Below are 71,936 nucleotides of genomic sequence, written 5' to 3' on the forward strand. Positions count from 1 at the left end.
TACACCAAAGAGTCCTCAAAGAGCTGGTTCATGAGGTTATTGGCCCAGTGACATTAATTTTGTACAAATTTAGGATTACTGAGGGAATTCCAGAAGGCTAGAAGTGTGCTCATGTTTTGTCAATATTCAAAAAGGTACGGGAGGTTGACCCGGCTTATTATAGGCCAGTTAGCCTGAAATAATGGGCAAAGCGATACAGGATTCAATCGCTAAAGAATTAAAGGACCGGAATATATTTAAAGCAGGTGAACAATGTTTTATGGAAAATGGGCCATGTCAAACATAGATGTGACAAACTTAGACTTTTGTAAGGTGTTGTTTTTCACAGATTCCAGGGCAAGATGGGTCCATTGTGATCTTCTAGTCTGACCCTCCTGCATAGCACAGGCCAAAGATCTTCCCCACCGTAATTCCTAGAGCATACCTTTTATCAAAATATCCAATCTTGATTTTAAAAATTGCCAGCGATGGAGAATCATCCACCAGGACCTTGGGAAATTGTTCCAAAGGTTAATTACTCTCACTGTTAAAAATGTACACCTTATTTCCAGTGTGAATTTGTCTAGTTTCAAGTTCCAGCCGTTGGACCATGTTAGACCTTTCTCTGCTAGACTGAAGAGCCCATTTGTAATTATTTGTTCCCCATGTAGGTATTTATAGCCTTTTAATCAAACCACCCTTAACCTCTTTAAGCGACATTGACTGAGCTCCTAGAGTCTATCACTACAAGGCATGTTTTCTAATCCTTTAATCAGTCTTTTGGCTCTTCTCTGAACCCTCTGCAATTTAGCAACATCCTTTCTGAATGTTAGACACCGGAACTGGACACAGGATTCTAACCTCTCTCCTCCAACTTGAGATTCCCCTGTTTATGCATTCAAGTACCACAGGACATTTGGATTAAAAAATTAGAACTATACAATATCAATGGAGCACAGGTTAAATGGATTGCGTACAGGCTAATGGCCAGCTGACAGATCTCAAAAAGTAATTGTCAATGGGCTCCTCAAATGTGGATGTTTCTAATGGGGCTCTGCAGGGATCAGTACTCGGTCTGATGCTAGTCACTATTTTTATCAATGACTTGAAAGTAAATATAAAATTGCTGCTGATAAAAATTTGCTGATGACCCGAAGATTGGCAGAATGGTGAATAACGATGAGGACAGGGCAGTCACACAGAGAGTTTTGGAGAGTTTGTTTGGCAAATGGGGCCCATTCAAACAAAATGAATGTTCACACAGCCCAAAACAGAGTTATACATCTAGAAAAGGGAGGGCATATTCAGATTTGGATTGAACTAGCTTTAGTTTTGTATCATCTGCCAGTCTGGCCACTTCCCTGTTTCCCCCCTTTTCTAGATCACTTGTGAATATGTTGAACAAGTCTGGTCCCAGTACAGATCCTTGGGGGACCTTGCTATTTATCTCTCTTTATAAACTCAAAATTTCTTCCTACCTTTTGTTTCCTATCTTTAAACCAGTTACTGGTCCACGAGAAGACCTTCCCTCTTCTCCCATAACAACTTATTTTGCTTAAAAACTTTCTGAAAATGGAGGTCCACTAGGTCCACTGGATCGCCCTTGTCCACATGCTTGTTCACCCCTGTGACGCCCCATATTCTTCATAGAAATATTGTTAGATGAATGTGGCATAACTAAGGTATGTTTTATGCAATATGGGTCGTGTGAGATATCATTGGAAAGGTTATGATTTACTGAATGTGATTATCCTTTTTGTGTGGATGTATCATTTCTGTATCTGAAGTCAGGAATATGAGCTATGTATCAATTACAGAAGTGCTTGCACCAGGGGAATGCCCACCAAACAGTAGGCAGACAGCCTGGATGGGCCATTAGGAAGGACAATAGGACTTGGAAGATACGAATCTTCCTCCTTCCTGAGAAGTTTCCTGGGATGCTGCTTTGACACTGCAGGGTCATGTGATCATGTCACCCGGTACTGAGCATCATTATGGACTGGTGGTATTTGTCCACTAGGAGGGAGTGGGGGGTCAAACTGGAAGAGAAAGGATTCCTGTCCTATCCAAATCCTATTTAAGACTTTTGGACTAGAGTTAATCTGGGTTCTTGTCCACCACCTCCCTGCTCAAAAAGGAAGACTGCTGAAAACACCTGGAGAAAGAAAGAAACTAAACTGGGGGGGAGGAGGGCAGGGGCTGAGCCCAGGTGAGAAAGATCTAGCCTGTGAAAGGAATAGCTGGATATTTAAGCTGCAAGCAGTGCAGTTTACCTTCAAGAAACTTTGCAACTGCACAAAACAACATTTAGGGTGAGAATGTACTTTCTATTAAGCAGTTAATTTCGCGTATTAACCTTAGGTGGTGTGTTTTGTTTTATTTGCTCAGTAATCTGCTTTGATCTGTTTGCTATCCCTTCTAATCTCTTAACATTTACCTTTTGTAGTTAATAAACTTATTTTTGGTTTCCTCTAAAAGTCAGTTTGTGCAATTCATAACTGGCGGGGTTGGGGGCAGCTATGCATATCTTCCTGCACATTGAGGGAGGGAGAGAATGTCATGAGCTTACATTGTATAGACCTCTGTACAGCGCAAGACAATATAATTTGGGGTTTACACCCCAGAGGGTGCTGGGCACTCCCGGAGCTGAGTCTTCCCAAACAGAGCGGATAGCATACTCTGTGTGATTCTGCAGGTGGATGTGTCCCTGCCAGTTTGTGTGTGTAGCAGGGCAGGGTGAGGGAGCCCAGGCTGGTGGAAGAGATGGGCTCATTGGGACCCCAGTACATCAGGTGGCACCCCGCAATGGGGGGTCCAACCCATCACAACCCCCTCAAAGAATTCCAGGAGACTGGTGAGCAGGATTTCCCTTTTCAAAAGCCGTGTTGACTCTTCCCCAACAAATCGTGTTCATCGATGTATTTGATAATTCTGTTCTTTACTATAGTTTCAACCAATTTGCCTTGTACTGAAACTAAGCTCACTGGCCTGTAATTGCCAGGATCGTCTCTGGAACCTTTTTTATAAATCAGCGTTACATTAGCTACCCTTCAGACATCTCATACAGAGGATGATTTAAGCAATAGCTTAAATACCACAGTTAGAAGTTCTGCAATTTCATATCCGAATTCCTGCAGTACTCGAGGGTGAATAGGGAGTGCCTTCTCGAAACCATTCTTTGAGTCAAACTCAAGTGATAGGACTCGATACAGGATGAAATTTTCTGACTTGTGTGATACACAAGGTCAGACAAGATGATCGAATGGTCCCTTCTAGCCTTAAATGCTATGAATCTATGAATGATTTTACACCTCTAGCATGTTCCCTCTTGAAATAGTCCCAGTCTTTTCAATCTCTCTCTGTATAGAGGAGTCTTTCCAGGCCTTTCATCATTTTGGACCCTCCTATTAAAACTCATGACAGGGTGCTCCACCCTTCCCCACTGCCCCCGGAAGGGGAGGTTAAAGTGCTTTGGAATGCAGGGAAAGTATCTTCCATACCCCAAAGGGATGGTCCCTGATGACAGCTGGGTCTGGGGTAGAAGCACCTTAAAAGGAAGATTTTGAGACTTGGGAGAAGTCCTTGTTCACAGAAAGAAGCGCACTCAGTCTGGGCCTGGGTTGAGAATACTTGTCCCACAGAAAGGACCTAGAGCTGAGCAGAGTGATGCTCTCTGAAGTCAGGGTGCTTGGTCCTCTTAGCACTGTCATAACAGTCCCCGGTCAACCAGGGACACTTTATTGTGAGTTAATCCCTCAAGAGGGTGAAATAAGACCTGCAGTGGGTATGTAGCGAAGTGTTTGAAGCCTGAAGTTGGCAGACGTTCATCAGCCCCATGGGGGCTGGCAGGTGTGGTGCCAAGAGTGGGATCTACAAGGCACCATAACCCAATGACTGCTGCTGTGGTGGGCAGAGAACCAGACCCAGCAACAGCACTGCTATTCCTTTGACAAATGGCATCTCGGCAGCGTCGGGGGGCATGGATCAATGTTCACATTGCACTCCCTGACCCCAGCAGTACCCAGGCCGGGCCGGGGAAGCCAATGATCCAACCAACAGACCAAACTCATTGATGAATCCTGGTCATGTGCCACTTGAGGCACGTTGTGCATACGCTAAGAAGAAGCAGCAGCAGCCTCAAGTGCTCATTTAAGCCCGATATCATCCTGAACGGCAGCTGTTTTACACCAAAAGAAAACAGTTTGGCATGAGTTCAGCCCACTTCCCTCTGGCCCCACATGGCAATCCCCTCTGGCTCCTTGTTATCCCAGTTTTATTGAGGAGTTCTCTCTAACCCTGCTGCTTTTTCTGTGTGTAGCAGCCTTCTGAGAGGAAGACGAGGCACAGACACAAAAAGAAGAAAAAGAAAGGTAAGCAGTCCCTGACCCCACAGCTGTGGTGGCAGACTCGGGCCCCATGCAAAGCAGAGAAATCGGGTCTATTCCCCACTTGCCTCCCCTCTTCCCGCGAAGGCACAGACATGCCCAGAGTCGTGCAGAGGCACTGGCTGGGGCTCCGGTCACATGGTGCCCCTGAAATCTGGGGCTCTGGGGTTCTGAGAAGCAAAGGGTGCACAAGCAGCTCAATGTCTCCTTTCTGTCTACTTCTGGCAGCTTTAGGATGCCGTGAGGAAGAGATGGAGGAGGCTTGTGCATCCGTAGAGACATGGTAAGCAATGCCCCCCTCCATAAGTCTGCAGTGGGTCAGTCCCCTCCTTTCGACTCAAAGTAACCCTTGCCACAGGGGTAGAAGCTCTACTAATCCCTCCCCTACCCCGACCTGTATACCAGGCAATCAACTCTTCTCCATTAGACCCATGAACTTCATTCTCACCCAGCAGAAGTTGCCATCTCTAATCCACCCCCATGCATCATACAGTGGGTCATTCCCTTCCTCTAGCATCATGCGGCTCCTTTAACCTGGCGGGGGGAGGGGCGGTAGATTGTGTCGTCTGGACTGAACCATCCTCCCCCCTAAGAGGAGGAGAAAACGTTTTCTGGGAGCAGCCCCGTGCACACCAGGGAGGTGAGGTGGAGAGTTCAGGGAGGAAGGCTGGCCTTTCTGGGACGGTGAGTAGGGTGAAAGGGATCCGGCAGCACTTGTGTCATGGCCCCTCCACCCCCCGACTCCAGTCCCCCAGCATGGGTTCCCAGGAGGATTTGAAGCCTGGACCTTCAGCTCTGCAGCATAAAACACCCCTTTGAGCTAAAGAGGGAGCTGCATTAGTTGGTAGCTGGAGTAGGCCGTTATCCTATATGATGATTAGCTTGTGCGGAAGGGACATGACCCACACGCTGCCAGGAGGACACACTCCCACCTTCTCAGCACTAGACAGGAATCACCGCACAATCCAGCTAACCCAAACCAGAACATCCAAGGCTGGGTATTGCAGGGGAGGAGGTTGCCTCAGTGGAGAATGGGACAGGGAGCCTGTCAGTGCCGCACCTCTGGGTGAAAGAGGGCCTGAGGGCAGGGTCTGCACTGAACTATCTGCTCTCTCTGTTCCACAGCTGCCGTGTGCCCCTGGAGAAGCTCACCTTGGCTCACAGCCGCAGGCTGGTTGAGAGGAGGACACAGTACGTGGCCAGATACCTGGATGAAGTTCTGATACCGTAAGGCAACTGAACGGGGGCCACCAGACTGGGGGCTGGGTGGGAGGGGATAGTGAATGTAGAGAGGAGGGAGCAAAGAAAACCAGACACTCCAGGATCCCAAAATAACAGGGAAAAAGCCTCTAAGAGGCTTTAGCTTCCATGGTGAGACACCAGTGAAAGTGAGGTGAGGGATTATCAGAAATTGAATGCAGAGACAACAAACTGGGGTTGGGAGTCGGATCAAATCCTTCTGTACGGCAATATCTCCCAGCAGGCGACTGTCTAGAACCTTCTCCTGCTATGTTTGAAAGAAAAAGCAATCAAATGACACCCTGTGATGGGGTGTCCACCAGTTAGGGAGGAAGGCTGGCCTTTCTGGGACGGTGAGTAGGGTGAAAGGGATCCGGCAGCACTTGTGTAATGGCCCCTCCTCCACCCCCACCTCCAGTCCCCCAACATGGGTTCCCAGGAGGATATGAACCCTGGACCTTCGGCTCTGCAGCATAAAGCACCCCTTTGAGCGAAAGAGGGAGCTCCATTAGTTGGTAGCTGGAGTAGGCCGTTATCCTACTTGTTGATTAGCTTGTGCAGAAGTCACATGACCCACACGCTGCCAGCAGGACACACTCCCACCTTCTCAGCACTGCACAGGGATCACCGAACAATCCAGCTAACCCAAAACCAGAACATCCAAGGCCTGGATATTGCAGGGAAGAAGGTTGCCTCAGTGGAGAATGGGACACGGAGCCTGTCAGTGCCGCACCTCTGAGTGAAAGAGGGCCTGAGAGCAGGGCCTGCCCTCAACTAACTGCTTTCTCTATTCCACAGCTGCCGCGTGCCCCTGGAGACGCTCACCTTGGCTCAAAGACTCAGCCTCGTTGAGAGGAGGGTACAGGACGTGGCCAGATACCTGGATGAAGTTCTGATACCGTAAGGCAACTGAACGGGGGGCACCAGACGTGGGGCTGGGTGGGAGGGGATAGTGAATGTAGAGAGGAGGGAGCAAAGAAAACCAGACACTCCAGGATCCCAAAATAACAGGGAAAAAGCCTCTAAGAGGCTTTAGCTTCCATGGTGAGACACCAGTGAAAGTGAGGTGAGGGCTTATCAGAAATTAAATGCAGAGACTACAAACTGGGGTTGGGAGTCGGATCAAATCCTTCTGTACGGCAATATCTCCCAGCAGACGACTGTCTAGAACCTTCTCCTGCTATGTTTGAAAGAAAAAGCAATCAAATGACACCCGTGATGGGGTGTCCACCCTACGTAGGTCTGGAAGAGGTTAAGGTGGGCAGCTAGCCCTGTTAATTCCACAGGCTGCATCTGGAGGAAGAGTCAGGGAGCAGGGAATTGATGGCAAGCAGGCTCAGTTGGGCAGGAATAGGTCAGGCCAAAAAGCCAGGAAGCTGGCAACAGACAGGGGCTGCCGCTGGGAAAGGGCAGTCCCTCCCTGGGAAGATGGGGGAGTGTTGGGAGGTTGTACACCCAGCAGGGGAACCAGGAGTGATAGGAAGCAGTGCAGGGAAGAAGCGGAGACGGCTGGGAGAGGAAAGCCCAGAACTCCTGGATGGAGGGTCCCTGGACTGGAACCCGGAGTAGAGGGCAGGCCCAGGTTCCCCTACCAGCTACTGAGGGAGTGGCATAGACTGGCAGGACAATGAATGGGAAGCCTGACTGGGTCACTGTGAGAGTGATAGAGATTGAAGGACTGTACCCCAAAGGGGAGAAACGCTGAGTGAAAGGGCCAGCGGGCTGAGTCATGAAGATTGTAGTTCTCGGAATGAGAGAGGAGCTGCAGACCCAAGAGATAGATGATATGACCACGTGTGAGAATGGGAAGGGGCATTTACCTCGAGTGCTAATCCCCGGAGTGACCAGGAGGAGGTACCAGACAAGCAGTGAGCAGTGCACCCAGTGACACGCCCCAAACATGAGTCATCAGCTGGGTTCAAACCCAGAACTTTCAGGACCATACACAGATCTCCACCACTGGAGCTAAAGAAGAAACTCCATTAACTGATAGCAGTAGTAGGTGGTTATCCTCTAGCGCATCAGCCACTCGACGAGGACAGTTTTCTAGTGGGTTAGAACATAGAATTTAAGGACGGCCATACTGGGTCAGACCAAAGATCCATTTAGCCCAGTATCCTGTCTTCCGAAAGTGGCCAATGCCAGGTGCTTCAGAGGGAATGAACAGAACAGGTAATTATCAAGTGATCCATCCTGTCGCCCATTCCCAGCTTCAGGCAGAGACTAGGGACACCATCCTTGTCCATCTTGGCTAATAGTAATTGAGGAATTGATCTAGTTCTTTTTTGAACCCTGTTTATGGTCTTGGCCTTCACACCATTCTGTGGCAAGGGTTACTTTGAATCTAAAGGAGGGGTCTGACCCACTGCAGATTTATAGAGGGGGGCATTGCTTACCATGTCTCTTGGGATGCAGAAGCCTCCTCCAACTCTTCCTCACAGCGTCCAAAATCTGCCAGAAGTGAGACGTAAAGGAGATATTGAGCTGCTTGGGCATCCTTTGCTTCCTAGCATCCCAGATCCCCAGATTTCAGGCGCAGCATGTGAACGGAGCCCCAGACAGTGCTTCTGCAGGACTCTGGGCTTGTCTGTGCCTTCGCAGGAAGAGGGGAGGCAAGTGGGGGAAGAGACCCAATTTCTCTGCTTTGCATGGGGCCTGAGTCTGCCACCACAGCTGTGGGGTCAGGGACTGCTTACCTTTCTGCTCCTTCTTTTTGTGTCTGTGCCTCGTCTTCCTCTCAGAAGCCTGCCACACACAGAAAAAGCAGCAGGGTTAGAGAGAACTCCTCAATAAAACTGGGATAACAAGGAGCCAGAGGGGATTGCCATGTGGGGCCAGAGGAAGTTTTTCCTTGTGGGAGAGTATTGCACTCTGAGGAATCATGGGTAGGCATTGTGCTTTCCTATCATGCAGTCCATATAGGGAACACAGCACAACCCATAACAGGGGTCCCTGGAATCATCGAGGGGTTGGAGAAACAGGGATTGCTTGTAGTAGGAGCCTGCAGAGTTTATCAGCATTGAAGGAGAGATCCTGCAAAGTTTTCTCTCCTGCAGAGCTTCTAAAACTCTGCAGATTTAAGGACTGCAGGGTATGCAACGAACCACAGATACCAGTCCCCGAATTCAGACCTTGGGGGAGAAATCCAACATCTGGACCACAGTGTTTCCTGTTTCCATATTTAAGGAATGCATGATATAGGGGTTTCATCTGCATGCATTTGAGATGGCCATGCTACTCCTGAGTGGTGAAGCCAGGAGTGGGTTATAGAAATCCTCCCAAACAAGTGCTCATTCAACCCCGATATCATCCTGAAACGGCAGCTGTTTTACACCAAAAGAAAACAGTTTGGCGTGAGTTCAGCCCACTTGCCTGGGAGCTGCTGAGCACTGATGCGCTCTTGATGGTGACCTCAGGATCATGATCAGGACCATTTGGGTCAGTGGTGCTGGTTCTGGTGGCCAGTCCTAGGCTAGTCCTGCAGGTAGGGGTGGCGTCTGACCCGGAGGCTGGAGAAAGCTGCTATCTCACATTTGAGGCTGCTGCTTCTTCTTCTTAGCGTATGCACAACGTGCCTCAAGTGGCACGTGACCAGGATTCATCAATGAATTTGGTCTGTTGGTTGGATCATTGGCTTCCCCGGCCTGGCCTGGGTACTGCTGGGGTCAGGGAGTGCAATGTGAACATTGATCCATGCCCCCCGAGGCTGCCGAGATGCCATTTGTCAAAGGAATAGCAGTGCTGTTGCTGGGTCTGGTTCTCTGCCCACCACAGCAGCAGTCATTGGGTTATGGTGCCTTGTAGATCCCACTCTTGGCACCACACCTGCCAGCCCCCATGGGGCTGATGAAGGTCTGCCAACTTCAGGCTTCAACCACTTCGCTACATACCCACTGCAGGTCTTATTTCACCCTCTTGAGGCATTAACTCACAACAAAGTGTCCCTGGTTGACCGGGGACTGTTATGACAGTGCTAAGAGGACCAAGCACCCTGAGTTGAGAGAGCATCACTCTGCTCAGCTCTGGGTCCTTTTTGTAGGACAAGTTTTCTCAACCCAGGCCCAGACTGAGTGTGCTCCTTTCTGTGGGCAAGGACTTCTCCCATGGCTCAAAATCTTCCTTTTAAGAAGCTTCTTCCCCAGACCCAGCTGTCATCAGGGACCATCCCTTTGGGGTGTGGAAGGTACTTTTCCTGCATTCCAAAGCACTTTAATCTCCTCTTCCGGGGGCAGTGGGGTAGGGTGGGGCACCCTGTCATGTGTTGAAATTGGAGGGTCCAAAGTGATGAAAGGCCTGGAAAGACTCCTCTGTACAGAAAGAGATTGAAAAGACTGGGACTATTTCAAGAGGGAACATGCCAGAGGTGTAAAATCATTCATAGATTCATAACCCACCCTGGGGCAGTAGCCCTAGTAATCCCTCCCCTGCCCCAACCTATATACCAGGCAAGTAACTATTCTTCTTTAAGAAAAGGAGGACTTGTGGCACCTTAGAGACTTACAAATTTATTTGAGCATAAGCTTTCGTGAGCTACAGCTCACTGCATCGAAATGCATCCGATGAAGTGAGCTGTAGCTCACGGAAAGCTTATGTTCAAATAAATTTGTTAGTCTCTAAGGTGCCACAAGTACTAAGGGTCCTGCACTTAGGACGGAAGAATCCAATGCACCGCTACAGACTAGGGACCGAATGGCTAGGCAGGAGTTCTGCGGAAAGGGACCTGGGGTGACAGTGGACGAGAAGCTGGATATGAGTCAACAGTGTGCCCTTGTTGCCAAGAAGGCCAATGGCATTTTGGGATGTATAAGTAGGGGCATAGCCAGCAGATCGAGGGACGTGATCGTTTCCCTCTATTCGACATTGGTGAGGCCTCATCTGGAGTACTGTGTCCAGTTTTGGGCCCCACACTACAAGAAGGATGTGGAAAAATTAGAGAGAGTCCAGCAAAGGGCAACAAAAATGATTAGGGGTCTGGAACTTTTTCACCAAGAGGGTGGTGAAACACTGGAATCTGTTACCTAGGGAGGTGGTAGAATCTCCTTCCTTAGAAGTTTTTAAGGTCAGGCTTGACAAAGCCCTGGCTGGGATGATTTAAATTGGGATTGGTCCTGCTTTGAGCAGGGGGTTGGACTAGATGACCTCCTGAGGTCCCTTCCAACCCTGATATTCTATGATTCTATGATACTTCTTTTCTTTTTGCAAATACAGACTAACACGGCTGCGACTCTAAAACCTATTCTCCTTTAGAATCATGCAATTCATTCTCACCCAGCAGAAGTTGCCATCTCTAAGCCACCCATGCATCCTACAGTGGGCCATTCCCTTTCTCTAGCACCATGAGGCTCATTTAATCTGGGGGGGGGGGAGCGGGGGATGGTAGATTGTGTTGACTGGAGTGGACCATCCTCCCCTCCCAAGAGGGGGAGAAAATGCTTTCTGGGAGCAGCCCCGTGCACACCTGGGAGGTGAGGTGGAGAGTTCAGGGAGGAAGGCTGGCCTTTCTGGGACGGTGAGTAGGGTGAAAGGGATCCGGCAGCACTTTTGTAATGACCCCTCCTCCACCCCCACCTCCAGTCCCCCAGCATGGGTTCCCAGTAGGATATGAACCCTGGACCTTCAGTCCTGCAGCATAAAGCACCCCTTAGAGTCCAAGAGGGAGCTCCATTACTTGGTAGCTGTCACAGGCAGTTATCCTCCATGTTGATTAGCTTGTGCGGAAGGTGCATGACACACACTCTGCCAGCAGGACACACTCTCACTGTCTCAGCACTGCACAGGGATCACCGAACAATCCAGCTAACCCCAAACCAGAACATCCAAGGCCTGGGTATTGCAGGGGAGGAGGTTGCCTCAGTGGAGAATGGGACAGGGAGCCTGTCAGTGCCGCACCCCTGGGTGAAAGAGGGCCTGAGGGCAGGGCCTGCCCTCAACTATCTGCTCTCTCTGTTCCGCAGCTGCCCCGTGCCCCTGGAGAGGCTCACCTTGGCTGACAGCCTCAGGCTGGTTGAGAGGAGGATACAGTACGTGGCCAGACAGCTGGATGAAGTTCTGATACCGTAAGGCAACTGAACGGGGGGCACCAGACTGGGGGCTGGGTGGGAGGGGATAGTGAATGTAGAGAGGAGGGAGCAGAGAAAACCAGACACTCCAGGATCCTAAAATAACAGGGAAAAGCCTTCTGTACGGCAATATCTCCCAGCAGACGACTGTTTAGAACCTTTCCCTGCTATGTTTGAAAGAAAAAGCAATCAAATGACACCCTGTGATGGGGTGTCCACCCTACATAGGACTGGAAGGGGTTAAGGTGGGCAGCTAGTCCTATTAACTCCACAGGCTGCATCTGGAGGAAGAGTCAGGGAGCAGGGAGTTGATGGCAAGCAGGCTCAGCTGGGCAGGAATAGGCCAGGCCTATATAGCCAGGAAGCTGGCAACAGACAGGGGCTGCCCCTGGGAAAGGGCAGTCCTTCCCTGGGAAGAGGGGGGAGTGTTTGGAGCTTGTACACCCAGCAGGGGAATGAGGAGTAACAGGAAGCAGTCCAGGGAAGAAGTGGTGAGGGCTGGGAGAGCAAAGCCCAGAACTGCTGGGTTGAGGGTCCCTGGCCTGGAACCAGGTGAAAAGTGTGGGCCCGGGTTTCCCTGCCAGCCACCGAGGGCATGGCATAGATGGGTGGGGCAGTGAAAAGGAAGACGGTCTGGGTCACGGTGGGAGTGAGAGGCAATTGAAGGACTGTACCCTGGAAGAGGGGGAAATGCTGACTGGCCAAGTCACGTGGCTGAGTCAAGAAGAAGACACTGCTGTCGGGGAAGAGAGAGAGGTTATAGACCCGAGAGGGAGATGATGTGATCACGTGTGGCAATGGGGAGGGGCATTGAGCTCGAGCGCTAATCCCCGGAGTGACCAGGAGGAGGTACTAGACAAGAAGTGAGCAGTGCACCCAGTGACACACCCCAAACTTGAGTCATCAAGTTCAAACCCAGGACTTTCAGGACAATAGCACAGACCTTCACCACTGGAGCTACAGAAGAAACTCCATTAACTGGTATCAGTAGTAGGTGGTTATCCTCTAGTGCATCAGCCACTCGACGAGGACAGTTTTCCAGGGGGTTAGAACATAAGAACTTAGGGACGGCCATACTGGGTCAGATCAAAGATCCATCTAGCCCAGTATCCTGTCTTCCGACAGTGGCCAATGCCAAGTGCTTCAGAGGGAATGAACAGAACAGGTAATTATCAAGTTATCCATCCCTTCTCACCCATTCTCAGCTTCAGGGAGAGACTAGGGACACCATCCCTGCCCATCCTGGCTAATAACCATTGGGGAATTGATCTAGTTCTTTTTTGAACCCTGTTTATGGTCTTGGCCTTCACAACATCCTCTGGCAAGGGTAACATACACATGCTCACATCTTCCTCACCCAAACCAATTTTTCTTAGCTAATCTTTCTATTAAAAGAGCACTCGGTCCCCAATCATGCTCAAGCCCCATTGTGCTAGGTGCTGCACCTGTGCGTGCGATGAAGGGGTAATTGTTATCGATAAAATGAGTGCCAGCTCCCCCTCGCAGTCCTTCATTCTCCAGTTGATGTCCTTGTGTCAGAGCGTGGTGTGCCATGCATGCCTAGACACTGCCCCATTGCAGTACAGTTGGAAGGCTGTTCCCAAGGCTTGCCTTTGCTCAGCAGGGCCATGTCCCATCTGTCCCTGTCTGCTCTCTCCCACAGGCCATGTGTGATGACATTTTCCGTGAGCCAGTTCTCCTATTCCTCTGTGGATTCCATCACCTCTTTCCTCCGGATCTCCACCTCCTTTTCCCTGAGAGAAGCCTCCGTGGCTCGGTCTGAGCCCCTCTACCACACAAGGGAGATCATGGCTGTCACGAGCTGGGAAGGATCCACTCATCCCATCCAAGACCAGCCTCTCCCCAGGCCTGCTGTCCACAGCAGACGAGACCGGCGAGAGCGAATCACGGGTCTGGACCAGACGTCAGCCCATGCCTTAGACTTCAACATTAGACAGAATCATCTGCAGAGTCAACCGGGGGCACCTACCGCATACACAGAGTGGCTGGCCAGGACGATCCCTAATGCCACTGCTCTGCGCCCACCAGACAGAGGCCCCAGGGTGAAGTTCAATGTGAGCAGGGTCCCTTTCCGAAGCCTTGAAGTCCGGGAGGAGCTTTACTGTCACTTCCACACAAAGAGACTCCAGCATGAGCAGGGCTTACCCCTCACCCCCCAGAAACCTCACACAGCTCTTCTGCCTCCAACTCCACAAATCCGCATCCCGAGGGAGCCATTGCTGGGTGAGCATGAGACCAAGCAGCAATGGGAATTAAGCCCAGATCAGCCCAGATGTGGATTTCCAGCAAAGGTCCCAAAGCCCATGAGATCTGATGCCAGCCCTCAGTGTGCAGAGGAGATCCGGGAGCCATGTGTGTGCCCCTCGGGATCCCTGCCCCAAAATGCCCCTAGCATCAGAGAATCCCCTGATGCCATCCTGGCCAGGCTTGTGCCCACAGCGGTGGTCAAGCTGCAGGATCATGTGGCTCAGAAATGCTTGGAGATGCAAATGAAGGCATTTCCTAAGATCATGAGAGAGTCACCCAGAAATGCTCCCCTCCTGAGAGAGACTGCCCTGCCTGGGCCACTCTGCCCCCCTGGGGAGCCAGGGAAGCACAGGCCAGCGGCATTCCCAACACTGGGACAACAACCTGCCCACCCCATGGAACTCCACCTGAGCCCTAAGCATCTCGTCATGCAGTGGGGGCTGCTCACCCTGGACCCAGAGTCCCCGGAAAACCTGCCTCATGCCATCCCAGCCATGGGAGCTGGTGTAGAGTTCAGCGAGATGCAGACTGATTTCCTGCTTGACGAGGTCAGGGAGAACTTGGGCTGGCATTTGCAGCGGAAGAAGCTGCAGCAGGAATGGGGTTTGCCGGATGCCGTGTGTCAATCCCTGAGGGCTTTCCTACCCCCGGTTCCCAAGCTGTCCTCCCTGAAGGCAATGCCCGAGGTTGAGGTGGTTCCCATCCTTGGGGAGCTGCCCTTCCTTGGAGGGGACGTTAAGAAGCAGCTGGCGTTCCACATTATAAAGATGCAAGTGCAGCAAAGATGGGGACTGCCCATGAGGATCCAGGATTCCCGAAGGAGTTTCATGTCTCCTTCCCCAGAGGAGAGAGGCCGGATCTCTCACCCTACGTGTGGGGGCACAGCGACTCCCTACCTGTCACCGTTTCAGCTGTGCTCCAAGAAGGCTCCATCTATTCAGTTGCCTCTAAGGGCCCCCAGTAAGAGATGGCTGGAGGATGGACATGCTCTACCCACTGACAGAAGGCAGCAAATGGCCAGCTCTTACTCCTGGAAGCATCCTGGGGCAGTAGCATCAAAAGGGAGCCCAGACCATCACAGCGCATCGCAGACAGGGAAGCAAAGCACAAGCTCCTCTTGTTCCACACGTCCTCCAACGCCAGTGGAAGATACCACCATGGAGACGGGCAGCAGTGATGGCACGGCAGGAAACCAGACTAACCCAGATCGCTGCACTCTGCCAGCAGGGGTGGATCTGACATCGCCGCCTCCAGGAACCGCATTAAGAGAGACGCTCGCTGCGATACTCTATGTTGATAGGAGTGAGTTGAGAAAGCCCCTTCCCAGTTTGAATGACACCAAAGGGACTGAAGAGAAGCTGGAGCTGCACATGGAGAGGAAGGTTATCTCCAGAGAAGGCTCCTGCCTGAGGCCAGAGGCACAGGCTGGTGAGAGCAGGACAGATCTTCCCAGGACCCAATGCCATCAGGTTGCCCGAGAGGCACCAGGCTCTGGGCAGCTACCAAGATCCATTCTTGACTCTCTCATTGCTGGGCAGGCTGCACACGACCTGAAGATCAAGCACCTGATGGAAATGTTGAGCAGCTCCCGCCCCTTGGCGGGCCATGTCTCAGTCTGCCAGCTGTGCCGCAAGGCACTTCGAGGAAAGATGAAGGGTAAGAAAACTCAGGAGGAGACACAAGAATCTGCTGAGCTGCATGGTCTTCGAGACATCCCGGCTCCACATGGGTTCGATGGAACTGTGAATTCAAAGCTCTTCAGGGACCAGCAGCCTATCAGAGTCTGCAAGAAGTGTGGAAAGGTTCTACAGAAGAGACCAGCTGGCTTTGCAGGTGCAGACTTGCCCAGAACGTCCCATGGAATTCCCCAGCGATGGACTCCAGGGGACTCTATGGCATCATCCAACCACAACAAGATGCCAGTGGTGTGGCTCCTTCTAGCAGACAGGAGCAAGAGGCAGGATGGAATGGGGAAAAGGGCTCCGCCCAAGCAAACGAAAATGGTGTCCATTGCGACAAGTACAACAGGGCTTTCGCAAGCAGGGGAGAAAGCAACTGGGAGTCCTGACGCTTCTCCTCCAAAGCCACCAAAGGCCTCCAGAGCTAGGACATCATCCCCTTCAAGGAACAAAGTTCCAGTTCTCAAAGGGATCTTAGTGTGCCTGAAGGAAACCTTCTTCAAGCTTCAAAAGAAAGTGAAGTCCCAAATGTCCAAGGACTCTCGTTCAAGAACACCTGATCCTAAATTTACAAAGCCACCCTTTTGAAAGGCAAGGGCCTCTAAGGGTGTCTGGTAGTAGTATAAGGGACCTACCGTCAAGGAAACCCTAAGCCCGCCTCTTTACCCCTTAAACTCCGCCCCTTGAGCCCTTAAACCCCGACCCCCTGTCACCAGAAGTCCCACCCATGGGGGGTATTACTTCCGGAGTCAAGGCGGACACATGACTGGAAGCCAAGTGTCTCATGTGACCCCCTCGAAGAACTCCTCGCAATGCCCTCTACCAATGAGGCTCAGTTTTGCCCCTATAGGCCTCTCCGAGAGGAGATTTGAGCAATCGGGGGTGTTCCAGAGTGGTGTGTCCCATCCGGAAGTAGTTTGCGTGACCACTCAAAGAAACTTCCCACTGCCCTCGACCAATCAGGAGAGGTTTCAGCCTCATAGAACTGCCCTGAGAGCAGATTTGACCAATTGGGGGTGTTCCAGGGCGGGCTGACCAATCCGGAAGTGGTTCGTGTGACCCCACTAAGAACTCATCCCACCGCTCTCTACAAATCAGGAGGGGTTTCAGGCGCATAGGACCACCCCGAGAGGAGATTTGACCAATTGGGTGTGTTCCAGAGCAGGGTGACCCATCCGGAAGTGGTTCGTGTGACCCCACTAAGACCTCCTCCCACCATCCTCTACCAATCGCAATGGGTTTTGGCTGCATAGGACCGCCCTGAGAGCAGATTTGACCTTTCGGGGGTGTTCCGTGGTGGGGTGACCCGCCCAGAAGAGGGTTGTGTTACCCCTCTAAGAACTACTCGCAGTGCCCTCTGCCAGTCAGAGTGCAGCACCATCACCCCATAAGTCCCAGCACCGGAGCAGAAGAGGCCATCTTTTACCAAGAATGCGTCCTTTAGAAATCGTGGAAACATGGACTCCTTCACCACCCCCGTGAGAACTTGGGACTTTGTTTTAGCCCCAAAGGCCTTTGGACTTGTGTGGAGACACCCCGATGAGCGTGGTGGCCTCTTGTTGTCTACCCCCCTGGAGGAGGAAGGCGAACGCAGCTTGGGGGAGTCACCGGTGAAGAAGGTCAATGGAAAAGACATCGCTCAGGTAAATGAATGATTAAGAAGTGGCGGTTGATGATGGGGTGAAATGGGGTTAGGAACCGGAGGGGCAGGGGAGTTTTGTAAATTTAAAAACAAGCAGTGGGAACTTACACTGTTTCTTTTCTGAAAATCTCTCGACAGCTCGACGATGTCTTTCCAGAGGCCCCGGAGGCCCCAGACAGCGTCGCATCAAGCATCGAAGATGAACAAGGCCCACCTTGTTTTTGCTCAGCGCCGATCCAAATTGTTGAAGAGGACTCCAAGGATGACGACTAGGAGGCGTTTAGGAGGAGGTTTGGCATGGAACCAACTGAGGCAGTGCCACGTCGTGAGCGTAAAAAAGTCATGCGGACTATTGTACGGGTTGCTGTTTCTCCTGTCCTTAATCGCTGTCTTCGGGAAAAACTGTTTGAAGATGTGAGGGCTGTGTCATGGGTGTGCCAGCCTAACGGCACCATGGCTGTGTGACTTGGACTTCAGTGGATATAAACTGCCAGCTCCGGGGCCGGTGTGCTGAGCTGTGTTTGGAAAGCCTATTAAACACTGTTCTTGCCATAGGTTAAGCTGTGCAATGTCTGTGTCTCACCCAAGAACATTTAGCGCACGGGGTGACCTTGATAAATGCTGTGCAATTTCGTGCAGACCCTGACCGTGTTTGAAAGAAAATGAGCAAACCGGAAGATGCTGCTTCCAGCGTTACATTGACCGTCTGGTCTGCACAAAAAGTTACAGAACCCTGCTTCAGAAAAAGACCAGTTGTAAGAAATCAAAAAGGATTAAGTTAGAAAATGGTGAGGGGTCAAACAGCGACATAAAACTTGGTAGCTGTAAATTGAAAAAAGAAAAAGAAAAAAAGGGCTTTGTGACTATCTGTGTTTCTGTTAGAAGGTCTCTGGCCCTTGGTTTCTTTTCACGGAGCTGTATGTCTTTTAAAGAAAAGAAAAGAAAAGAAAAGAAAAGAAAAGAAAAGAAAAGAAAAGAAAAGCAGCCCAGTTGCGCAGACAACTTATTCCTCCACCCCAGATCACAAAAGGGAATGCTAGGGAGGGGGGATCCAATCACCCTGCTAGTTATTTTGAAACAAAGAGTTACGATGGTATAAAAGCCTCAGGTAGCTTGGAGACTGTCTCTTTCAACAGAAACTCTCTTGAATTGCTGCTGGACTGCAAGAGGAGGTATGCTCCCTGTTTTTAACTCTGAAAAAATATATTCTATAAGGCCATTCTTTGGCCATGCTGTCTTCGTAAATAATGGTGCCTATCTTTATTGCAGTGTGATCTGTTTAGCGTGGAACCGGTAACTTTAAGCTGCATTTCACCACCAGGCCAAGGTAAAAACCATTTTAACTATAGTTGTGCTTAATACTGTTATATTAAAAAAACAGAAAAAACAAACAGACAAAAACCAAACTTCAGGTATTACACAGGTTGTATAGAGAGTAATCCTAACTTAACATTTTTGCTTGTTCTTTAACCTGAAGGCCCAAACACACATCGGGGCGGGGCGGGGAAACAGAACAACCGTGTGCCTTTTAAATGCATGTGGGTTTACTGAAAAGTATTTGATTGCAAATTGTTGGTGTTTTTCAACTGCTGGAGTGTGTGTGTATGTGTGTCTGAGTTTTTGGTTGCAAACCTGGTTTGATGTGTTTATGAAGCTGCTGTTTGTTTGTGTGTGTGTGAGAGAGAGAGAGAGAGAGAGAGAGAGATGGGGTGGTTTTTTCAAAAGTATTTGGTTGCAAACGGATGGTAATGGTGTTTTTAAAACTAACAAGGGTTTTTGTGCAAAATGGGTTTTAGAATGGATTTTAAAAGCAGTTTGGTTTTTATTTTGCAAAATGAGATGTATTTTAAAAAAATGTTTGTGGGTTAGTTGTTTCAATTGGTAGAAATCAACTCTAAACCTGTGTTTGTTGTACAGCCTGAAAGGGATTATTTTGCTTTAAAGCTGTGACTTTTTAAATAGAAAAAGATCCGAATGAATATTTTATTTGTTTAAGTTTACAAGACAGTTCCATGTGTTTTATTATAATGTTGTTTGCTTCACAGTACGGTGAAAACATGAGAGGGTAAACAAGCAGAAAAGACAAAGGAAAAGAGCCAGCTGAAAAGGAAAATTGACCAGCGTCAGTGACTGAAGGATGGATGAAGCCCAGTAAATATATTTTGCTTATTGGTTTGGTTGTGTTATGAGGTTTTGTATTTGAAGTATATACATAGGTGTGGGTGAGAAAGATGGTAACGTTCGGTTTTGTAAAATGTCTTTCCCCGCCACATAGGCATGGGCAGCTTTCCTGGCAATGCTGTAGTCGAAGCGACAGGGACACCTCCAGCAGAACGGCCAAAGAACCAGGAATCTGCGTTGAGACCTTTAAGAAGGCTAACGCAAAACAGCACAAGGGTGCAGATGAAGCATCAGGGCAGTCGAAACCTCCTAGACGTCAAACCCAAGGACAAAACAAAATCAACCACGCAAACACCCCTCCAGTTCCTCAGAGGCCACCACCACACCAAGCCCTGAGAAAACTGTGAGCGAAAACGTCCACATTCACAAACCCGGAGCACACGCTCTAAGGGTTGTGAATAAAAAACTCAGGACTGACAAACCATTCTCCCAACACCATAAGCTCATCACACCTCCCCCATATTCTAGTATTTGGGAAAAGTATGATGCTGCATTCAGAAAATGATGAAGATTTGGGGGAAATATGAGGCTTTGTTCAGAATACTGGTGGCTGCTCTATCCTCGGGGGCCTAAAAGAAAGGAGGGCTGGAAACGACATCAAAATGCAAAAGCTCTGGTGATGGTGACTTTTTGAAAAATACTTCAATTTTTCCAAAAGGTGGCTCTGAGCAGTTGTGAGTAGCTGTGGAAAGGGGCCTGGGTAAAAAGGGCACCCTCAAGGGTACACATCAGCTCAGGTGTTCAGAAAAGGGGGGCCCGCTCTTGGTGGACAAACAAATGGCTGCCAAAGAGTTCCAGGCCACGGTCACTGTAAAATGTTTTAAAAAGGCTAAAGAGGTAATGAGGAAAAAGAACCAGAAAGAGATGCCCCCTACTGGAGGCTCTCAAACTGGCTTGTCTGAAAATGGGGAGGCAGAACCCGACTCTCAGGCAGAGTCTGATTTAGAAAATTCCCCAGAGGGCTCTCTAGAAGGGTCCCCCTCTACTCCTGATGACCCTCCCGGAGGCTCCTCGGAGTCTGACTCTCAAATAGCCTCTGATGTAGAAGATACCGCTGATGGTCCCGTAGAGGAAGCCCCCAAGTAACCCTGAAAATGCAGAGGTGTAGATGGAGAGAGTGAGAAGTTGGCAACGTGAATTACCCAGATTTGGGGGGTCGGTATATTGTGAGGAATTTCGTTTTGTCAATCTTGAGTGAATAAATTCAGCTCAGCAGGTTGTTGAAGCCATACACAGTGGAATACAGTTAGTTCTGGATGAGGTTAATGGTAGGGTAGGCCCTGATGATTCTGTTCAGTTACTTTTAGAGAGGCGAAATTTAACTAACCCTTTGTTTGCAGTCAGAAGAACTAGGGATGAGCTGCCTGCTAAGGATTTTTTAAATCAGGCCTCAAAGCTGCTACAGAGCAAGAGAGAGTTGCATCTCGATGGGACGTTGTGACAATTGGAACAAACAGGGGTGGTGGCGCTCGTAGAGTTTTAAATTCTATCCTCAGTAGTCAAATCATGCATATAAAGAGACAGTGCTTAGTAGACCTGACTTACACCGGTTTTGCGGGTGGGCTCTTGGCCGTTTTGTCCGACCGTAAACCTACGGACGCGGAATCGTTAGCGGGGGCGAGAAAGTTGCATGGGAAACTGGGGTGGTCAGATCCAAAAACGGTTCTGCTCAGTGCCGTAGCAACGTTGGAAGAGCGTTGAGGAGTCACCATACAGGTGGTGCTGTCTGCGGCGAAAGGCGGACGGGGCTTGTTTAAAATGGGGGGGGGGGCATGTACCCGAAGACTTTTTTCATCCTCTTGCATGATGAACATTACTATGGGGTTCTGGACGTGAAAAAGTTGTTTGGTGAGAAAAATTATTGTGAGTTTTGCCACACAGGGTACAGTCAGGACCACTCTTGCAGGTATCGTTGCCGGCTCCGTTTGAGCGTAACGTGCTTGGACAGCATGGGCGTGCAGCTGAGGTCTCCTAGCTGTAGACTGTGTTGTTGGTCCAAAGGGCGTTTAGACAGACACGTCGACTGTGCATCGAAAAAGCGAGTCGAATGCCTGTCTAAAACTTTGTGTGATAAGTGTCAGTCTTGTGTGGACAAGCGGCACAGGTGTGAAGGGAGGCGCTGTAAGCAGGGTCAGGGTTTGATCGCTGGTGATGTAGACAGTCACCTGTGTTTTCTGGAGAGCATTCGAAAGCCCGAATCCTCAGAAAAGTATATATTTTTTATGATTTTGAATGCACACAGAAGACTGGGTTGCACACGCCCAATTATATTTTTGCTATGTCCCGAAAGCCTGAAAAGTCCTGGGAATTTAAGGGTGACAAGTGTCTTTCTTTGTTTGTTTAGACCTTTATTGGCAAAGAGTTCCAGGACTACACGTTCCTAGCGCTCAGTTTCAAAGGTTATGATACGTACTTCATCGTGAGACAGTTACTGAGGGAAAAGATGTGCACAGATCTGATCACTCAGGGTAGTAAACTAATGTGTGTGGAAGTGAAAGCCCTGGGCATTCGTTTGATAGACTCTTTTCAAACTTCTTGCCCATGAAGCTTAGCAAGCTCCTGCAAGCGACGGGGTTTGAAGGGTGCAAAGGGTGTTTTTCCACCTCTTTTTAACACTTTAGAAAATCAAAATTACATGGGGCCTATGCCCGGTGTGGAGCACTCTGGTGTGGAAAGCATGATGCCCAGGGAGAAAGCAGAGTTTCTCGACTAGTGTCGGGACCACAGATATGAGATGTTTGACTTGCAGAATGAGCTCACGTATTCCTGTCAGCAGGATGTCAAAATTTGGAGACAGGCTTGTATCCTCTACAGAAAAGAGATTATGGAAATGACAGAGATGGGAGATATAGTAGAGAAAGAACCTGGTAAATTCACCGAGATCAAACTGCGTATAGATCCATTCCGGTACATAATCCTGGCATCTGTCTCCATGGCTATGTACAGGATTTTGGTTTTGGAGCCTAACACGGTAGCTCTTCTCCCTCCAGACAACGATCACAGGTAGAAAAAGAGATATTCAACCCCATCTATTCAGTGGCTGTTGTATACCTCTCACAAAGAAAATATACAGATTCGGCAGGCTTTACAGGGTGGGGAACTACAGGTAGGCCCCTACTTTTTAGACGGTTATGCCAATGTTGATGGGGTAAGCATGGCCTTTGAGTTTCATGGGTGTTTTGTCTGCGGTGTTGTCACCTATTATTGTGAAAAAGCACAAAATCCTATGACGGGGACAACTTTTGGGTTTCTTTATTACAAGACGCAGCTCAAGCCCGACTATCTGAAAAGACTTGTTTTTGTAGTGAGGACTCTCTGGGAGCAGGAGTGGGAGGTGATGAAAGAAACAGACAGGGAGCTTGCAGATCTTCTAAACCAAGCCCAGTTGCCTCTCCTGCCTAGGGATGCACTTTATGGGGGGAGGACAAACGCTTTCCGTCTGTATTACAAACCTAACCCTGAGGAAGGAATCCACTCTTATGATTTTACCCGCCTGTACCCTTTTGTAAACAAAACCAAGGAATACCCCATCGGACACCCTGATATAATTTACGACAAATTTGGACCCCTTGCAAATTATTTTGAATTGCAAAAGTTAAAGTGTACCCCCTGCAAAGCCTCTTTTTCCCGTTGTTACCTGTCAGAGTGGGTGGCAAGCTTCTGTTCCTCCTATGCCGAACCTGTGCGGAAACCGAGCAGGGGGAGACGTGCACCCACACTGAGGAGGAGAGGGCCATCCTGGGGACTTGGTGCACGGTGGAATTGAACGCGGCCATAGCGAAGGGGTACGCGGTGGCTAAAATCTATGAAATGTGGCATTTTAATGAAAAGTCTGATGAACTCTTTTCAGCGTACATAAAATTACACCTCTGCCAGAAAGAAGAGGCTTCAGGGTATCCCAGCTGGTGCACAGAGGAAGAAAAACCAAATAAGTACATTAACGATTTCTACCAGCAAGAAGGCGTGCTTTTACGCCAACACGAGATCAGGTCGAACTCCGCTAAATGCCAAATCGCTAAACTGTTTTTAAAATCTCTGTGGGGTCAGTTTGGCCAAAGAACAAACCTACCCAACACCAGCATCGTGAGAGATCCTGACAAACTCTTTCAGAACCTGTTTTCCCCCAATTACGAGGTTTCATCCTGCGAGTTTATCGAGGATGAAACCGCGTGTGTGTCTTGGAAGCACGCAAAAGACCTGCACTCTGTCTCTGGCAATACCAGTCTTCATAGCCTGTTTCACCACCGCTTATGCCCACTTAGAACTATACAACCTCCTAGACAGGTTGCAAGAGCGGTGTCTGTACCACGACACTGACTTGGTGACATTTGTGAAAAGGGAGCGTGACTAGAATCCGTCTCTGGGGGGTTATTTAGGGGACCTCACAAGCGAGATCCCGCCTGATCCACACATCACCGACTTTGTGTCGGAAGGCCCAAAAACATATGGGTATAAGCTGTCGGGAGGAAAGGCCTTAGGAAAGTCAAAGGTATTACCCTGAACGTAGCAAACTGTGAAAAGATCAACTTTGACAGTATGAAAGATCGAGTTCTGGACTATTGCACGGGCCTGCGAGAAAACACCTCAAAAAAGACAGAGGTGCAGCAGCCCTCTATCGTAAGGAACAAAAATCAGTGGCAAATAGCGACAAAAACCCTTCAGAAAACAAACACAGAAAGTCCTTTACAACAAGAAGGTCAAGGAGAGGGTTTAAAACCCTGCCCCATGGTTTTTAAAAATGGATAATTTCGAAACACTCCTTTTCTGCAATTCTCACGGGGCCTAGCAACTGCCAGAAAAGTTACTTTATAAAAAATGTGTTGGATAATGCCCAACAAACGCTGTCTGTTATGCCTGAGAATATCGTGTGGTGTTACAGTTGTTGGCAACCTCTGTATACAGAATTGCTCTGTAAATATCCCTTTATCAATTTTGTGGAGGGGCTGCCTGATGCTTGTGACGATGACCGTTTGTTTCCTACCAGTAAAGTAAAGATGATTGTCTGATGAACCATCTGATGAACTCTGCTTGTGAACGCGATGAAATCGAGAAAGGCTTTACCAAGTACGTGCATCACAGAAACCAGAGCATTATGTTAGCAGTTCAAAGCATATTTTGTCAGGGGAAAAAGAGTCGCAAGATTAACCTAAACACAAAGTACATGGTTCTGTTCAAAAACCCCAGGGATAAATTACAAATCTCTACACTCGCTCGGCAAATGCGACACTCGGGGACACCCGTACTTCCTTCAAAAAGGGACGCTGATACAATGATACAGTGATACGATGCACAGTTTAAAGCCTTCAGCCGCACTGCCCATTAAACAGAAAGCGTCTTTACTGCGCGTCAGTTTAATTTTCACATCCACTCTGTTCAACAAAAGTTTTTCTTGAAAAAACAGGTCGCTGTGCAGATGACCCAGCAGCTCTACTGTCCTGCTCTGGGCCATCAGCTCTGCACACCTCACAAACCCTAGATTCCCTCGGTCCAACTCGAGTTTCTTCCTGTTGTCCGGCAGTGTCTTTGTAAAACAGGCCGGTGGAAAATTGTGTGGCGAGGGTGTTGTCACTGTAATTGAGCACGAATTCTATAAAGGCCCTGTAAGGGTAACAGTTGTTGCTTTGGCTTATGAGGCGGTCTCCCAGCGTGACATCGCACTGACTAAAAATAGAGGCCATGGGGTAATTCACCAGGCCCAACTTGGCATCCACGGCGAGTTCAGTTTCGTCTCCTTTTACAATCTTGCAACACAGCTCCAGCAGCGGGTTGTTTAAATCCATACAATCTACACCATTCCCTGCTATAAAAAAGTCAATGGGGGCAGACTCCATAATGACCGACAGAGGTGGCACCTCGATGTAGATGCTTTTCTCACTCCTGGTCTGCGTAGGGGCTATTTGGAACAAGTCTAGTTCGGATGTGGTCCACTCTTCAGACCCGCAGTGAACAAAAGCCATGTTAATTCAAATATATCTCTTTCACCAGGCAGAGAGCGTCTCCTCTTTCACCCAGGCTTCCTCTTGGACTTTCACTTGTGGCTGGCCCTGCGGGTCAAAGCCATTCTTTTAAAGGGTTTTGGGGGACCTGAGCATTGCGGGTATGACACATTTCTCGTGCTCTTCCTCCTTTTAATGTACATCAGCCCCAATCCTTCCTGTGAAACTGTATTCCCCACTTTCTCCAGAACAGTGTGGGAGACATGACCTACCACGTCTGTAGCTATGTTTTGAGCGACGTTTTTTACGTGGACTTTAATAATCTCTAGCCCCCTCCTCAAAAGTGGTACAGCTTTTCAAAAGAGGCTACGAAATATTCCACCCACACCAATCCCGTATATCACGGGGGCCCCATGACATCCAGGAAGGGCGTATCCAGCCTGGGCTTTGTAATAGTTCCTGTTGATTGCGGGGTCACCGTAATTTTTTAGGATCGCCAAAATAGTAGTTTGCTTTTTAGAAACCTCGCTCTCTCCGCGGACGCAGGTGCAGCTTCACGATCACCTTGCCGAAGCAAAATGAGACGCGTCTGTTCTGATCTGTCTTTAGTTCAGTGGTGATGGTGTCAATGTGGTCTTTCCTGACAGGGACGTAGTGAAGTTTATCGTAAGTGATGGTGAGAAACTCATTGTTCCTTCCTCGGACGGGGACGCAGCATAACAGGGCAACAGAAAAGTCCCCCACAAACTGGTGTTGTATGATATCTGTGTACAGATACAAGGAGTTGAAACCCCCTGTGATGTCTGCCGTGATGGGAAATTTTGGGGCGCTGCGCTTGGGGCCCAAACCCAGAATGTTAGCTAGCTCCCCGCTGGTAGAAAACATGGACGTAAAATTGGCAGATTTAAGTCTCAATTTCATACCCACAGGGTCGTAGTTCATGACCACCTCAGGTGGTGCAGAATGACGAGCCACGGTGCTGTTCATATGATCCAGTCATTCGGGTATGGTCGAGTAATAACCTCGTCGTAGGATGAAATTCCATGTCATATCTCCAAAGGTGATTTTGAAAGGGGTGTCTTCATGGATAGTGTTCCAGCTGTGCGGGTACTGTCTTTCCACTAACCCCACCTCCCAGGCACCCGGGAGATCCAAGGGCTTAATTAGTCCTATTGTAACCTTGGAGCTGGTGTTTTGAGGAAAAGCTGCAGAGCTGGCATTGCTGGGCAAAGTAATGTAAAACCCGCCGTCCCTCATTTCTCTCTCTCTCTCCCTCTCTCTCTCTCTGTTTGGCTCTAAATGTCACAGAGTTGAAAAGCTTTCACCTAGCTGTTAAACTCATCGGGCCACCCCAACCATTTCACCAGTAGCTGCTTTTTTCTCCCTTTTCCTTTCGCCGCTCGCACTTATTCAACCCTGTAAATCCTGTCTCGTTTGGGGTTTACTTTTTGTAATTCTTTAGGGTAAAAAGATCTAGTAACTGTCTCACCCTCGTAAAATATCTCCACATCCTAGTTTTTCAAGTTTTCTTCAATCGCTCTACAGCCCCTGCTTTGACTTCAGTATTAGTAACAATATGGTGAACTCCATGCCGCTTTAACAGTCTCCTTAAAGGTTTGTTTAAAAATTCTTTCCCCCGATTGGAATCTAATTTTTGAGGCACGCGACCTTTGTTGAAAATAGCTTTAAAGGCCTTGGATACCTCACCACTCATCTTGTCTTTTAGGCCGAAGGCCCAGGCATATTTGGATAGAATGTCTACGACTGTTAAGATGGACTTAAAACCCTGTTGCGTTTGGAGGACCGGTGCATATCCATCATATCTGCCTGCCATTACACATCCACACCTGAAACAATGGTCTTATTTCTTTTAATACATATTCGAGCTGGTTTGTGTCAAGTGTAAGCGTCCTGGTCTGAAAGCCAAGCTCTTACCCGTCTTCATTTAAAGTTTTACTCTGCTTTTTGGCCACTTGAAAAAGAGGGTTCACCCTGCCGAAGCTCCCAACTTCCCCGGGGGGGTCAAATACATTTTCTTACACAGAGCTGCCTGTGTAGACATGACTCTTACTGGTACCGTCTTTTACTCACACAAATATGAAGGGGGACACATTCATATTGACACATTTAACGAAGTGTTATTAATCGCCTGGTTTAACATGACCTTTTACAGCCCCCTGTAAAAATGGACACCATGACCTCTACCATAAGGGAGTCATTCTTCCATTTTGTCCTTTTCTGGATTTTCCTCTTGAGATCTGTGTCTCAGACATGAGCAAAACCAGTGGATGCATGAAATATTTACTCCCACGGGGCAACCGCTGTAGAAGTTCTCAAAGGCCTCTAGAAAGGCATCGTCGAGCTGTTGAGAGATTTTCAGAAAAGAAACAGTGTAAGCACCCCACTGCTTGTTTTTAGATTTACACAGCCCCCCGGTTCCTAACCCCATTACACCCCATCATCAGCCATCACTTCTTAATCATTCATTTCCTGAGCGACGTCTTTTCCATTCACCTTGTCCTCCGGTGACTCCCCCGAGCTACGTTTGCCTTCCACTTCTCGGGGGGCTGACAATGAGAGACCATCATGATCCTCGGGGTGCCTCAGAAGAGTTTGGGTTTCAGGTTCTGGCGTATCCATCAACGGGTGAGTCAAAGGGCCGTCGTCGGACCTGTCCCTGATGTAGTGCTTTCTCCACATAGGTCCAAAGGCCCTCGAGGCTAAAACAAACTCCAAAGTTCTCACGGGGGTGCTGAAGGAGTCCATCTTTCCACGATTTCTAAAGCACACATTCTTGGTAAAAGGTGCCCTCTTCTGCCCCTGCGCTGGGACTTATGGGGTGATGGTGCTGTGCTCTGATTGGCAGAGGGCGCTGGGATGAGTTCTTTGAAGGGTCACGTGGCCCTCTTCGGTGCAGGTCACCCGCCCCAGTACACCCCTGATTGGTCACATCTGCTCTCGGGGTGGTCCTATGCGGCTGAAACCTATCGCGACTGGTAGAGGGCGGTGGGAGGAGGTCTTAGAGGGGTCACACGAACCACTTCCAGATGGGTCACCCTGCCCTGGAACACCACTGATTGGTCAAATCTCCTCTTGCAGCGGGCGTATCGGGGTGAAAACCATCCTGACTGGTAGAGGGCAGTGGGAGGAGTTCTTAGAGGGGTCCAATGACACATTTTGCATCCGGTCATATGTCCGCCTTCATCCCGGTAGTAATATTCCCCATTGGTGGGACTTCCAGTGACAGGTGGTCAGGGCTTAAGGGGTTAAGGGGAGGGGTTTCAGGGGACAAGGGGCGGGGTTAGGGTTTGTTTGACAGTAGGGCCCTTCTACTACTTCCAGTTTCCATATTACTGAATCCCACCCTGCCAGCATTCCCACTCACAGAAGGGGCCCACAAATTCCACCATCTCCCTCGCGTCCAGCGGGCCTGGTAAGCATGGACCAAAGTGGCTGAGAACAATTGCATGTTGTCCTGGGACACAGAGACCGGTGTATAAGAGACTGTCCTTGGGGTATGACGTTTAACCCCAGATTCCAAGGTGAAAGGCAGGCCTGGGGCTTGGATGAGACTGAGGGTGGGAATAGCTCACTGGATTTGTTACTTTACCTCATTTAGTTTGAGAATAAATCATTCCTTTGCAGATTCATGGATAAGTCTTGTCCTTTCAGATGTTTTGGCCACAAGTGTGAAGAAAAGCCAACAATCCATGGAGGAGGATAAGAGCAAACCCTCCAAGTTTTCAGAAACTGACCTGGTGCTAGACATGGAAGGGTGGTGGCAGCGGGGGGGAAAAGCCCCAGAGATGTTTATACTAGTGGAAAGCAGGGGACTCCATGGGGCACTTAGATTGCACAGGGCTCAGAAGAGAAACTTACTGGGAGATAAAGGGCAGGTCTTTCCTGGGGTGATGGAAAGACAGAGTTTGGAATTTCCAAGGTGGCAGACCCAAAACCCGAGGGAGGGGCTGGGGTAGGCAGGAAGTGAGGCCCTTGAACCAAAGAGAGAAAGAAGGAGAGATCTGCCACAGACCTGAGGGGAGTGCCATCCACCTGGAGTGATGACCAACCCCCATTTCCCCTCTCTACATCACACCTTGCAAGAGCTGAGATGTCATGGGCCTGGGGTGTCGGAGCTGGGGAGATAGATACCAATAATTAAAGGGGGCTTGAGCATAATGAATGGCCACGGCCAAGCTGTAGAAAATAGAGATCTCAAGAACTGAGGCTTGGATAATTGAGGTGCCCTGCAACTTAAACCCCAGTCCACTGTGCCTGCATTGCACTTATTAGCTGAGCTTCCTGGGCTCAATGACCTGCAGCACAGGGACATAGCAAGGCCGAGGTTTGGAGAGCAGAACGTGGTCCATCTACCTGGTGTCTGGGAGCAGACAAGTGGCTGGAGATAAGGTTCTGCTAACCCTCTGAGAGAGGCAGGTACTATTACAGCAGGACTCTCCGGTCTTAAAGGGATACAAACCTCAAGTACAAGCAACCCATTGGCTAGCCATCCTCAGCATCAGTGGGCGTGGGGAGAGGCTGGATGGGGTGGCACTAGGGCCCAGGGAAGGTGTTGTAGCTGATACCGCTACAAGGAGCTTCTCCAGCCTGGGAATTATTGAGGTATCTAGCCCAAGGAACCTGATGAGATCAACTGATGACAAAACCAAGTCATCAGTTGATGACAAAACCTGGTTGGTTTGCCCCAAGCCATAAGGGCCCGGGGAGGTTATGGGTCTATTAAAGGAAGGGATGGGTGAGGTTCTTTGGCCTGCAAGGTGAAGGAGGTCAGACTAGATGATCACAATGGTCCCTCCTGGCCTTAAAGTCTAGGAGGAACTTCTTTGCTTTCCAAAAGATGGGAATGGCTCCGAGGGGATACCGGGTAGTAAGCCCCTAACCTTCTTGAGCCCATCCCAGTTGTGATTTCTTCTTCCGATGAGCTCATATCTCTTCCCAGCTCTGCCTCCTTCTTGGGGCCAGATTCACCAAAGGGCTTAAGTGCCTAACTGTTCGTTTTGGCACTTAACTGCCAGAATAAGGCCCCACTGGGATTTCCAACCCCCCGCTCAGCTGCTGCTCACTATTGCAGTGTCCTAAACATTTTTTGTAGTAAAAGTTCACAGGGCATCTGTGTTTCTGAGCATGCACCCTGCAGCCCCCACACCAGGGATGGTAGGAGTTTGCCACCTAACTTGGCTGTGGGGCCCAATCAGGCTCCTCTAAGGGAGCTTACATAGGTTGAAGGAAGGATGGGGAGGTGGAAGACCCAATGTCCAATCTCCCTGCACCAATGGTTTTTTTTCAGTTATTTCCCCCACGATAGAATAGCTTCAGCGGGAGTGTCATAAATATAAAGGGAAGGGTAAACCCCTTTAAAATCCCTCCTGGCCAGAGGAAAAATCCTCTCACCTGGAAAGGGTTAAGAAGCTAAAGGTAACCTCGTGACCAAAATGACCAATGAGGAGACAAGATATTTTCAAAAGCTGGGAGGAGGGAGAAAAACAAATTGTCTGTGTCTGTCTGTATGATGCTTTGGTCGGGGATAGAACAGGAATGGAGTCTTAGAACTTAGTAAGTAATCTAGCTAGGTATGTGTTAGATTATGATTTCTTTAAATGGCTGAGAAAATAGCTGTGCTGAATAGAATGAATATTCCTGTGTGTGTGTCTTTTTTGTAACTTAAGGTTTTGCCTAGAGGGATTCTCTATGTTTTGAATCTAATTACCCTGTAAGGTATTTACCATCCTGATTTTACAGAGGTGATACTTTTTTACTTCTATGAAAAGTCTTCTTGTAGGGAAACTGAATGCTTTTTTCATTGTTCTAAGATCCAAGGGTTTGGGTCTGTGGTCACCTACGCAAATTGGTGAGGATTTTTACCAAACCTTCCCCAGGAAGTGGGGTGCAAGGGTTGGGAGGATTTTGGGGGGGAAAGACGTTTACAAACTACGTTTTTTTCAGGAACCCAGATAAAGTTTGGTGGTGGCAGTGGAAGTCCAAGGGCAAAGGGTAAAATTAGTTTGTACCTTGGGGAAGTTTTAACCTAAGCTGGTAAAAGTAAGCTTAGGATGTTTTCATGCAGGTCCCCACATCTGTACCCTAGAGTTCAGAGTGGGGAAGGAACCTTGACAGGGAGTGATTGAGGGAGCCCCTGTCAGGCTGTCCCAAAGCCCACTGTGTTCACCTGACAGGTGGCAGATCCCCATTCAAATTCTTCTCCCCTCAGCTAGAGGGTGGGACTTGAACCTGGAGTCTTCTCCATTGCCAGCTTTTGTGATTCCCTTTCTCAGGTGTCTGTCTCTCCCCACTTGTTCTACAGGGAGCCCAGGCACCAACGCAGGGTTTGTGAATCATCCGAAAGATCGGCATGGTGACGTTCAGTGTCACCGCACCTCAGTCCGTTGTGAATTTAGCTTTTGGTGTTCTGTGTAAAACTGGGTGACATTCTTTGGATGAGGAGGATTATTACATGAAAAATGCACTTCTGAGTGACCTGAAATGAATAGTGCATTTGACACACACAGTTTTGGCCAGTCCCAAAAGGGCCAGGAGAGAAGGAGAAAGGTGGTGCTCCTGGTGTTGTTGCAACTTCTCTGTCTTTAGTCTAGTGGTTCGGGTGCATTTCCCCTTGCTGTAAAAGACAGCAGTTCAAATCTCTGCTCTGGAATAGACCCACCACAGCCTGTCCTTGAGTCACTGAAAAGTTTCACATCAGTTTGACCCAAAACAAAAAAATGTATTTCTCATAAGTGCCACTGAAGGGAAATATCCATTATTTGCCCAGCTCTAGCTCTGGATAGAGCCCACTGTGGTAGTGCCTAGGCGTCCAGTCAGGGAGTCTGGGCCACTGTGTGATCGAGGGGCATCCCCCCTTCGCCTGCAGTAAACCCCATGTCCCAGGGGAGCCTGAGCTGCAGACAGGAGGCGCTGGGGCAATCTGCATTGGTTTCCACAGTGAAGCAAACCCACCACAACCGAGCCCAGACAGAGGCCCCCGGGGCAAACAGACTGATATCAAGCTGTATGGGATGGGAACCGTTCCAACCCGGTCCCTGGCAGATGTGCTGAAGGTTTTGTCAGGGCAGCCCCGGGCTTCCCGTGCAGTCGGAAGAGGGACGGGAGGGTGGGTGGATGAAGAGCTTGGAAGAGGGGAACCTCCGCCAGATCGAAGGACGGTTTGGAGCTCCAAGCGTCAGGGGCTCCCTGTGTGTGTTTTGAACCCGATTTCCGGTTCAGTCCACGGGGCCTGCTCTGGAGATCGGCTCCAGGCCGGCGGGAGGGGGCTGCTGGCCCCCACTGACACTCAGAGGGGTTTCTGGCTGGCCTCTCCCAGTCCCCAAAGAAAGGGGAATGGAGGGAGAGAAATCAGGGTCCTGAGACTGACAGTCCCCAGGGCCAACGGGGAGATGCCAACGCTCCAGCTCAGCCCGACTGACAGGGCAGGCCAGCCCACGAGGGAGCCGGAGCCCGGGGTCCTGTCCTGCGTGTGAGGGGAGCTGCGGAGGGGAGCGGGGCCGAGCTAAGGGCAGAGCAGCAGCCGGAGCGGGGCCAGAGCTGGGGGAGCCGGGGCAGCCGGGAGCTGGGGCCGTGCAGACCAGCCGCGCCATCGGGGGGCCCGGCCAGCTCGCGCCTGAGGGCCCGTGGCCAGCACCAGAGCCGGGTGCCACCCGCGGTGTCACCGCGCCCAGCCCGGGCCTGGGAGGGAGGCTGGGGGTGTGAGGAAGAGCCGGTGAACTTTCCCTACGTCCCGGAGACGCCGGTGGTGGTGCCCCCGAGCCCACAGGGCGGGTCCCTTGTTCCCCTTCACCCTCTTCCATTTTTCCTTATTCTCCTCACCGTTGCTGTTTAATACATTGTCTTTGGTGTGAACTCAATGCACTGACCAGGGGCCAGGGAAGGGCCGGTGCGGAGGGAGCACCCCAGAGTGGGGCCGCCCCCGAGTCGAGAAGAATCTCCACTTTCTTCTGAAAAATAGGAAATGTCTCGCCCGTCATGCTTGAAAATGTGACCCCCCCCCCACAAGGTTCAAAAAGTAGAAGGCAAATAAAGAGAATCCCCCAGATCATTTTAAAATCTCCTGATTTGGGAGGCCTGACTTGTGATGTTGGAATGAATTGGGTCGGCTTTACTTGGCGATGTGTGGGGGGTTTGGAAACACTTCTCTTTACAGCCAAGCAAATAATTCCTGGGGGATAATTTAGGCTGTGAATCCGTCCCGTTTTCCTCTTTACAAATTCTCCGTAAGAAGCTTACAAGGTACGCAAATTTATCCCCATTTCAAACATCATCACGGGGTGAGTTCAATGAATAATTCTTATTCAGGAATCAGTTTGCTCGTTAAAACTCACAGTGTGTGGATTGGACACTCGGGTCATATGACTTGACTTCTGTTCCCTGATTGGATGAGCAGAACTCCAGGACTGAGTCATTCAGGGGGCTGATCCCAAGCTGTCCGTGTCCTGTATCTTTCCTAGGTGGCTCCTGGAGGCAGCAGGAGGCGTGAGCCCGGTGCCAATCTGCTTCCTGCCAGACCTGGAGCTAACACGCCGGCCACCTGGGGAGGCCCCGCGCGTGGCTGGTCCACCCTCTTTGGTTCCAGCTGGCCCGGGGGGCACCAGGTCTGAGAGATCAGATCTGCCATGGTTCCCCCTGTGTCCTGGGGCCTGGCTTGCTCAGAGGAGGGCAGGGGGCAGGTTGCAGAGACAAGGCGAGAGCGGTTTCTCATTAGCCCTTCTTAGCCTGGAGGAGGGAGGTGCTTTGCTGGCCAGACACTTCCCCAAACAGGTTTCAGAGTAGCAGCCGTGTTCGTCTGTATCCGCAAAAGGAAGAGGAGTACTTGTGGCACCTTCGAGACTAACAAATTTCCCCAAACAGGTACTGCACCCAGCCAGGCTGACGCAGCGGCTGCTCTCCGCTGCCCTTGCAGGTCAGGAGAACGGTCTCCCCATGCCCCGCTCCTGCTCGTCTTCTTCTGCCCCATCTGGGCACAGCCCCCCACACACCACAGCCCCCCTTCACCTGGAGCCACAGCCCAGGGGCCCTGCTTTGGTCAGAGACCAGACCGCAGTGAAACCAGCAGGATGGTAAGGATCTGCTCCTGGAGGAAACTGCTTCTGGCCTCTCGGGGAGCAGGTGTGAGGGTGAAACCCCCTGCTACGGCTCAGGAATAATCCAGGGGCACCCAGGGGTGCAGAGCACACATGGGGGAGAGTTTTAAAATTGTAACTTGCGGGGGGGTGGATGAAAAATACCTCTTTGACCAACTCCCAGCTTGTTGATGAAGCAAACAGGCCCCACACCTGAAACCGCTTCGTTTTTGGTACCCAACGGTCAGGTTGGGGGCTTGGGAAAGCAGCATTATTTTGGGCATAAGCTTTCGTGGGTAGAAACCCCCACGAAAAGCCTACCCACGAAAGCTTATGCCCAATTCAATCTGTTAGTCTTTTCGGTGCCACCGGACTCCTCGTTGTTTTTGTGGGTACAGACGAACACGGTGACCCCCAATACTCAGAATTATTTTGTTCCGACTGATTAGCTGGAACACGCGCGTGTTTTGAAAAGGGAACGTTTTTGTTTAGCCAAACACTGAGTTTTTCGTTGAGTTTTTGGTTTAGGTTTTTCATAGGAAAAAAAAAGTCATGGGAAATGTGAAAACAGTGAAAACGTTTGCAGAATGCCCCAGCAGAACTGACTTGGCCTGGCCCTGCAGCTGTAATCCAGAGGCTGGGTTTGGTCAGTGGATTTAGTGCTGAGCGAGGGGGCGGGGTTGGGGGGGACTCTGTGCTCCGCACAGGGAGCACCAATGCAAAGAGAGCCCATGCGCTGCTGGCCGCTCCCCAACCCCTGGCCCTGGAGGAACCCCCCCACCCCCACCCAAGGACTCTGTCTCCAGGGCAGGTGTTTGAGATGGGAGATGGGTACTGGCTGCTTGCTGGGGGCTCCAGGCGGAGAACAGACAATGCAATGACAAAGGGCCTTATTTGTACAGCCTCTTCCAGACAAACTGGGTCCCCAGAGTGCAAACACAAAGCGACACTACCCGTGCACTAGCAAAGGGGGTGTGGGAGTGTGTCAGGAGTGCAGCAGATGGGGAGTGGGTGCAGCAGGGCTGCTCCAGTTGATGGGAGATGCTCTTGCACCAACAGCTCTGAGACTGGGGGCGTGGGGGGGGCAGGGTCCAGGAGAGGATCTGGGGAGGGGAGCTGAAAGAGAAGTGAGGAAGCAGCCTTGGGGTTCTAATCCGGGTCTGCTGCGTGTGCCAAAGGGGGTGTCCACGCTGCAGCTGGGAGCGAGCCGCCCAGCCCGGCTACACGGCCACAAGGCAGTGCGCAAGCAATAGCTGGGAGCTCAGAGCCGGGGATCTCAAGCCTGTAGAGTTGGGGGGGCTTGAGCCGCAAGGTCCGCACTGTGATTGCTAGCAAGAGTCTGACTACCTGGGCTGGGAGGCTCCGCCCACCTGCAGTGAAGACAGACCCTGGCTTTCCTCCCTTGTAATGCTGGGATAGGGACGACTTTGTAGCTTGGCGACTGGGGGTGGAGGGTCTCCTCCAAGCTGGTGTTGAGGCAGTAGCAGGTTCTCAGAGGGAGGGAAAAGGATCCCCCTCAGTTCTAAGCAGTGGGGATGTCTAGGAGAAGGGCAGGGGAGAGGGAGATGACCATGCCTTGCAAATCCAAGAGTTGCGATTCCAGATCCGGCTGGCCTGGGCCACGCTGGCTTTTCATGGTGCCCATTTGCCGAGGGATTTCCCTGTGGATGGCCCATTTCCCCAGCAGGAGCAGCAATCTCGCTGGCGCTAACGACTCTGCGTGGCCGAGCCTCCCAGGCTATGCCCAGGCTCTGGCTCAGCTTTGAGCCCAAGCCCCTTTCCGTTCACACACACATCAGGCTGACTCGGGCCAGCGAGCACCCAGGATGCGGCTCCTCGGTCCTCACTGGGGCATGGGTCAGAGCTGAGCCCTGCTGTGACTCGGGTCCACGCCCTGTCCTTGAGCAGTGTGGACACAGGCCCGAGTCAGAAGGTGGGTGTAGCGCAGAGGGACGCGCTAACACAGCTGTGAGACCCGGCTCCAGCGACTGGAAACCCAGGCTCACAATGCAGCCTGGACACTCAAGTGCAGTCACGGAAACGGATCGGGCAGCCCCGGGTTTACAAAGAGTGTGGATGCACCCCCAGGGAGCTGGGTGGCCATACAGAGGGTTGCGGCTGCAGTTAGAGAGCCGTTTACAAAGGCAGCTTCTAGCAGGCCAGGCATTGCCTGCTACTGGGCAGTGGAGGGACGGGGGCCGGAGGGGTTGGGGGGTGGGTGTGAATATAAGAAATACCTGTGCCATTTTGTCCCTGCTGGGACCACTCCATATAAAGTGATCCGGTAAGAAGAGGCTCATGTCCTTTTGAATATTTAATTTTAATAGAGATTTATCTGGAAGAATGTTCCAGGACTTCATTATGTTTTCTTGAAGCCTGCAGAGCTTGTCACAGTCAGCACTTCAGATGCCACAGGTTGGGTCATTATGTACCCGTGAGTTGGGCACCTCTGCAGTGCACCTTCTTTCCAACCGCGGGAGTAGAAAATAAAAAGCAAGTTCGAGTTGTAGCTCTTCTGGGATGATCTCCCTGCAACATGGAGCCAGTCTGTAGGAAACCAAAGAAGTATCATTTCTTTACTCTATTTGTGCAATTTGGCAACGACTGGGGGTCTTTTAATATTGTCCCAAAGGATCTAAAATATGAGAAGACAATATTAGCAACTTTGCAAGCTATGCTCTATCGAAAAAGGTCAATGTTTGCTTCACTCCCTGTAGACTAGCTCAACGTTTCAGAGGTGGTTAATAGTTTGAGGCTTCCTGTGGCATTATATTGTAATAGGACCACATAAAAATAGAGGATCGTGCCTAACAATAAAAATGTAAGTGAGTTTTCAGTGCTGAATACCCCTGTTTAGCCTGGTTATTGGCAGCATTCAGAGCATGCAGTTGCAGAATGTTGATAATTCCCTTGACAGGGTGATTAACCTTTCGTTTTCACATTTTTTCATTCAAATGATGAAAAGCATGTCCAAGTGGGAGAGGAGTTTTAAAACGCAGAAGCGAATATTCTGTGTTTACTTCCAGTTTGTGGGGATGTTAACAGTGTCTGGTACTAAGTTTTAAAGGACAGTCTACTGAAGCCATTCAGAGGTTCCATCCTTTGAAGTGTAACAGTTCTGTGTTAGGGGCTGGTTGTCTGCAGTGAATTCTATTTCCCTCCTTCCTTGCTTTTGCTGCCAAACTAATGTTATAACTTCTAGTGTGTAACATCCCTTCTACAGGTCAACATCGTGCAATCAATGTATTTTTTAGAGAACTCTTTAAGTGATGTATGACAAGCCACTAAAGAGAGAGAGAGAGAGAGAGAGAGAGAGAAATTAGTACATTTATATTGTCGGAATCTAAGATTCGCAGAAGGCAGAAAGGATAAGTTATGCAAAGATCAGTGTCTCCCAATAAAAAAAACCCTGAGACTGGAGTGGAGGAAAAGGGGGAGAAATTAGAACTGTTCAGAGTTTTGGCCTTCGCACCTTTGTGCCCGAGAGCAATGTGTGTTTCAGGCCTTATTTGCGGTTCCATCACACTCGCTCTCCAGGTGCCATATTGTAGGGCAACCACTCTTGATATTAAGGCCCTTTAGCTTTTAAAAAGTAACTAGTGGTGTGTCAAAATGAGTTCAGGACCCTAACTCAAGCAATCATTTCCCCTCATTGCCGGTCTCTCAATGGGCCGTTTGGCTGGCTGCTGGGGGAGATATTTGCTCAGTATTCTTTTTTTAATGCCTGCAGATGAAGACCTGATAAAATATGGCTGGCCTGAAGATATTTGGTAGGTACTGAAAAGAGCCATGTAAGTCCTTTATGCTTGTGAAATGAAATGCCTTCATAGTGAACTTCAGTGGAAGGCTCTTCTGGTTACTATAGGTGGTATTCAGAATATTAACTAGTTTAAACACAGTCACGGAGGGCTGTTATAGAGTAGCACCTAGAGGTCCCAACCGAGGCTGGGGACACACTGTGTTAGGTACTTTCTCACACACATAGTAAGAGCTGGTCCCTGCCCCCCAAAGCGTTTGTCATAGAATCATAGAATATCAGGGTTGGAAGGGACCTCAGGAGGTCATCTAGTCCAACCCCCTGCTCAAAGCAGGACCAATCCCCAATTTTTGCCCCATATCCCTAAATGGCCCCCTCAAGGATTGAACTCACAACCCTGGGTTTAGCAGGCCAAAGCTCAAACCACTGAGCTATCCACATGGCTTGTGTGCACATGGAATAGGTGTGCCCACACATGGAGCTATTCAGGAATAGGTCCATTCTGGTCAATTTCCAGTCATAGGATTTAAAAAATTGTAAATTTCATGATTTCAGCTATTTAAATCTGAAATTTCACAGCGTTGTAATTGTAGAGGTCCTGACTCAAAAAGGAATTGTGTGTGTGTGTGTGGGGGGGGGCGGGGTCACAAGGTTATTGTCGGGGAGGTTGCAGTTCTGCTATTCTTACCTCTGCGCTGCTGGCAGCGGCGCTGCCTTCTGAGCTGGGCAGCCAGAGAGCGGCAGCTCCTGGCCGGGATCTGAGCTCTGAAGGCAGAACCTCTGCCAACAGCAGCGCAGAAGTAAGGATGGCCTGGTGTGGTCTTGCTACCCTTACTTCTGCGCTGCTGCTGCAGAGCTGGGCCCTCCGTCAGCAGCCGCCACTCTCCGGCTGCCCAGCTCTGAAGACAGCAGCAGGGAAGGGTGGCATGGTATGGTATTGCCACCCTTACTTCGGCGCTGCTGCTGGAGGGGCGTTGCCTTCAAAGCTGGGGGCCTGGCCAAGAGCTGCTGCTCTCCGGCTGCCCAGCTCTGAAGTCAGCGCAGAAGGAAGGGTGGCAATACCATGACCTGCCTAAAATAACCTTGCGAGCCCCCTAAACTCCCTTTTGGGTTAGGACCCCCAATTTGAGAAACGCTGGTTTCCCCCATGAAATCTATATAATGTAGGATACAAGCACATAAAATACCAGATTTCGTGGGCGGAGACCAGATTTCACGGTTCGTGATGTGTTTTTCATGGCCAAGACTTTGGTAGGGCCTCAGTGATAGGGGAGACGGGCACAGAGGTGAAATAACATGTCCCAGGTCACATGGCAGATCAGCAACAGTGATGGGAATAGAACTGAGGTCTCCTGACCCCCAGATCAGTATCCTCTCTGCAGGAGCATGCTGGGTCTTCAACCCAATCCCTTTGTCTGATTTCTTCTTGTACTTGTATATACACAATGTCACCATCATGTCTACTGTATACACACGCTGCCTGGCAGAGTGAAATATTCCCTGTCTTCTTGTCTCAGCTCTTGCCTTTGTTCTGGCTCCATGAGTTGAGCTTGAGCGACTCTCAGAATCCTGAGAGGCAAAAGCTGTGCTTGACCTAAGCAGACCTAACTGGTCGCACGCACAGGGCTGGCTGTGGGCACTGCTCTCTACCACACATGTTGACGTAGGTTTGGTCCCCCTACATGGAAAAGGAAATAATCAGAGAGGGCAGTTAGGACAACTCACTGTTAGCTGCAGATATGCTATCGATTGCTCTTTGTGTTAATCCTCGCCAGATTTTCTATGTTGGCAGTGGCCAAATTTGCTTGGGGCCTTGTAAAGCTGTTAGATGATCAATCGAATGGGCCAGTTGTTTCAGTAGACAGGCTTCCACATACAAACCCCATCATCTTAATTGATACTGGCTTCCTTGTTAGCCATTTCAGCTGAGAGGCTAACGACTGAGTGGGCCATATAGACTGTCCTCCCTTCTCATTCCTAGAGATGGTCTTTTTGGGGGTGGACTGAGGCATATTGGTGGAGCTAGTGTGTAAGAAGTGTGCCCTGCCTCTGCTTGTCTTGCACCAGCTCTGCAAATTGAGGATGTAAGACTCTGGGAGTATGTATACCCTGCCATAAAACACCTGCGGTTGGCCTGTGTCAGCTGTCTTGGGCTTGCGGGGCTTGGACTGCAGGGTTATAAAATTGCAGTGTAGATATCGCCGGGCTCCAGAGCCTAGGCTCCCGCCCGAGCCCGGACATCGACACTGAAATTTGATAACACGGGCACCCAAGTTCCATGAGCCCAAGTCAGCTGACATGGGCCAGCTGTGAGTGTTTTATTGCAATATAGACATACCCTATGATGGAAGATCCTTGGGTCTTGTTAGAGTAACCGTCGCTTTTCATAACATGCTTTGCTATAGTGATATACTAATTTGTTTCTCTCACATCATTAGTTAGTTAGAAAGCCATTCTATCCATCCGATGAAGTGAGCTGTAGCTCACGAAAGCTTATGCTCTAATAAATTTGTTAGTCTCCAAGGTGCCACAAGTACTCCTTTTCTTTTTTTAGAAAGGGTAGAGATCTATGTCATTTCCATAGGAATCACTAGAGGGAGCAAATAGCAATATCTTATTCATAAGATCTTTCTGTTAATGTCTAAGTATATTATGTTTCAGAGAAAATATTTAGCTTTTCAATTTCCTCCTCTTACAGGTGGGTGAATATTTGCTCAAAGATTGAAACACCTGATAAGGTGTAACAATTCCGTTGCATGCTGTCAAATATGCATGTTCAGAATTTATTTTAATGCTTTTACCCATGGGCCTCCTAGTCTGTTATGGCAAGCTGTATTGTAGCATTTATTTCAGAGCAAGCGACCCTCTGCTAAATGGGCCTTTTTATTCTGTAGGTTTCATGTGGATAAGCTCTCCTCTGCACACGTGTACCTCCGATTACACAAGGTGATCACAGCATCCCGGTGCAGTTAAACAAATATGTACTGATATAACAGTGACCTGCAAAGGATTGCTTAAAAATTGGGTTTGTATCCTCTCATTTCCAGAAAATATTTTTTCAGGAGTTGGCTTTCTCTGCTTATTTTGAACCCTAGAACTTTCAGAAATGTTAAGTCTCGTTCTCCCTGGTTAAGGAGGGTTTGTTGCCTCCAATATTTATTGAGATTATACACCTAAATGTGGGGGAATTTGTGTTCTGATGATGCGCATAATATGCTAGGCATTATTCACACACATAGGAAGTCACGATACCTGCCCTGAAGATCTTACAATCTGAGGCTCCCATTCCACTATGAGCTCTGAATGCACAGACCCAGCTGCTCAAACATGGCGCCTCTGATGTTAATGGCGGTCTGCCAGGGCGCAGGTGTGTAGCAGAACTTGGGCATCTGTTAGTATGCAACTTAGGAAGGGCAGAGGAAACGGTGCAACCAAAATCTAGGACAAAGCTGGAAGTCTCCTCATCTGAGTACAGCGCCTGATCAATATTCCCTCTAATTTTTTCCATCCATGTGCACTAATATCGAGGTGATGTGCGCCAGCAGTAGAAACAAAAAACCTCACTATAATATATATATTTTTAAAAAGTTACCATAGGGATAATTACTCCAGTCAGGACAGGTTAAGCATTTTAGAACTCACTACTCAAAGAATTAAATTTAAGCATAAAAGAGAAATAAAACCACAAATAACAGCACTTTGAAAGAATAAAATTACCAAGAATATATGTGCATTGCAGGAAGTACCAAGAAGTAACAACAATAACACAAGTATGTGTTGGGAGGTGGGTGTGTGTGTGCGTGCGTGTGCATCAGTACCCCCTTCTCTCTCCCGCCCTTGCTGTGCTCTGCACAGCAAGCAGGAGGGTCCCAGGAGCAGCTCACCAGGGGCTCCAAGGCAGAGGGCAGGAGCAACGTGACTGCAGAGCAGCAGGGGGAGGGTGCCTGAACACACACCCCCGGATGTGCACGGAACCTGATTCACTCCTGGGTGACCGTGCAGCTTTGAGGGAACACAGCTCCTGGCTCTGCCATGGATTTGTGAGACCTAGAATGATTAGTCCTATCTCTACCTCATTCCCCTTTCAGTAAAATGAGGCTAATACCTCTGAGGGGTATAGAGGCAAAACTGTTTGTAAAGTGGTTTGAAATCCTTGGCTGGTAGGTGCTATAGAAGTGCTAATGTGCAAAGATGGAGGAAAGTAAAAGAAAAGGAAACTGAAATTTAAGAGCAGTCCTGGTCAAACTAAAAGGTAATTATCACTGCACATTAGTTTCAATTGGAGAAGAATGGGAGTAGGAAATAATGGGAGGGAAGGGAAAGATGAATGGGATTCTGAGTCAAACTAACACAACCAAGATGGTCCTTAGGCAAGATCTGAAGAGAGGAAGTAGCTTGAAGGAAGGGAGAATGCCCTATAAATCTGGGACGAAGTGAAAAGAGCGACCCTCCCCAACTCTGGAAAGTTATGTGGAGCTGGAGAGCAGAGAACAAGAGTGGAGAAAGGGAGAGCAACCAAATGGGAGAATCGGTGGCTGTCATATTCGTGGTCAAATCAGTTTGGAAAACAACGAGAACAATTTTGAATTGGATCTGCAGGGGCTAGGATTTGGAGAAGCCTGTAAAGGTGACTGAGGACAAGGGATATGGCCCCAATTTCTGAAATGAGAGGAAAAACCTGGGGCAATGCCTTTGAAACCCCTGTAGTTCCGATAAGAGGCACTTAGGGGGATCATGAATGACCATCTATTCTAGCTGTGTGTGCAGAGTGTTTAAAAATAAACGAAGGAAGCAGGAGCGGATTTACCATGGCGCCAGCCCTGCGCCGGGCCCACGCTCCTAAGGGTCCCCGGCAGCCGCTCTGCTCCGTCCCCCGCTCTCCCCGGCTCGCTCAGCTTGGTGCTGTGGACAGGCGCCGACTCCGGGGTGCTCCGGGGCTGGAGAGGGAGGGAGGGAGGGAGGGGGAGAAGCGGAGAGGGAGCGGCGCGCTCGGGGGCGGAGGCGGAGCGGAGGCGAGCTGGGGCGGGGAGCGGTCCCCCCCAGGGTTACTTCCTGAGCCCCTGCCCCCCTCACCTCTGTTCCGCCTCCTCCCCGAGGCGCGCCGCCGCTCTGCTCCTCCCCCCTCCCTCCCAGCTTTGCGGGGGGGGGAATGCGGCGTGCCCGGGGGAGGAGGCCGGGCAGGGGATCTGGGGAAGGGGTTGGAATGGGGGCGGGGCCGGGGCGGGGGGGCCTGTGGTGCTGCGGCTCCCCGGGCTCTGTCCTGCTGCAGCCGGGCTGGCTCCACAGCCGCCAAGTTCCCCCTCCCCCGCCTCTGCCCCCAGCGCACTGCGACCCCCCCCCCGCCGTCAGTCAGCTGTATGCCCACGCGAGGGGGGGGAGGACAGAGAAGGGGGCGGGGCCTTGGGGAAGGGGGTGGAATTGGGGCATATCCCCTGCCCTGCCTCTCCCCTGACTCCCACACCACCCTCATGCCCCCCAGCCCCCTGCCCTGATTCCTGCACCCCCTCACACACACCCAGACCCCAGTCCTGACTCCTGCAAACCCCCCCTCCCACATTCCCACCCCCACCCTGAGCACCAAACGGGAGCTCCTCCACCTTTCCCCCCACATACCCACCTGCACCCCTTGCCCCAAATGGGAGCTGCCCCAGGTAAGCGCTCCACACCCCAACCTCCTGCCCCAACCCTGACCCCCTCCCTCATTCTAGCTCCTTGCCAGACCCTGACCCCAGCCTCTTCCTGCACGGTTTAAAAGTGTATAGTGTGTACATTGTAAAACTGAAACCTACATGTATCTCTGAGTTGTGAAGAATATGTATTCAGGTTATAACAACCAACAAGAAGGCACTTTTATCTCGAAACCCATGATTAAATCGAGTCTTCCTAACTCGTGATTTAAATCAAATCCACCCTGCCCCCCCGTGCTCTTGCCCCTTGCCTCTTCATTCCCCAGGGGTGTAAAGATAAAATCATAAGGCCATCTCGAATTCCTCTAAAGAACAACTGAGCATCCATCTTGTAAGCCCTTCTCGTCCCCTCCTACCTGCAGTTTGGCGTTTTTTCTGTTTTGGCGGAAAATGACAGGAGCTGTCAATCTCCTAATCTGCCTAGTGACCAAAAGTCTAGGTAAGGCAGCGTTCAAATCAGATCGGGGCGGCCCATCTGAGTGGTAGTGTCTGGTGAAGACAAACTCGGTAATTAAGGGTAGGCCATTCACCCCACAAGGGTTACTTGTCATACTGACCTCCACACACCTAATCCAACTGTCTAGAATTCACTCACCACACGCACAGCAACGCAGAATAGGAGTGGAAGGGTTTTAGCAACTTACCTAAAAAAACACTCTCCTGACCCTGTCCCGGGTTCCCTGGTTCCATCGGAGGGATCCAGCAGTCCTGCTGTCCTGTGCTACCCTTGGGAAAAAACATCTGTAAATCAAGCTGCCAAAAATGGTCCTGTCACCATCACTCGATTGTGTTCACAGGTCCTTTATTGGTACAGCTTTCCTCATTTTGTGATTTGCCTAATTGTCACCTGTTTATCTAGTTTATCCCGGGAGTTTTTGCCACCCCCTTTAATAAATTCTGTTGTACCTTTCTTGGTTTAAGTTTTATGTAAAATTTACAAGCCCCTGGTAATAAATACGGGTAAAAAACAAACCTAAAACCAAAAAATCTGGGCCACTTTTCATTTCAGCTCCTATTTCGGTCAACAGGGGGGCCCACAAATATGTTTGGCGTTGGGCCCACAAAAAGTTAATCCAGCCCTGGAAGAAAGGGACATGGCAGCGTGGGGAGGGGGGAATGATGAGGAGGGAAGGAAGGAGGGAGGAGCAGGGAGGGCAGGAGAGTAAGACTGTCTGCGGGAGATGGTTCAGAGGATGTTGCCACAAAAAGCCAATCAGTAGAGAGGAAAGAGTCTCCAGAGTGCATAGGTAGAAAGCAGAATTTGGTGCCATCCTTTTGGGACCAGGAGGCTGTGAAGATGCCTCCCCCACCATCGTCCTGGTGCTTCTGCCCCGAGCTCCTGCTCTGAGGATGGGAGACCTGTGATTGCAGGGGCTGGCTTCAGCCCACAAATAACTGGGAGAGGACAGTGGGGCCCTGGTTCCCTGGTCCCCCAAACCCTCCAACCCATTTCATGTGGCTACCTAAATATCCAGCCCCAGGTGTGGGGTTTAATAAAAAGCAACATATGGAAATAAGAGACGACCCTACGGTTGAGATCTGAGATTGGGGAGGAGCCATCAAATGGGGCTAAAACCCGGTAATTCATAGGACAAAGGTTGTTCAGAGTCATGGGAACGGATCCTTTCAGCTGAGTTTGTTTGCAGCTCCCCGCGTCCCCCTTCGCTCTTGTATTCATTCTGTCTCTGCAAAAATCAAATCCAATTAAAAGAGGGTTAGTCGTTTCCAGAGGAGTGTATTAAAAGCAGGAGTTCGGGGAGTGACGCTTTGCTTTACCTATTACTCTTTTAACATAGCGATAAATATTATTTCTCCACCATGGGCAAAGCAGACAAGTGTGGGTGTTGTCCTGGTGTCAGCTGACGGAGGTTCTGCTCTAGCTTAAGGGGTGGTGTTTTGTGCTGCAGGGCTCCAAATCAAGCGCCCAGTCCTGGATTTTCCTCAACCCGTGGACAGTCCAGAGAAATCATATGGTTTGTTTCTTCCTTTAAAGACACCAAAGCCCTTCACAGCTTATTAACTCAACTGGGGGTTACTAGACGCTTCCCTTGAAACGCAGCCTTAGTTTAGGGTAAAACTGAAACAAATCTATTAACAAAACCTACATAGGAGTCATTGAAGTCAAGTATAAGGAATGCCGATAGAAAGAGTTACAGGTAAAACAAAACAAAGTACACTTTTCAAGGTCTAAAACTTAATCTAGCAAGACACAGGCTCTGTTGAAGATGGTTTTTCTCATCCACAGTCTCGCGGCAAAATGGGGACTGTCTCTCTCCTTGCTCAGGCTCTCTTCCAAGGGCCCAAAGGTGCTGGTGTTTTTGGTTTCTTAAGTGAAAGAATGTGGGGTTGTCTGCCCCTTTCTTTTATAGTCCATTGAGTCTTGGAAGTTGATTCTTCTAAAGCAGAGGTTGTCAACCAGGGGTATGGGGTACACAGAGGTCTTCCAGGGAGTACATCAACTCCTGTAGATATTTGCCTACTTTTCCAGCAGGCTACATAAAAATCATGAGCAAAAGAAGTACAAACTAACATTTCATGCAGACAAAAGGAGAAAGTCAGCAATTTTTCAGTACGAGTGTGCTGAGTGTATTTTATGTCTGATTTTGTAAAGAAGTAGTTTCTAAGTAAGGTGAAACCCGCATACATCCTGGGTGTGGTGTTCTGTCCTATCGAGTGGCACCGAGACCATTTAGAGACAGTGAAATGAATCTGCTCTACAGCCTTAGCTAACAGCCAGTCGGCTCTGAGCTCATGCGGTAGCACCTCATGCACAAAGCTCCAGAGGTCCCAGGTTTGATCCTGCTCTGCCAACAACCAGGGTCTGTCAACATGACGCATGCTCTTCTTTTTCCGCCCCCCACCACTTGTGTTTGCTGAAAAGTAAATTGCTCTGTTGGCTACCGTCTCCTTCCCCTGCTGTCTTGAAGACCCTGTTTGCTGCTGATGTAAACCCCCATTCCTTTGTTTAGGATAGACCTCTTTAACAACGTTTGCCTAGGAGGGGCTGTCAGGTTTTCCCAAGTAATGTCGTAGAGGGGGAACTCCTAACTCTATATGTGACGTTGCAACATGAACTTATTGACCAGAGAGTTGTTCCTTTTCAAATGGTACCTCACAAGGCATATTTCGTACAAAGATTCTTACCATAGCATGTAGGGTGTGAATAGAGGGCTGCTTTGGGTCACACATGCTCAGTAGGGCATCTCCAAGGGCGGAGGGCCAATTCCACTCCCAAATTGAAAAAAAGGGGAGTGTCAACCTGTTCCACCAGTTCATCCAGCGCCAGAGGGAGACAGCCGTATCGGAGGGGCAGTGAAGATCCCTGCCCTGAGGGCTGATGTTCACAGGCCTGCTTTGACTACCTGCAGCAAGCAGAGAACTGCCAGGAGAAGGATCCCAGCCCATTCAAAGAACAGGGTGCTTGCTGCTTGCTCAGCTCAGGAGGGTGTGAGGACATAAATGCCAAATAAGCAGCGCATGCTTCAAATGCATAGGCTTAGTGGCCCATGTGCCTTTCAGTACTGAAGAAATCTGTTATTATTTTTCTTTGACCGCTAGGTGCTGTATTGCTGTAATGATAAGAGCATGTTTAGATTTATGAGGCGTCTTAGTTAACCCACAGATTTTCTTCTTATAAAGGGAAGGATTTTTTTGTTTAGTCTGAGCAGCTTTACTACACTGTGGTGTCTTTCCTCCAAATCGGAGCAACTCAGGTGACTGGCATCCCCAACTGCCCCAATTGGCATATTTGTGTTGTTCTCCACAGGTGGGAGTTCCGCTGTCAGAACAGACTGAACCTGCTCACTAGCCCTGCACTAAAGTGGAATTATTATGGGTACAGGTGTAATCAAAGTTTGGTGGGTTACACTCAGGTCAGGCCCTTGTCTCCGGCTCTTTAACCGCGCACTGGCTCCTCTCTCCCAGGAGCCCCTCTCTGCCTGAACACAGGTTGCTCTTACAGGCCCAGCTCACGAGGTGACATCTCCCCTGTCTTTCCACCCAGACTCCATGGAAGACTGGAGAACTGAGCAGGATTATGACATCACAGGTATCAAGGAGACTGAAGAGCTGTAACAGAAGAACGGCCACGCTGGGTCAGACCAAAGGTCCATCGAGCCCAGTCTCCGGTCTTCCGACAGTGGCCAATGCCAGGTGTTTCAGAGGGAATGGACAGAACAGGGAATCATCAAGTGATCCATCCCCGGTCGCCCATTCCCAGCTTCTGGCAAACAGAACCTAGGGACACTCAGAGCGTGGTGTGGCATCCCTGCCCATCTTGGCTAAGAGCCATTGATGGACCTATCTTTCATGAAATTAAAATTATCTCGTTCTTTTTTGAACCCTATTTGAGTCTTGGCCTTCCCAAGAGCCTCTGGGAAAGAGTTCCTTGGGTTGACTGAGCATTGTGTGAAAAAATACTTCCTTTTGTTTGTTTTCAACCTGCTGCCTCTTAATTTCATGTGGTGACCCTGAGTTCTTGTGTTATGAGAGGGAGTAAATAACACTTCCTTCTTTACTTTTTCCACACGAATCATGATTTGGTAGACCTCTATCATATCCCCTGTACTTGTCTTTTCGAAGATGAAAAGTCCCAGTCTTATTCATCTCTCCCCATATGCAAGCTGTTCCATACCCCTACTCATTTGTGTTGCCCTTTTCTGAACCTTTTCCAATGCCAATATATCTTTTTTGAGGCGGGGAGACCACATCTGCATGCAGTAGTCAAGATCTGGCTGTACCATGGATTCTTAGAGGGGCAAGATGACATTTTCTGTCTTGTTATCTATCCTTTTCCTAATGATTCCCAACTTTCTGTTTCCTTTTTTGACTGCTGCTACACATTGAGTGGATGTTTTCAGAGAACTACTCACAATGGCTCCAAAATCTCTTGTTGAGTGGTAACAGCTAATTAGCCCCCATCATTTTCACTGTATAGTTGGGATTATGCTTTCCAATGTGCATTCCTTTGCATTTATCAACCTTGAATTTCATCTGCCATTTTCTTGCCCTGTCACCCAGTTTTGTGAGATCCCTTCGCAGTCTGCTTTGGACTCAACTAGCTTGAGTAGTTTTGTATCATCTGCAAATTTTGCCACCTGACTCTTTACCCCTTTTTCCGGATCGTTTATGAATCTGTTGAACAGTACTGTTCCCAGTAGAGATCCCTGGGGGCACCACTATTTACCTCTCTCCACTGTGAAAATGGATTCTTTATTCCTACCCTTTGTTTCCTATGTTTCAGCCAGTTACTGATCCATGAGAGGACCCTCCCTCTTATCCCATGACAGCTTTCTTTGCTTAAGAGCCTTTGGTGAGGGACCTTGTCAAAGGCTTTCTGAAAATCCCAGTATGTCAGTGCACTGCAAGGCCTTCAATGGCTTCTAAACTTTCTCATGGGGACATCGGAGACATGGTCCAGTTAACTTGTGGTTCAGGCCTAACAAGAACTCAGATGCAACCTGCTATGAGAAACTCATTTTAATAATGATGCCCCTGTGCCAGGACAGGTCACAGGTCAAAATGTGTAACTTCAAGAACAATGGTGATTGGAAGAGCCCAAACTAAGCACCACAGGAATGTACTGACTATGACCCCTTACTTCAAATGCACTGTGGCCTCGTGGATAGAGCACTAGATGGAACTCAGAAGGCTTAAGTGCTAGTCCTGGCTCTGCTACTGTCTTGCTGGGTGATCTTGGGCAAGTCACTGCTCTTCTCTGTGGCTCAGTTTCCCATCTCTAAAAGGGGGCTAATGTTCCACGCCTCCTTTGTAAAGTGCTTTGAGATCTACTGATTGAACATGTTAGATAAGAGCTAGGGCTCTTTATTTTCTTATGATAGAGGGTGCTTTTCCTAAAGCTTCCAGGCCTGGAGTCAAGTGAATTATTTGAGAATCTCTGCTTTTTATTTTATTTGTTAACCATTTTCAAGCCCTCATGGCTGCAAAGAGAAGCTGGAGGACGTGAATTGAATGCACCCTAGCAGCTTAGACACCAGCAGGCAAATGAAGAGTTCCGCAGAGGAATTTTTTTTGGAAGAGCTCATTATTTTGAAGCCAATCTCATGATTTTGGTGGGGCCCAACTCATGGTTTTGGAATGCTTGGGCTGGCGATACCGTGAAAGTTTGTCTGCACTCGTAGCGCTAGATAATCACTTCAGGGCTGCTTCTCACTTCAGGCTGGGAGATTCTGCCTCAGTCACAGGGGTTTTATGAGTTCCCACAAGGAGGGGGAAAACGTCCCTTGCCTAGGGGCTTGAGAGTCATAAAGCTCGGAAAAGAGCCGGGGTTTTCCTGGGAAATCGGATGCCCTCTCTCCTGCCTTATTCTGAGCTCAGCAGCTCAGCCCCCTGGGGCGGTTGCCCCATCCTATCTCCTGATGTAAGTACGGCATTGACAGCTCACAGGCGAGAGGGAGATTGCAGGAGGGCAGCCCCATTCTGACCTAGAGACGACATCAGCGCCTGCCTGATGCCAGAGCAGCAAGCTGCAGTCAGGTGTAGCCTGGGTACTTGTTGCTGGTTTGAGAGTATCTGTGGTTCTTAGTGTCTGAGCCCTGGGAAATGAGTTCACTCCTCCTATATCTCAACTGGGCCTCCTGCCTAACGATCCTGAGATGCACGGTGCTGTTTCTTGCCTTTCATGCTGTGATGAGCCTCGCCACATCGGAGGTAAGTGAGAATCCTTGAGAGAGGGAAAGGCTGGACTGGTGCCAGCTGAATGCAGGAACCAAACATAAGTATTTTTAAATCAGCAGGATCGTATCATCTACACCAAAGAGTCCTCAAAGAGCTGGTTCACAAGGTTATTGGCCCACTGACATTACTTTTTAACAAATTTAGGATTACTGAGGGAATTCCAGAAGGCTAGAAGTGTGCTCATGTTTTGTCAATATTCAAAAAGGTATGGGAGGTTGACCCGGCTTATTATAGGCCAGTTAGCCTGAAATAATGGGCAAAGCGATACAGGATTCAATCGCTAAACAATTAAAGGACGGGAATATATTTAAAGCAGGTGAACAATGTTTTATGGAAAATGGGTCATGTCAAACACAGATGTGACAAACTTAGACTTTTGTAAGGTGTTGTTTTTCACAGATTCCAGGGCAAGATGGGTCCATTGTGATCTTCTAGTCTGACCCTCCTGCATAGCACAGGCCAAAGATCTTCCCCACAGTAATTCCTAGAGCATACCTTTTATCAAAATATCCAATCTTGATTTTAAAAATTGCCAGTGATGGAGAATCAATCCATCAGGACCTTGGGAAATTGTTCCAATGGGTAATTAGTCTCACCGTTAAAAATATACGCCTTATTTCCAGTCTGAATTTGTCTAGTTTCAAGTTCCAGCCGTTGGACCATGTTAGACCTTTCTCTGCTAGATTGAAGAGTCCATTTGTAATTATTTGTTCCCCATGTCGGTATTTATAGCCTTTTAATCAAACCACCCTTAACCTCTTTAAGCGACATTGACTGAGCTCCTAGAGTCTATCAGTACAAGGCATGTTTTCTAATCCTTTAATCAGTCTTTTGGCTCTTCTCTGAACCCTCTGCAATTTAGCAACATCCTTTCTAAATGTTAGACACCAGAACTGGACACAGGCTTCTAACCTCTCTCCTCCAACTTGAGATTCCCCTGTTTATGCATTCAAGTACCGCAGGACATTTGGATTAAAAAATTAGAACTATACAATATCAATGGAGCACAGGTTAAATGGATTGAGTACAGGCTAATGGCCAGCTGACAGATCTCAAAAAGTAATTGTCAACGGGCTCCTCAAATGTGGGTGTTTCTAATGGGGCTCTGCAGGGATCAGTACTCGGTCTGATGCTCGTCACTATTTTTTTCAATGACTTGGAAGTAACTATAAAACTGCTGCTGATAAAAATTTGCTGATGACCCAAAGATTGGCGGAATGGTGAATAACGATGAGGACAGGGCAGTCACACAGAGAGTTTTGGAGAGTTTGTTTGGCAAATGGGGCCCTTCAAACAAAATGAATGTTCACACAGCCCAAAGCAGAGTTATACATCTCAAAAAGGGAGGGCATATTCAGCTTTGGAATGGACTAGCTTTAGTTTTGTATCATCTGCCAGTCTGGCCACTTCCCTGTTTCCCCCCTTTTCTAGATCACATATGAATATGTTGAACAACTCTGGTCCCAGTACAGATCCTTGGGGAACCTTGCTATTTATCTCTCTTTATAAACTCAACATTTCTTCCTACCTTTTGTTTCCTATCTTTAAACCAGTTACTGCTCCATGAGAAGACATTCCCTCTTCTCCCATAACAACTTATTTTGCTTAAAAACTTTCTGAAAGTTGAGGTCCACTAGATCCACTGGATCGCCCTTGTCCACATGCTTGTTCACCCCTGTGACGCCCCATATTCTTCATAGAAATATTGTTAGATGAATGTGGCATAACTAAGATATGTTTTATGCAATATGGGTCATGTGAGATATCATTGGAAAGGTTATGATTTACTGAATGTGATTATCCTTTTTGTGTGGATGTATCATTTCTGTATCTGAAGTCAGGAATATGAGCTATGTATCAATTACAAAAGTGCTTGCACCAGGGGAATGCCCACCAAACAGTAGGGAGTCAGCCTGGATGGGTCATTAGGAAGGACAATAGGACTTGGAAGATACGAATCTTCCTCCTTCCTTAGACGTTTCCTGGGATGCTTCTTTGACACTGCAGGGTCATGTGATCATGTCACCCAGTACTGAGCATCATTATGGACTGGTGGTATTTGTCCACTAGGAGGGAGTGGGGGGTCAAACTGGGAGACAAAGGATTCCTGTCCTATCCAAATCCTATTTATGGCTTTTGGACTGGAGTTAATCTGGGTTCTTGTCTACCACCTCCCTGCTCAAAAAGGAAGACTGCTGAAAACACCTGGAGAAAGAAAGAAACTAAACTGTGGGGGAGGAGGGCAGGGGCTGAGCCCAGGTGAGAAAGATCTAGCCTGTGAAAGGAATAGCTGGATATTTAAGTTGCAAGCAGTGCAGTTTACCTTCAAGAAACTTTGCAACTGCACAAAACAACATTTAGGGTGAGAATGTACTTTCTATTAAGCAGTTAATTTCGCGTATTAAGTTTAGGTGGTGTGTTTTGTTTTATTTGCTCAGTAATCTGCTTTGATCTGTTTGCTATCCCTTCTAATCTCTTAACATTTACCTTTTGTAGTTAATAAACTTATTTTTGGTTTCTTCTAAAAACCAGTTTGTGCAATTCATAACTGGCGGGGTTGGGGGCAGCTATGCATATCTTCCTGCACATTGAGGGAGGGAGAGAATGTCATGCGCTTACGTTGTATAGATCTCTGTACAGTGCAAGAGAATATCATTTTGGGTTTACACTCCCGAGGGTGCGTGCACCGGAGTGCTGGGCAATCACCGAGCTGAGTCTTCCCAAAGAGAGCTGATTGCATACTCTGCGTGATCCTACAGCTGGGTGTGTCCCTGCCAGTGTGTGTGTGTAGCAGGGCAGGGTGAGGGAGACCAGGCTGGTGGAACAGTTGGGCTCAGTGGGACCCCAGTACATCAGGTGGCATCCCGCAATGGGGGGTCCAACCCATCACACCCCCCTCAAAGAATTCCAGGAGATTAGTGAGGCAGGATTTCCCTTTTCAAAAGCCGTGTTGACTCTTCCCCAACAAATCGTGTTCATCGATGTATCTGATAATTCTGTTCTTTACTAGAGTTTCGACCAATTTGCCTTATACTGAAACTAAGCTCACTGGCCTGTAATTGCCAGGATCGTCTCTGGATACTTTTTTAAAAATCGACGTTACATTAGCTACCCTTCAGACATCTCATACAGAGGATGATTTAAGCAATAGCTTAAATACCACAGTTAGTAGTTATGCAATTTCATATCCGAGTTCCTGCAGTACTCGAGGGTGAATAGGGAGTGCCTTCTCGAAACCATTCTTTGAGTCAAACTCAAGTGATAGGACTCCATACAGGATGAAATATTCTGGCCTGTGTGATTCAAAAGGTCAGACTAGATGATCGAATGGTCGCTTCTAGCCTTAAATGCTATGAATCTGTGAATGATTTTACACCTCTAGCATGTTCCCTCTTGAAATAGTCCCAGTCTTTTCAATCTCTCTCTGTAGAGAGGAGTCTTTCCAGGCCTTTCATCATTTTGGACCCTCCCATTTCAATTCATGACAGGGTGCCCCACCCTTCCCCACTGCCCCCAGAAGAGGAGGTTAAAGTGCTTTGGAATGCAGGGAAAGTATCTTCCACACCCCAAAGGGATGGTTCCTGATGACAGCTGGGTCTGGGTCAGAAGCTCTTTAAAAGGAAGATTTTGAGCCAGGGGAGAAGTCCTTGCTCACAGAAAGAAGCGCACTCAGTCTGGGCCTGGGTTGAGAATACTTGTGCTACAGAAAGGACCTAGAGCTGAGCAGACTGATGCTCTCTCATCTCAGGGTGCTTGGTCCTCTTAGCACTGTCATAACAGTCCCCGGTCAACCAGGGACACTTTGTTGTGAGTTAATGCCTCAAGAGGGTGAAATAAGACCTGCAGTGGGTATGTAGCGAAGTGGTTGAAGCCTGAAGTTGGCAGACCTTCATCAGCCCCATGGGGGCTGGCAGGTGTGGTGCCAAGAGTGGGATCTACAAGGCACCATAACCCAATGACTGCTGCTGTGGTGGGCAGAGAACCAGACCCAGCAACAGCACTGCTATTCCTTTGACAAATGGCATCTCGGCAGCCTCGGGGGGCATGGATCAATGTTCACATTGCACTCCCTGACCCCAGCAGTACCCAGGCCGGGCCGGGGAAGCCAATGATCCAACCAACAGACCAAATTCATTGATGAATCCTGGTCACGTGCCACTTGAGGCACATTGTGCATACGCTAAGAAGAAGAAGCAGCAGCCTCAAATGTGAGATAGCAGCTTTCTCCAGCCTCCGGGTCAGATGACACCCCTACCTGCAGGACTAGCCTAGGACTGGCCACCAGAACCAGCACCACTGACCCAAATGGTCCTGATAATGATCCTAAGGTCACCATGAAGAGCCCATCAGAGCTCAGCAGCTCCCAGGCAAGTGGGCTGAACTCATGCCAAACTGTTTTCTTTTGGTGTCAAACAGCTGCTGTTAAGGATGGTATAGGGGTTATATCAGCACTTGTTTGGGAGAATTTGCATAACCCATTCCTGGCTTCACCACTCAGGAGGAGCATGGCGATCGCAAATGCATGCAGATAAAACCCCTATATCATGCATTCCCTAAATATGGAAATAGGAAACACTGTTGTCCAGATGTCAGATTTCTCCCCCAAGATCTGAATTCGGGGGGTGGTATCTGTGGTTCGTTGCATACCCTGCAGTCCTTAAACCTGCAGAGTTTTAGAATCTCTGCAGGAGGGAGAACTTTGCAGGCTCTCTCCTTCAACGCTGATCAACTCTGCAGGCTCCTGGTACCAGCAATCCCTGTTTCTCCAACTCCTGGATTATTCCAAAAAGAAAAGGAGTACTTGTGGCACCTTAGAGACTAACAAATTTATTTGAGCATAAGCTTTCATGAGCTACAGCTCACAGCTGCTACTCTGAAACCTGGATTATTCCAGTGACCCCTGTCATGGGTTGTGCTGTGTGCCCTATATGGGCTGAATCATAGGAAAGCACAATGCCTACCCATGATGCCTCAGAGTGCAATACTCTCCCACAAGGAAAAACTTCCCTCTGGCCCCACATGGCAATCCCCTCTGGCTCCTTGTTATCCCAGTTTTATTGAGGAGTTCTCTCTAACCCTGCTGCTTTTTCTGTGTGTGGCAGGCTTCTGAGAGGAAGACAAGGCACAGACACAAAAAGAAGAAAAAGAAAGGTAAGCAGTCCCTGACCCCACAGCTGTGGTGGCAGACTCGGGCCCCATGCAAAGCAGAGAAGTCTATTCCCGCACTCGCCTCCCCTCTTCCTGCGAAGGCACAGACATGCCCAGAGTCGTGCAGAGGCACTGGCTGGGGCTCCGTTCACATGCTGCCCCTGAAATCTGGGGCTCTGGGGTGCTAGGAAGCAAAGGGTGCCCAAGCAGCTCAATGTCTCCCTTATGTCTCACTTCTGGCAGCTTTTGGACGTCGTGAGAAAGAGTTGGAGGAGGCTTGTGCATCCCTAGAGACATGGTAAGCAATGCCCCCCTCCATAAATCTGCAGTGGGTCAGTCCCCTCCTTTAGCGTCATGCAGTTCATCCCCACTCAGGGGCAGTAGCCCTAGTAATCCCTCCCCTGCCCCGACCTATATACCAGGCAAGCACCTATTCTCCTTTAGAATCATGAAATTCATTCTCACCCAGCAGAAGCTGCCATCTCTTATCCACCCCCATGCATCATACAGCGGCTCATTCCCTTCTTCAAGCATCATGCGGCTCATTTAATCTGGACTGGGGGAGGGGCGGTAGATTGTGTCGACTGGACTGGACCATCCTCCCCTGCAAGAGCGGGAGAAAACGTTTTCTGGGAGCAGCCCCGTGCTCACCTGGGAGGTGAGGTGGAGAGTTCAGGGAGGAAGGCTGGCCTTTCTGGGAGGGTGAGTAGGGTGAAAGGGATCCGGCAGCACTTGTGTAATCGCCCCTCCACCACCCCCACCTCCAGTCTCCCAGCATGGGTTCCCAGTTGGACTTCAACCTTGGACCTTCAGCTCTGCAGCATAAAGCACCTCTTCGAGCGAAGGAGGTAGGTGCATTAGTTGGTAGCTGCAGTAGGCCATTCTCCTGTTTGTTGATTTGCTTGTGCGGAAGGGACATGACCCACACGCTGCCAGCGGGACACACTCCCACCTTCTCAGCACTGCACAGGGATCACCTTACAATCCAGCTAACCCAAAACCAGAACATCCAAGGCTGGGTATTGCAGGGGAGGAGGTTGCCTCAGTGCAGAATGGGACAGGGAGCCTTTCAGTGCAGCACCCCTGGGTCAAAGAGGGTCTGAGGGCAGGGCCTGCCCTCAACTATCTGCTCTCTCTGTTCCACAGCTGCCGTGTGCCCCTGGAGAAGCTCACCTTGGCTGACAGCCTCAGGCTGGTTGAGAGGAGGACACAGTACGTGGCCAGATACCTGGATGAAGTTCTGATACCGTAAGGCAACTGAATGGGGGGCACCAGACTGGGGTCTGTGTGGGAGGGGATAGTGAATGTAGAAAGGAGGGAGCAGAGAAAACCACACACTCCAGGATCCTAAAATAACAGGGAAAAAGCCTCTAAGAGGCTTTAGCTTCCAAGGTGAGACACCAGTGAAAGTGAGGTGAGGGAGCAGGGAATTGATTGCAAGCAGCATCAGTTGGCCAGGCCTATAAATCCAGGAAACTGGCAACAGACGGAGGCTGCCACTGGGAAAGGGCAGTCCCTCCCTGGGAAGAAGGGGGAGTGTTTGGAGGTTGTACACCCAGCAGGGGAATGAGGAGTATCAGGAAGCAGTGCAGGGAAGAAGCGGAGACGGCTGGGAGAGGAAAGCCCAGAACTCCTGGCTGTAGTGTCCCTGGACTGGAACCGGGAGTAGAGGGCAGGCCCAGGTTCCCCTACCAGCTACTGAGGGCATGGCACAGACCAGATGGACAATGAACGGGAAGCCTGCCTGGGTCACTGGAAGAATCATAGAGAATTGAAGGACTGTATCCCAAAGGGGAGAAACGCTGAGTGACAGGGACACCGGGCTGAGTCATGAAGACTGAGGTTCCTGAAACAAGAGAGGAGCTGCACTCCCAAGAGAGAGACGGAGTGATGGTGTGCGACATGGGAAGGGGTATTGACCTGAAGAGCCCATCCACGGAGTGACCAGGAGGAGGCACCAGAGAAGCAATGAGGGGTGCCCTCCATGCCAATGTGGTGGGAAATGCGGGTACTCGGTCACCTCTGTGGGAAAGGGATTGTGCAGAGGACTGTAGACCGAGTGAAGCGTTTTATGAGACAGTCACCCTGATGTCAGGGGACTGTGAGAGAGACTGTACCTAACGGTCAGCCCTGATGTAAGGGATCAGATCTAGATTATGCAGGATGAGTACCCCAAGGGGGCTAGAACGAGACTGTAAAGCAGCTGAACGCTGCCAAAAGGGTCTGTATATTGGGAACGGACACCAAGGGGAAAGAAAGAAAGTCAAGAAAAAGGCAAAGGCCTGAAAAAAGAAAAGAAAAGGAGAAAGAGAGGCCCCTAGTGAACCTGTAGATGTTGTGGTGAAAGCCAAAAGGCAGGTGAGACTGGGGGGAGCAGAGACACCCCCCAGGGGAGGAAGCTGAAGCAGGTAGGAATTAATGCCGAGGTGACCCACAAGACAGTGGGGACTGAGACCCTGAGAGTGAGGGTGCAGGAGGACTCGGTGGGGCAGATGAAGCAGCTGTAGGGCAGGCTAGTAGCTGCAGCGCAGACCCTGCAAGAGGTTGTGCAAGACCTGGAATCTCAGCAGCAGAAACGGAGAGACAGCACGGGGGAGAAAGGGAAACTACTCATGGTGGGTGACATAAAGAAAGAGAGGGAAAGTCTGTACACTTGGCTGCATGAGAGGCAGGGGAGGTGCTACCTTCCTCTCCTCCCCCTATGAGGAGCAGTCTTGAGCGGGAGGCTCTGTGATGAGCTGTCCACCCCACCAGGACTGGAAGGGGCTAAGGTGGCCAGGCAGACGTGTGAACTCTACAGGATTCACCCAGAGGAAGAGTCAGGGAGCAGGGAATTGATTGCAAGCAGACTCAGCTGTGCAGGAATAGGCGGGGCCTATAAAGCCAGAAAGCTGGCAAGAGATAGGGGCTACTGCTGGGAAAGGGCAGTCCCTCCCTGGGAAGAGGGGGAAGTACCAGCTTGGAGCTGGTACACCCAGAGCAAGGAGGGGAACCAGGAGTAGTAGGAAGCAGTCCAGGGAAGTAGCAGTGCAGGCTGGGAGAGGAAAGCCCAAAACTCCTGCGTTGAGGGTCCCTGGCCAGGAACCAGGTGTAAACTGCGGGCCCGGGTTTCCCGAACGGCCACCGAGGGCACGGCATAGGCGGGTGGGGCACTGAAAAGCAAGACTATCTGGGTCACTCTCGGAGTGAGAGGTAATTGAAGGACTGTACCCTGGAAGAGTAGGAAATGCTGAGTGGCCTAGCCATGGGGCTGAGACAAAAAGAGGACACTGCATTCCCGGAACGAGAGAGGAGTTACAGAATAGAATCTTTCTATTAAAAGAGCACTCGGTCCCCAATCATGCTCAAAGCCCCATTGTGCTAGGTGCTGCACCTGTGCGTGTGACAAAGGGGTTATCGTTATAGATAAAATGAGTGCCAGCTCCTCCTCGCAGCCCTTCTTTCTCCAGTTCATGTCCTTGTGTCAGAGTGTGGTTGCCATGTATGCCTAGACACTACCCCATTGCAGTACAGTTGAAAGGCTGTGCCCAAGGTTTGCCTTTGCTCAGCAGGGCCATGTCCCATCTGTCCCTGTCTGCTCTCTCCCACAGGCCGAGTGTGATGACATTTGCCATGAGCCGGTTCTCTGATTCCTCCATGGAATCCATCACCTCTTTCCCCTGGAATTCCAGCTCCTTTTCCCTGAGAGAAGCCTCCGCGGCTCGGTCAGAGCCCCTCTGCCACACAAGGGAGATCATGGCTGTCAAGGGCTGGGAAGGATCCACTTATCCCATCCAAGACCAGCCTCTCCCCAGGCCTCCTGTCCACAGCAGACGAAACCGGCGAGAGCAGATCAGGAGTCTGGACCAGACATCAGCCAATGGCTTAGATTTCAACATTAGACAGAAGCATCTGCAGAGCCAACTGGGGGCACCTACCCCATACACAGAGTCACTGGCCAAGATGATCCCTAATGCCACTGCTCTGCGCCCACCAGACAGAGACCCCAAGGTGAAGTTCAACATGAGCAGGGTCCCTCTCCTAAGCCATGAAGTCCTGGAGGAGCTGGACTCTCACTTGCACACAAAGAGACTCCAGCATGAGCAGGGCTTATCCCTCTCCCCGCAGAAACCTCACACAGCTCTTCTGTTGCCTCTAAGGGCCCCCAGTAAGATGTGGCTGGAGGATGGACATGCCCTACCCACAGACAGAAGGCAGCAGACTTGTTCCACACGTCTTCCAACACCAGTGGAAGATACCACCATGGAGACGGGCAGGAGTGATGGCACAGCTGGAAACCAAACTAACCTGGATCACTGCACTCTGCCAGCAGGGGTGGATCTGACATCGGCACCTCCAGGAACTGTAATAACAGAGAAGATGCTCGCTGTGACACTCCACATTGACAGGAGTGAGCTGAGAAAGCCTCTTCCCAGTTTGAGTGGCATCAAAGGGACTGAAGAGAAGCTGGAGCTGCACATGGAGAGGAAGGTTATCTCCAGAGAAGGCTCCTGCCTGAGGCCAGGGGCACAGGCTGGTGAGAGCAGGGCAGATCTTCCCAGGACCCAATGCCATCAGGTTGCCCCAGAGGCACCAGGCTCTGGGCAGCTACCAAGATCCATTCTTGACTCTCTCATTGCTGGGCAGGCTGCACACGACCTGCAGATCAATCACCTGATGGAAATGTTGAGCAGCTCCTGCCCCTTGGCGGGCCATGTCTCAGTCTGCCATCTGTGCTGAAAGGCACATCAAGGAAAGATGAAGGGTAAGAAAACTCAGGAGGAGACACAAGAATCTGCTGAGCTTCATGGTCTTCGAGACATCCCGGCTCCACATGGGTTCGATGGAACTGTGAATTCAAAGCTCTTCAGGGACCAGCAGCCTATCAGAGTCTGCAAGAAGTGCGGTAAGCTTCTACAGAAGAGACCAGCTGGCTCTGCAGGTGCTGACTTGCCCAGAACGTCCCATGGAATTCCCCAGCGATGGACTCCAGGAGACTCTACGGCATCATCCAACCACAACAAGATGCCAGTGGTGTGGCTCCTTCCAGCAGACAGGAGCAAGAGGCAGGATGGAATGGGGAAAAGGGCTCCCCCCAAGCAACCGAAGATGGTGTCCATTGCGACAAGTACAACAGGGCTTTCGCAAGCAGGGGAGAAAGCAACTGGGAGTCCTGACGCTTCTCCTCCAAAGCCACCAAAGGCCTCCAGAGCTAGGACATCATCCCCTTCAAGGAACAAAGTTCCAGTTCTCAAAGGGATCTTAGTGTGCCTGAAGGAAACCTTCTCCAAGATTCAAAACAAAGTGAAGTCCCAAATGTCCAAGGACTCTCGTTCAAGAACAACTGGTCCTAAATTTACAAAGCCACCCTTTCGAAAGGCAAGGGCCTCTAAGGGTGTCTGGTAGTAGTATAAGAGACCTACTGTCAATCAAACCCTAACTCTGCCCCTTTACCCCTTATACCCCACCCCTTGACCCCTTCAGCCCCGACCACCTGTCACCGGAAGTTCCGCCCATGGGGGTATTACTTCCAGAGTCAAGGCGGACACATGACAGGAAGCAGAGTGTGTCATGTGACCCCCTCGAAGAACTCCTCCCACTGCCCTCTACTAATCAGGCTCAGTTTTTCCCCCGTAGGCCTCCCCGAGAAGAGATTTGACTGATCCGGGGGAGTTCCGGGACAGGGTGACCCTCCGGAAGCGGTTCATGTGACCCCACTAAGAACTCCTCCCACCTCCCTTCTGCCAATGAGGAGGGGTTTCAGCCTCATAGGACTGCCCTGAGAGCAGACTTGACCAATCGGGGGTGTTCCACGTTTGGGTGACCCATCCGGAAGTGTTTCATGGGACCCCTCAAAGAATTCCTCACACCGCCCTCTACGAATCAGGAGGGGTATCAGCCTCATAGGACTGCCCTGAGAGCAGATTTGACCAATCGGGGGTGTTCCACGTTTGGGTGACCCATCCGGAAGTGTTTCATGGGACCCCTCAAAGAATTCCTCACACCGCCCTCTACGAATCAGGAGGGGTTTCAGCTACATAGGGCTGCCCAGAGGGGAGATTTGACCAATTGGGTGTGTTCCAGGGCGGGGTGACCCATCCGGAAGTGGTTTGTGTGACCCCTCTAAGACCTCCTCCCACCTCCCTCTACCAATCGCAATGGGTTTTGGCTGCATAGGACTGCCTGAGAGCAGATTTGACCCATCAGGGGTGTTCCGTGGCAGGGTGACCCGCCCAGAAGAGGGTCCTGTTACCCCTCTAAGAACTACTCCCAGTGCCCTCTGCCAATCAGAGTGCAGCACCATCACCCCATAAGTCCCAGGACCGGGGCAGAAGAGGCCATCTTTTACCAAGAACGCATGCTTTAGAAATCGTGGAAACATGGACTCCTTCACCACCCCGATGAGAAGTCGGATTTTGTTTTAGCCCTGAGGGCCTTTGGACTTGTGTGGAGACACCCCGATGAGCGTGGTGGCCTCTTGACGTCCACCCCACTGGAGTAAGAAGGCAAACGCAGCTTGGGGGAGTCACCGGTGAAGAAGGTCAATGGAAAAGACATCGCTCAGGTAAATGAATGATTAAGAAGTGACGGTTGATGATGGGGTGAAATGGGATTAGGAACCAGAGGGGCGGGAGAGTTTTGTAAATTTAAAAACAAGCAGTGGGAACTTACACTGTTTCTTTTCTGAAAATCTCTCGACAGCTCGACGATGTCTTTCCAGAGGCCCCGGAGGCCCCAGACAGCGTCGCATCAAGCATCGAAGATGAACAAGGCCCACCTTGTTTTTGCTCAGCGCCGATCCAAATTGTTGAAGAGGACTCCAAGGATGACGGCTAGGAGGCGTTTAGGAGGAGGTTTGGCATGGAACCGACTGAGCCAGTGCCACGTCGTGAGTGTAAAAAAGTCATGCGGACTATTGTACGCGTTGCTGTTTCTTCTGTCCTCAATCGCTGCCTTCGGGAAAAGCTGTTTGAAGATGTGAGGGCTGTGTCATGGATGCGCCAGCCCAACGTCACCATGGCTGTGTGCTTTGGACTTCAGTGGATATAAACTGCCAGCTCCGGGGCCGGTGTGCTGAGCTGTGTTTGGAAAGCCTATTAAACACTGTTCTTGCCATAGGTTAAGCTGTGCAATGTCTGTGCCTCACCCAAGAACATTTAGCGCACGGGGTGACCTTGATAAATGCTTTGCAATTTAGTGCAGACCCTGACCGTGTTTGAGAGAAAATGAGCAAACCGGAAGATGCTGCTTCCAGCGTTATATTGACCGTCTGGTCTGCACAAAAAGTTACAGAACCCTGCTTCAGAAAAAGACCAGTTGTAAGAAATCAAAAAGGATTAAGTTAGAAAATGGTGAGGGGACAAACAGCGACATAAAACTTGGTAGCTGTAAATTGAAAAAAAGAGAAAAAAAGGGCTTTGTGACTATCTGTGTTTCTGTTAGAAGGTCTCTGGCCCTTGGTTTCTTTTCACGGAGCTGTATGTCTTTTAAAGAAAAGAAAAGAAAAGAAAAGAAAAGAAAAGAAAAGAAAAGCAACCCAGTTGTGCAGACAACTTATTCCCCCACCCCAGATCACAAAAGGGAATGCTAGGGAGGGGGGATCCAATCACCCTGCTAACTATTTTGAAACAAAGCTTCAGGTTGCTTGGAGACTGTCTCTTTCAACAGAAACTCTCTTGAATTGCTGCTGGACTGGAAGAGAAGGTATGCTCCCTGTTTTTAACTGTGAAAATATATATTCTATAAGGCCATTCTTTGGCCATGCTGTCTTAGTAAATAATGGTGCCTATCTCTCTTGCAGTGTGATCTGTTTAGCGTGGAACCGGTAACTTTAAGCTGCATTTCACCACCAGGCCAAGGTAAAAACCATTTTAACTATAGTTGTGCTTAATACTGTTATATTTAAAAAACAGAAAAAACAAACAAACAAAAAACACACTTCAGGTATTACACAGGTCATATAGAGAGTAATCCTAACTTAACATTTTTGCTTGTTCTTTAACCTGAAGGCCCAAACACACATCGGGATGGGGCGGGGAAACAGAACAACCGTGTGACTTTTAAATGCATGTGGGTTTCCTGAAAAGTATTTGATTGCAAACTGTTGGTGTTTTTCAACTGCTGGAGTGTGTGTGTGTGTGTGTGTGTGTGTGTGTGTCTGAGTTTTTGGTTGCAAACCTGGTTTGATGTGTTTATGAAGCTGCTGTTTTTGTGTGTCTGTGTGAGAGAGAGATGGGGTGGTTTTTTCAAAAGTATTTGGTTGCAAACGGATGGTAATGGTGTTTTTAAAACTAACAAGGGTTTTTGTGCAAAATGGGTTTTAGAATGGATTTTAAAAGCAGTTTGGTTTTTATTTTGCAAAATGAGATGTATTTTAAAAAAATGTTTGTGGGTTAGTTGTTTCAATTGGTAGAAAGAAACCTGTGTTTGTTGTACAGCCTGAAAGGGATTATTTTGTTTTAAAGGTGTGACTTTTTAAATAGAAGAACATCCGAATAATATTTTATTTTTTTAAGTTTACAAGACAGTTCCATGTGGTTTATTATAATGTTGTTTGCTTCACAGTACAGTCAAAACATGAGAGGGTAAACAAGCAGAAAAGACAAAGGAAAAGAGCCAGCTGAAAAGGAAAATTGACCAGCGTCAGTGACTGAAGGACGGATGAAGCCCAGTAAATATATTTTGCTTATTGGTTTGGTTGTTTTATGAGGTTTTGTATTTGAAGTAAATACATAGGTGTGGGTGAGAAAGATGGTAACGTTCGGTTTTGTAAAATGCTTTTCCCCCGCCCCCCACAGGCATGGGCAGCTTTCCTGGCAATGCTGTAGTCGAAGCAACAGGGACACCTCCAGCAGAACAGCCAAAGAACCAGGAATCTGCTTTGAGACCTTTAAGAAGGCTAACGCAAAACAGCACAAGGGTGCAGATGAAGCATCAGGGCAGTCGAAACCTCCTAGACGTCAAACCCAAGGACAAAAGAAAAACCAACCACGCAAACACCCCTCCAGTTCCTCAGAGGCCACCACCACACCAAGCCCTGAGAAAACTGTGAGCGAAAACGTCCACATTCACAAACCCGGAGCACGCGCTCTAAGGGTTGTGAATAAAAAACTCGGGACTGACAAACCATTCTCCCAACACCATAAGCTCATCACACCTCCCCCATATTCTAGTATTTGGGAAAAGTATGATGCTGCATTCAGAAAACTGATGAAGATTTGGGGGAAATATGACGCTTTGTTCAGAATACCGGAGGCTCCTCAGCGTCTGACTCTCAAATGGCCTCTGATGTAGAAGATGCCTCTGATGGTCCCGTCGAGGAACCCCCAAGTAACTCTGAAAATGCAGAGGTGTACATGGAGAGAGTGAGAAGTTGGCAATGTGAATTACCTAGATTTGGGGGGTCGGTGTACTGTGAGGAATTTTGTTTTGTCAATCTTGAGCGAATAAATTCAGCTCAGCAGGTTTGTGAAGCCATACACAGGGGAATAGAGTTAGTTCTGGATGAGGTTCATGGTAGGGTAGGCCCTGATGATTCTGTTCAGTTACGTTTAGAGAGCTGAAATTTAACTAACCCTTTGTATGAGGTCAGAAGAACTAGGGATGAGCTGTCTGCTGAGGATTGCTTAAATCAGGCCTCAAAGCTGCTACAGAGCAAGAGAGAGTTGCATCTCAATGGGACGTTGTGACAGTTGGAACAAACAGGGGTGGTGGCGCTCGTAGAGTTTTAAATTCTATCCTCAGTAGTCAAATCATGCATATAAAGAGACAATGCTTAGTAGTCCTGACTTACACCAGTTTTGCAGGTGGGCTCTTGGCCATTTTGTCCGACCATAAACCTACGGACGCGGAATTGTTAGCAGGGGTGAGAAAGTTGCATGAGAAACTGGGCTGGTCAGATCGAAAAACGGTTCTGCTCAGTGCCGTAGCAATGTTGGAAGAGCGTTGAGGAGTCACCATACAGGTGGTGCTGTCTGCGGCGAAAGGCGGACGGGGCTTCTTTAAAATGGGCGGGGTGGGGACCATGTACCCCAAGACTTTTTTCATCCTCTTGCACGATGAACATTACTATGGGGTTCTGGACGTGAAAAAGTTGTTTGGTGAGAAAAATTATTGTGAGTTTTGCCACACAGGGTACAGTCAGGACCACTCTTGCAGGTATCGTTGCCGGCTCCGTTTGAGTGTAACGTGCTTGGACAGCATGGGCGTGCTGCTGAGGTCTCCTAGCTCTAGACTGTATTGTCGTTTAGACAGACACGTCGACTGTGCATTGAAATAGCGAGTCAAATGCCTGTCAAAAACTCCGCTAAATGCCAAATCACTAAACTGTTTTTAAAATGTCTGTGGGGTCAGTTTGGCCAAAGAACAAACCTACCCAACACCAGCATCGTGAGAGATCCTGATGAACTCTTTCAGTATCTGTTTTCCCCCAATTACGAGGATTCATCCTGCGAGTTTATCGAGGATGAAACCGCATGTGTGTCTTGGAAGCATGCAAAAGACCAGCACTCTGTCTCTGGCAATACCAGTCTTCATAGCCTGTTTCACCACCGCTTATGCCCGCTTAGAACTAGACAACCTCCTAGACAGGTTGCAAGAGCGGTGTCTGTCCCACGACACTGACTTGGTGACATTTGTGAAAAGGGAGGGTGACCGGAATCCCCCTCTGGGGGATTATTTAGGGGACCTCACAAGCGAGATCCCGCCTGATCCACACATCACCGACATTGTGTCGGAAGGCCCAAAAACATATGGGTATAAGCTGTCGGGAGGAAAGGCCTTAGGAAAGTCAATGGTATTATCCTGAACGTAGCAAACTGTGAAAAGATTAACTTTGACAGTATGAAAGATCGAGTTCTGGACTATTGCACGGGCCTGCGAGAAAACACCTCAAAAAAGACAGAGGTGCAGCAGCCCTCTGTCGTAAGGAGCAAAAATCAGTGTCAAACAGGGACAAAAACCCTTCAGAAAACAAACACAGAAAGTCATTTACAACAAGAAGGTCAAGGAGAGGGTTTAAAACCCTGCCCCATGGTTTTTAAAAATGGATAATTTCAAAACACTCCTTTTCTGCAATTCTCGCGGGGCCTAGCAACTGCCAGAAAAGTTACTTTATAAAAAATGTGTTGGATAATGCCCAACAAACACTGTCTGTTGTGCCTGAGAATATCGTGTGGTGTTACAGTTGTTGGCAACCTCTGTATACAGAATTGCTCTGTAAATATCCCTTTATCAATTTTGTGGAGGGGCTGCCTGATGCTTGTGACGATGACCGTTTGTTTCCTACCAGTAAAGTAAAGACGATTATCTGATGAACGATCGGATGAACTCTGCTTGTGAAAGCGCTGAAATCGAGGAAGGCTTTACCAAGTACGTGCATCACAGAAACCAGAGCATTATGTTAGCAGTTCAAAGCATATTTTGTCAGGGGAAAAAGAGTCGCAAGATTAAGCTAAACACAAAGTACATGGTTCTGTTCAAAAACCCCAGGGATAAATTACAAATCTCTACACTCGCTCGGCAAATGCGACACTCGGGGACACCCGTACTTCCTTCAAAAAGGGACGCTGATACAATGATACAGTGATACAATGCACAGTTTAAAGCCTTCAGCCGCACTGCCCATTAAACAGAAAGTGTCTTTACTGCGCGTTAGTTTAATTTTCACTTCCACTCCGTTCAACAAAAGTTTTTCTTGAAAAAACAGGTCGCTGTGCAGATGAACCAGCAGCTCTACCGTCCTGCTCTGGGCCATCAGCTTTGCACACCTCACAAACCCTAGATTCCCTCCATCCATCTCGAGTTCTTCCTGTTGTCCGGCAGTGTCTTTGTAAAACAGGCCGGTGGAAAATTGCGTGGCGAGGGTGTCGTCACTGTAATTGAATACGAATTCTATAAAGGCCCTGTAAGGGTAACAGCTGTTGCTTTGCCTTACGAGGCGGTCTCCCAGCGTGACATCGCACTGACTAAAAATAGAGGCCACGGGGTAATTCACCAGGCCCAACCTGGCATCCACGGTGAGTTCAGTTTCGTCTCCTTTTACAATCTTGCAACACACCTCCAGCAGCGGGTTGTTTAAATCCAAACAATCTACACCATTCCCTGCTACAAAAAAGTCAATGGGGGCAGACTCCATAATGACCGACAGAGGCGGCACCTCGATGTAGATGCTTTTCTCAATGCTGGTCTGAGTAGGGGCTATTTGGAACAAGTCTAGTTCAGATGTGGTCCACTCTTCAGACCCGCAGTGAACAAAAGCCATGTTGATTCAAATATATCTCTTTCACCAGGTGGAGAGCGTCTCCTCTTTCGCCCAGGCTTCCTCTTGGACTTTCACTTGTGGCTGGCCCTGCGGGTCAAAGCCCTTCTTTTAAAGGGTTTTGGGGGACCTGAGCATCGCGAGTATGACACAGTGCTCGTACTCTTCCTCCTTTTATTGTACATCAGCCCCAATTCTTCCTGTGAAACTGTATTCCCCACTTTCTCCAGAACAGCGTGGGAGACATGACCTACCACGTCTGTAGCTATGTGTTGAGTGGCGGTTTTTATGTGGACTTTTATAATCTCTAGCCCCCTCCTCAAAAGTGATACAGCTTTTCAAAAGAGGGTGTGAAATCTTCCACCCACACCAGCCCCGTATATCACGGGGGCCCCATGACATCCAGGAAGGGCGTATCCAGCCTGAGCTTTGTAATAGTTCCTGTAGATGGTGGGGGTCACCGTAATTTTTTAGGATCGCCAAAATAGTATTTTGCTTTTTAGAAACCTCGCTCTCTCCGCGGACGCAGTTGGAGCTTGACGATCACCTTGCCGAAGCAAAATGAGACGCGTCTGTTCTGATCTGTCTTTAGTTCAATGGTGATGTTGTCAATGTGGTCTTTACTGACAGGGACGTAGTGAGGTTTATTGTAAGTGATGGTGAGAAACTCGTTGTTCCTTCCTCAGACGGGGACGCAGCGTAACAGGGCAACAGAAAAGTCCCCCACAAACTGGTGTTGTATGATATCTGTGTACAGATACAAGGAGTTGAAACCCCCTGTGATGTCTGCCGTGATGGGAAATTTTGGGGCGCTGCGCTTGGGGTCCAAACCCAGAATGTTAGCTAGCTCCCTGCTGGTAGAAAACATGGACGTAAAATTGGCAGATTTAAGTCTCACTTTTCTACCCACAGGGTAGTACTTCATGACCACCTCAGGTGGTGCGGAATGACAAGCCACGGTGCTGTTCATATGATCCAGTAATTCGGGTATGGTCAAGTAATAACCTCGTCGTAGGATGAAATTCCATGTCATATCTCCAATGTTGATTTTGAAAGGGGTGTCTTCATGGATAGTGTTCCAGCTGTGTGGGTACTGTGTTTCCACTAACCCCACCTCCCAGGCACCCGGGAGATCCAAGGGCTTAATTAGTCCTATTGTAACCTTGGAGCTGGTGTTTTGAGGAAAAGCTGCAGAGCTGGCATTGCTGGGCAAAGTAATGTAAAACCCGCCGTCCCTCATTTCTCTCTCTCTCTCCCTCTCTCTCTCTCTGTTTGGGTCTAAGTGTCACAGAGTTGAAAAGCTTTCACCTAGCTGTTAAACTCATCGGGCCACCCCAACCATTTCACCAGTAGCTGCTTTTTTCTCCCTTTTCCTTTCGCCGCTCGCACTTTTTCAACCCTGTAAATCCTGTCTCGTTTGGGGTTTACTTTTTTGTAATTCTTTAGGGTAAAAAGATCTAGTAACTGTCTCACCCTCGTAAAATATCTCCACATCCTAGTTTTTCAAGTTTTCTTCAATCGCTCTACAACCCCTGCTTTGACTTCAGTATTAGTAACAATATGGTGAACTCCATGCCGCTTTAACAATCTCCTTAAAGGGTTGTTTAAAAATTCTTTCCCCCGATTGGAATCTAATTTTTGAGGCACGCGACCTTTGTTGAAAATAGCTTTAAAGGCCTTGGATACCTCACCACTCATCTTGTCTTTTAGGCCGAAGGCCCAGGCATATTTGGATAGAATGTCTACGACTGTTAAGATGGACTTAAAACCGCTGTTGCGTTTGGAGAAGCGGTGCATATCCATCAAATCTGCCTGCCATTACACATCCACACCTGAAACAATGGTCTTGTTTCTTTTAAAACATATTCGAGCTGGTTTGTATCAAGTGTAAGAGTCCTAGTGTGAAAACCAAGCTCTTACCGTCTTCATTTAAAGTTTTACTCTGCTCTTTGGCCACTTGAAAAAGAGGGTTTACCCTGCCGAAGCTCCCAACTTCCCCGGGGGTCAAATATATTTTCTTTCACAGAGCTGCCTGTGTAGACACGACTCTTACTGGTACCATCTCTTACTCACACAAATATGAAGGGGGACACATTCATATTGACACTTTTAACTAAGTGTTATTAATCGCCTGGTTTAACACGACCTTTTACAGCCCCCTGTAAAAATGGACGCCATGACCTCTACCATAAGGGAGTCATTCTTCCATTTTGTCCTTTTCTGGATTTTCCTCTTGAGATCTGTGTCTCAGACATGAGCAAAATCAGCGGATGCATGATATATTTACTCCCACGGGGCAACCGATGTAGAAGTTCTCAAAGGCCTCTGGAAAGGCATCGTCGAGCTGTTGAGAGATTTTCAGAAAAGAAACAGTGTAAGCACCCCACTGCTTGTTTTTAGATTTACACGGCCCCCCGGTTCCTAACCCCATTATACCCCATCATCAGCCGCCACTTCTTAATCATTCATTCACCTGAGCGACGTCTTTTCCGTTCACCTTGTCTTCCGGTGACTCCCCTGAGCTGCGTTTGCTTTCCACCTCTCGGGGGGCTGACAATGAGAGCCCATCATGCTCCTCGGCGTGCCTCAGAAGAGTTTGGGTTTCAGGTTCTGGCGTATCCATCAACGGGTGAGTCAAAGGGCCCTCGTCAGACCTGTCGCTGATGTAGCGCTTTCTCCACACAAGTCTAAAGGCCCTCGAGGCTAAAACAAACTCCAAAGTTCTCACGAGGGTGGTGAAGGTGTCCATCTTTCCACGATTACTAAAGCACGCATTCTTGGTAAAAGGTGCCCTCTTCTGCCCCTGCGCTGGGACTTATGGGATGAGGGTGCTGCGCTCTGATTGGCAGAGGGCGCTGGGATGAGTTCTTTGAGGGGTCACATGGCCCTCTTCGGTGCGGGTCACCCACCCCAGTACACCCCTGATTGGTCACATCTGCTCTCGGGGCGGTCCTATGCGGCTGAAACCTATCGCGACTGGTAGAGGGTGGTGGGAGGAGGTCTTAGAGGGGTCACACGAACCACTTCCAGATGGGTCACCCTGCCCTGGAACACCACTGATTGGTCAAATCTCCTCTCGCAGCGGGTGTATCGGGGAAAAACCCATCCTGATTGGTTGAGGGCAGTGGGAGGAGTTTTTAGAGGGGTCACATGACACATTTTGCATAGGGTCATGTGTCCGCCTTCACCCCGGTAGTAATATACCCCTTTGGTGGGACTTCCAGTGACAGGTGGTCGGGACTTAAGGGGTCAAGGGGCGGGGTTTCAGGGGACAAGGGGCGGGGTTAGGGTTTGTTTGACAGTAGGGCCCTTCTACTACTTCCAGTTTCCATATTACTGAATCCCACCCTGCCAGCATTCCCACTCACAGAAGGGGCCCACAAATTCCACCATCTCCCTCGCATCCAGCGGGCCTGGTAAGCATGGACCAAAGTGGCTGAGAACAATTGCATGTTGTCCTGGGACACAGAGACTGATGTATAAGAGACTCTCCTTGGGGTATGACGTTTAACCCCAGATTCCAAGGTGAAAGGCAGGCCTGGGGCTTGGATGAGACTGAGGGTGTGAATAGCTCACTGGATTTGTTACGTTACCTCATTTAGTTCGAGAATAAATCATTCCTTTGCAGATTCATGGCATAAGTCGTGTCCTTTCAGATGTTTTGGCCACAAGTGTGAAGAAAAGCCAACAATCCATGGAGGAGGATTAAGAGCAAACCCTCCAAGTTTTCAGAAACTGACCTGGTGCTAGACATGGAAGGGTTTTGGCAGTGGGGGGAAAAGCCCCTGAGATGTTTATATTAGTGGAAAGCAGGGGACTCCATGGGGCACTTAGATTGCACAGGGCTCAGAAGAGAAACTTACTGGGAGATAAAGGGCAGGTCTTTCCTGGGGTGATGGAAAGACAGAGTTTGGAATTTCCAAGGTGGCAGACCCAAAACCCGAGGGAGGGGC

This window comes from Natator depressus, chromosome 3, assembly GCF_965152275.1.
Source record: "Natator depressus isolate rNatDep1 chromosome 3, rNatDep2.hap1, whole genome shotgun sequence".
Classification (NCBI taxonomy): Eukaryota; Metazoa; Chordata; order Testudines; family Cheloniidae; genus Natator; species Natator depressus.